The 71601-nt window shown below is 39.9% G+C and overlaps 4 protein-coding genes across 6 annotated transcripts in view; 2 read left to right on the forward strand and 2 right to left on the reverse strand.

Annotated features, from left to right (window-relative positions):
• MAT1A (methionine adenosyltransferase 1A) overlaps window positions 1–12219 on the reverse strand; it is an 18239-nt gene extending 6020 nt beyond the window's left edge. Inside the window, exons 1-5 of the mRNA XM_074154837.1 lie at window positions 11885–12219; window positions 4522–4599; window positions 3525–3647; window positions 1685–1797; window positions 1–143 (exon numbers count right to left, since the gene is read on the reverse strand). The exon at window positions 1–143 is cut by the window's left edge and continues 1 nt beyond it. Coding sequence (XP_074010938.1) covers window positions 1–143; window positions 1685–1797; window positions 3525–3647; window positions 4522–4599; window positions 11885–11978 — 551 coding nt within the window. The 5' untranslated portion in view covers window positions 11979–12219. The remainder of the gene's footprint in view (window positions 144–1684; window positions 1798–3524; window positions 3648–4521; window positions 4600–11884) is intronic.
• A 16328-nt stretch (window positions 12220–28547) lies between these two features.
• On the reverse strand, window positions 28548–33429 carry LOC141469554 (DPY30 domain-containing protein 1-like). Its single transcript, XM_074155098.1, has 5 exons — window positions 33283–33429; window positions 33064–33186; window positions 31257–31337; window positions 30230–30322; window positions 28548–28601 (listed from the first exon to the last, which is right to left on the reverse strand). Exons 1-5 carry the CDS (start codon window positions 33427–33429, stop codon window positions 28548–28550), a joined length of 498 nt encoding a protein of 165 aa, XP_074011199.1.
• Window positions 33430–35708: 2279 nt separating this feature from the next.
• Window positions 35709–39138, forward strand: EXOSC3 (exosome component 3). The gene is made up of 4 exons (XM_074155110.1): window positions 35709–35990; window positions 36149–36298; window positions 37171–37322; window positions 38848–39138. Exons 1-4 carry the CDS (start codon window positions 35709–35711, stop codon window positions 39047–39049), a joined length of 786 nt encoding a protein of 261 aa, XP_074011211.1. The 3' UTR covers window positions 39050–39138.
• Window positions 39139–46833: 7695 nt separating this feature from the next.
• On the forward strand, window positions 46834–57682 carry PRXL2A (peroxiredoxin like 2A). Of its 3 annotated transcripts, none has more exons than XM_074154792.1 (6): window positions 46834–47141; window positions 52744–52923; window positions 53275–53366; window positions 55666–55806; window positions 56889–57053; window positions 57200–57682. In XM_074154792.1, the coding sequence occupies exons 2-6, from the start codon at window positions 52746–52748 to the stop codon at window positions 57296–57298; spliced, it is 675 nt and encodes a 224-aa protein (XP_074010893.1). In that variant the 5' UTR covers window positions 46834–47141; window positions 52744–52745; the 3' UTR covers window positions 57299–57682. The 3 variants fall into 3 exon arrangements, with proteins under 3 accessions (XP_074010893.1, XP_074010894.1, XP_074010895.1); XM_074154793.1 differs by lacking the exon at window positions 46834–47141 and adding an exon at window positions 49807–50003; XM_074154794.1 differs by lacking the exon at window positions 46834–47141 and having other exon boundaries at window positions 52740–52923.
• Window positions 57683–71601: the final 13919 nt, after the last annotated feature.

Genomic DNA, 71601 nt, shown 5'->3' on the forward strand with positions numbered 1-71601 from the left:
TGCGTCTTAGAGTCAGGTCTCAGCCAAGGGAGTTCTCCATTACGCCTCAGCTCTGCTAACTTGGCATTCAGTTTATGAGCAAGAATAATCGTTAGAGGCATACATTCTTCTGTCTCATCTGTTGCATAACCAAACATCAAACCCTACAGGAGGAGAAGATACACTTCAATCACTGTTAAAAGCACCACAACCAAAGGCAACGAGATTTCATCTGAAGCAAAGAGTAAACAGTACCCTCTGGTTTACTTGCTACTGTTTTACATTACACTGCAAGAAATCTAAACTCAGATCAGGCTCCAACACGTTACAGTGTAATGAGAAACAAACCACGTTCCTAGAATTTTTCACTGAAAGCCTGAAGGTTTACATGTTGAGCTGGAAACCTGGACTAAAAAGGAGAAGTTTCTGTGAAAAAATCAGGTTCTTTCACAGAAAAAAAAAAAAAAAGAATCTGTTGGAGCAAAACAATTTCAGGACTATTCTGTCATAGGAAAGGTGTTATCATTAGCCTGGAAAGGTTGTAGAGGCTTTTATATATGAATACAGACACGCTTATATTGCAGCTCGCATCTGAAATTTCAGTGGAATGGGACGCGAGTACTCCATGAGACATACTATTCAACAGTTTAAGGCACCTGCCTCAGATTTTCAATACCACATGCTTCTTGTGACAGCTTCTACTCTTAGTCATGTTCCCTGCATCAGATTATCATTTGTTAAACAGACTTAGCAGCATTCTCTTTCTCCTCACCCAGCGTATGTTGTGATTAAAAAAAAGAAAAAAGACAGGAAGGTACTTTGATACAATGGGAAGGGAGGCATCAAAGTGCCAAAGAAAGTCAGATATCTTTTCATCTTATGCAGTTTTATGTCCCCATGACAGCATAAAAGCATTTTAATTTAGTCCTCAAGGGTTTTTTGAACAATATTAGCTTTGCTTCTGGACCCTGATATCTCCACTTATGGTTCTCAACAGCATTGTTATAAACTAGATATTACCACTAATGATAACTACAGTAAATGTTAAACTCACTCATACTGGCATCAGTCAGATTATGGTGGTTTTATGTTAACATCTTTCCCTTGGGAACATACCATAATTACCTACATGTGTTATTTAGCTATAGAAATGAAGCTTGGACAGCCTTAATTATGTGGAACACCTACTAAAATATCTGCCTCTGGGAAATAAGTGAGAATTAAAAGCACTCTGGCGTATTTGCCTTCATTCTACTAACGCTGAAGATAGTTGAAACACCGCCTAATTTTTTGCTGTGTAAAATCTCAAGAGTTCCATGAAAGTGAAAAGATCTTTTGTTTATTCCATCTTACAAGACAGGTCTGGCTGCAAGATGAATGGTCTAATGAATCTGAAGCTACTCAAGAAAAACATAAAATACATAAGCAAAAAACCTTTCCAAAGTTCTAGGGACACATCCTCAGCTACTACAAACTGCCAGAGCTCTCCTGACTTGCATGGAGTGTTATAACAAACACTGGGCAAAAGTATGCCCTCAAAGAACTTCCAACTGTCTTAATAAAATATGTTTTTTATTCTGGGTAGCCCAAGATGGAAGTACGGAAATCTTCACATGGGTTTTGATTTAGAGAATAGGGCAATCAGCTGGGGTAAATTTTTTCCATTCAAACAGCTTTGACGTTTTAGATGTGATGTTATGTCTACCTGATCTCCAGCACCAACATCCTCTTCATTCCTGTGTAGATGAACACCTTGGGCAATATCAGGTGACTGCTGTTCCAGTGCCACTAAAACATTACAAGTCTTGTAGTCAAAGCCTATTTGGAAAAAAACAGTAGCAGTGAATTAGCTTTTTCTGTCACAATCAAATAAAGTAACACGGAACCATATGACAAACTTTTCATTCTGAAGGATACTGTGTTCAGAACTCAAAACTTAACTGCTATTTTTAGGTAAATTTTTTGTTTGATACAACACTTGAAACTCTTTTGGGAGGGGGTGGGGAATATAGGGTTGCCTTTATTGCTTGTTACTGCTTGTTTTCTCTTGCATTGGCACCCTGTACCAAGCCAATTCAGATTATGAATTAACTGCAGAAAACTAGTCACAAAAGTAAATAATGAGCCTCTCCCAAATAAATAGTATTAAAAGCCTCTATGTAAATTTCTAGGAGCTGATGTTTTCAGCAACCAAAGGCTCTGCTCTCTGATACATTTTTTGCAATACATATAAAACAGTGTCTGTACCTAAATCTCTCATGGGAGTTTGTGCGAGAGCCACAAACAGAGAAAAAAGCAGATTCAAGTCTCACAGCAAATCTGGAAGCGGGAATTTACTTTACATTACTTTCAAAGAACAAAAGGAAGATTTTAAAAAGAAACTGAAAGACTTACAGAAGATTGTGGCAAAATTTTCCACCTGTTCCTAGGTATATTAATAGCAACTTGCTTCTCTCCAAATCCAACCTTTCCTAGAACTGTAGCTACTGGCAGCTGCTGACCAAACTCATGTTCAGCCAGTACAACATACATACACGTCCATATGCATATGATCCACTTGAAGAATGCTCTTCACCCTCTTTTACGTAGGCTATGTAGAGAAGAAAAGTTATATTTCTGTGTGCAATTGGTTTTTTTAGCTTTTTGTTTTACTTCTGCATAGAAAATGCTTTTTTACTGGGTCACTGCATCTCCCCTTATCATTTTTGGCAGTTAGGATAAAAAGGAGATTTATGACCTACTAAATTTGCCAGTGTTTTTTGAAAGCACTGCTGTTAGTTGATGGTGGAGGTAACCTGCAGATGTGCTGGTATAATATTCTCCCACCACAATGTCCCTGTAAATTCCATAGCAAAAGGACTGCAGGAAACAACTTTTTTTAACCAAAAGCTCTTAAAAGATACACTTCACTGTAACAGTAAACTTGGAATATTTGTAATGTATAAACAGATACATTGCAAATCAGAAAGTGAAATGTCCCTGGTATATAAAGCATTTTGTCTTTCTTATCATTTGTATACTATACAAACTGAATTTGGGCTGCACACTCCGCAGGGTAGGAGGAGTTCTTCAGAGCTAACAGAGCACCTTGCACGGTGAGAACCTGCTTTACACCTTTTGTAGATCCAACTACAGTACAAATATAAAAGGGTACAACAAAATGAACTAGGTTTCTTCTTCCCTCTCTTTTCCACCAAGGTGCATCAATTGGCTTGCCAAATGAACAACCAAGATTCAAGTTCTCGCAGGTTTGGAGGAGTGGGTAGATTCTGTGGCTCAAGTTGCAGTTAACTATTCTGGCCTAGTACCACAGTTCAAAGTATATTCTACCTAATCCCTTTCAGTTTTAACTAATATATGATGGTTTTTCTACTTACTGGGATAAAGCCAGAAAGTGTATCACGTAGCACCATGTAAGCAGCATTCACACAGGATATTCAGTTTTTATCAGGCTTGCTAAAGCCCATCTATGGAAATGGTGACAGACCTGTTTTGCAGTTGCCTATTGCTTGCTCTTCAAGGATTTCATGAGTTTTTCCACCAACCTTTAGCTGAATCATCATAGCCAATATGTCTAATTGCATCTCGGACAACTCGTTGATAATCCACAATAGCACGAGATGTGATCTCCCCACAAAGCAACACCATTCCTGTCTTACATACTGTCTCTGAAAAGAGAGATGAAAACAGGATTACAACAGCAGAATAACCCAGCCCACTAAGACAAATAACCATGTTTGTGACATTGGTGATTTTACCCAGATTTATATCAGATTTTACCCAGATTATATCCAGATGTACTGAGTATATACAGAGAAAATCCTTTCTACCTATATTTTTAGCGTTATTAGCCCCTTCTACAAGAAATTCTTTTCATATTCACCATAGTCTCAAAGTAAGGAAAGGGCTATTATGTCCAATTTACAAATAGGAAATTCAAAACACTGAGCATGATTCAGTGATATGCACAGACGTTAGGGAAATATTAAGTTGTGATTTCTAAATCCACTTAATCACTCTAAGGTATGTACTGAGGATGAATAAAACTCATCAGTGATCAACTGTTTTGAAAACATGCCTCCAGTCCCAGGAGGAACAATCTGAAGATGGGCTTTAGTTACATAATACATGAGCCTGAGAGTTGATGGTACAACTTTGTCTGAAGAGATTTCAAAATACAAGGAGTTATGGTGACTTGGACTGAAAAAATAGTACTTTATTAAATATAGTAAATTACCTTTTCAACAAAACATTCAAGTAGCCTTTCAAAAATCCACTGTAATGAAGCAAAATCTGTTTCTCCCAGGAAAATTCAGTCCACAAACAAAATTGACTATCCTACCCTTCTACAGCCTGCTTAGGCTTCAGTCTTTACAAAAACTTTTACTGTTTCTTCCCATCTCTCCTTCTCTTGAAGACTAATTCTTCTGTAATTTTTGAGAGTAAAATAAGTTACCAAATGATAGCATCGAGGTTTTTTCAAAGATCATTAAAAAAAAAGAATGGTGACTAGGTGATGACTTAAAGCAGCAAACAACTCACCGCAAGCAACCTTGGCATTTGGGTCCTGTTTGAGATGGGCGTCTAGTACAGCATCGCTGATTTGATCACAGATTTTATCTGCAAGACATCAAAGTTGTGATTCAAAACCATAGCACTCTATAAAAAACATGGAATGTTTGCATCACTTTGAATAGGTAGTCATTTGAGCAAGGAATTATTTTATGGCTTATTACTGGAGTATTTAAGCAAGCTAAATAGAAAGACATGAAACATCCTGCCAGCAAAGTCAGTAGACACAATGGGGAATTTACTTACTGTTGTAAACTAATGGTGACTACAACTTTACCTGTAGGTTTTTTCTGCACTTAAGTGTGAAACAAGTATGTTATGCAGAGAATTACCCGAGAGGCTAAGAGGCTTTACTCCCAGCCTTCTCCTTCTCTAACACCACAAGCCAATACAGCATGCACTCCACATCAGAAGTATTCTAACAAGAAGGTGATATTCCACCTACAACTTCCATCTCCCCAACAGAAAGCTAGAATGAACCTGACCAACACAGCTGGTAAAGCCTGAGAAAGTGTTTAGATTAATACAAATAATGCACAGCGCAGAGTCAAGAGCCTGTTTCAGGTTTGCTACTTCTCACCTCTGCCTACCATCCTGCAATGCCATCTCCTAATAGTCCCTGCAACGCACCTAAGGCCAGGGATCGAGCAGCACACACAGAAGCAAGAAGGGGTTACCAAGCAAAGTCTGCCTGAAGTAAATCTTGAGTGTATCTTCAGTTACATCCCAAATACAAAGGCTTCAGATCAAGTTTATCATAATAATCTTTTCTCTTTTTCTTTCTTTTCTTACCTTTTTAATGAACAATGAATCTTAATCAAATAATGTAGCTAATCTAATGAACACAGAAGGGCAGCACCCATAACAATGCCTTCCACACAAAAATGGTAATTTTTCTCATACATTTTAATTTTATTGTTCTTAAAAAAAAAGTCTAGTATTGCATACTATGTTTAGGTGTTGCCATAGCATGCTGTGTGGCAAAATAATCTCCTGCCTTGCCATTTGCAACACAATCTGTTGGAAAGCAATGTTTTGCAAGAGTATGTCATTAGAGCCTTTTAAGACATTTAACCTCAAGTCAAAATAAATTCTCATTTATTTTCATGAGGAAGGTGTACATTTATCTAAAAAGGAAAAATCAAAGACTAGAGAATTAATGTGATTCTGACACTCTTACCTCCCACGTTAACCACTTCAACACAAAAAGAATGAACACAAAAGACAATTAACAGATGTAGGCTGCACTGGAACTTTCAGCAAGAACTGTACGTGTATTACTAAATTTGGGACAATTATTACCAAAACCAGGAATCAGACACCATTCTTGCAATTTAGTTAGAAGTCTAAATGAACCTTGTTTAGCAAGACCAGAGACAAAGGTGGCAGGAGTGATTAAAATGTTTCTCTGCTTGCTCTTTTCAAAGTTTCCATTTTTGTAAGGAAATATAGGCATATTTTCAAGCATAAAAGCAAAAATTATTGATGAAAATACGTAATTTTTTATTACCTGGGTGGGACAACAGAGCAACTGGGAAAAAGATGACCTTCTTAGTGCAGGTCCAATGCCCTGCAGTAAACTCCTACTGATTGGAACTGCTTTGTAGTCTTTTTTTTTCACCACCCAGAGTTTCTATGCCAGGAATAACCTTTATTAGGTTCTTGCTCCACATGAAGCATGTCTCACCTGCATTAAATGCCAGTGTCCCATGTTTGTCTAAGTTCCCTGTATGGCACATACTGGGATATTATATGCATTCTTTCCAAAACATGTAAGAAGAGCACAGGTGACTAGTGACTAATTCATCCTCATTTGCCCTCGTGGCACCTATCTGGTACAAAGAACCTTATGTCGGTGTGGCATGCTGTGGTTGAAATTAATTTATGAACTAAAACTTTCATTAAATGTCTCAAGGGAGCATTACTCACAGTAGGCAGTGAAAGCAGCAAGTGAAGATTTAACAGGATGTTGGTTTGGTTGGTTTTTTTGCATTAACTGTATCATTAGTATCTACAGTATTTCATGGATATCGGTAGACAGAAGCAGCTCTTTTGCTTCCCTCTCAGAGAAGTAACGCATTCAGAGAAGCAAACGTTCATGATCAAAAGCACAGTCCATGGGGAAACTTTGTCTTACAAAACTGTTACTCTGAAAAGATCATGATATAAAACCAGGTGAACAGTCATCCATAGAAATGAAAATATCTCCATACAATAGTATTAGTGGCATTACTACAAAAATACTAGATTTTGGTGGTGGTATTCCAAAGATGACACTCAGAAGCTGCGGGAAGGTTTAAGACAGACTGAGAAGAATGCCCCCAAATCAGAAAAGTCTGTCTTACAGGATGAAATCAATCAAACTCAATTGTGTTTTGAAAAGCTGAAGGAAAGGCAACCTACCAGAGGAAATCCTTATAGGCATTGGGATCACAGTCTCTAAGAACCTAACAATAATATGCTGAGGGAAAAGTTTTTGTCTGATGGACAATAATGTAACTACAGTTGATAGCCAGAAATCAGAAAGACAGATAAAGATTCAGAAAGGAAAATCTTAAAAGGGTGAGAGCCATTGAAACCATTCATCTAGAGGCGTGCAGGATTCCTTGTTCCTTCAAATCTGTAGATGAAAACTGGATATCTTTTTAAAAGGTATGAATGAAATTCAACCATCATTTACTGGCATGTTTGAAGAATTCTTGCATGAAATATTATTACCTGTGTATTGAAGTCAGACCAGATTATATATCAGAGGTCCCTTCTGGTCTTTAAAATCTATGTGAGATTTTAATCAATTAAAATAATAAATTAGAATAATTTAATCTACTCTGCTGACAGCATATCTTCAGATTAAAATAGGCTGAAACAAATCAGTTTGACAATCAGTTGACAGTCATATCTGATTGTTGGTGCAACAACCAACAGTTGTAGTGCAACTAGATCCAAATACAGATACAGATACATCTATCAAGACTGGAAAGAGAAATCTAGCTGGGTGATTGGCTGATTAATGCATTAAATTAAAGGCATGTCTATTACTAAAGGTCTCTGGTGTAAAATAAAACCAGGCATTCTATTTTTAGCATAGCTTAGCAGCTTTGTGCACTCTTCATTCTGTTATTTAAATTTCTCTTCTCAACCGTCCCATTTCTCTTATTAGCTGCTAAATGTGACTGATTATGTTTGTCCAATATTTCCTTTTTTTTGTTCCTTGTATTTTATAACAGGGAAAGCATAATGGCCCACCTCTGGTGAGATGTTACTGTTTAAAAAAATGACGTAATAGGTAAGAATTCAGTTCATGCATACCTTCATCCAATAGGATGAATATTGCAAAAAGGATGTTTAGGCTGAGGACTTCTTGACAGAGTAGGAAAGTATTAGATAACCACGAATTCTTTTCATGAAATCCAATCATCCCACAGACCCAACCTTATGGCAGAGGTGCCAATTAGCTGTAAAACAGCTCTTGCTAACTATAAAAGGAATGAATGAGTCCAGGGGAGCTGATGATAAACCCCACTCAAGTGCCCAGCTGACAAATTATGAAGTAGAGGAGGAACACAACAACAAAAGTGATCTCCAATAATTGGAAGGATCTTCACAGTTTTCTAGACAGTTGGACGTAAGTTTCTGACATGAATCTCGAACATGTAAGAGCCTTACACAAGCTGTGGCATCTGCAAGTTCTCGGGAGCTCCCAAGAATTCAGTTTCATGGATTCACCACATACGCACAAAAAAATTTATGAACAGCAGTAACGACTGAAAATTTAATTAAAAAAAATCTCTGCCCTTTGAAGCACAACAAAGAGCTACAACCACACTTAAGACTTTGATGGTGTAGTAAATATAACTAACATTGAACATTTCAAAAGGTAAGGCTGATTTTCTTAAAAACCTGTGATCATCAAAATAAAATTAGCTATTTTTAATGATATGTTGTTTATATCAACAGAAAAAATTAAACTAGAATGTGAAATTATATATTCAAAATGTGATGAACTGAGGAATTCTCAGTTTTCTGTTAAAAAATTGAAACAGTCACGAAAATCAAGATACTTATCATGAGCACTTCATCAAAAAATAAGCTTTCCACCAAAAAAGTTTCACTAGAAAGCCTATGAATAGCTGAATTGTGCTGTATTACATTTTTCTGATTTAAAAGACTCTTGAGGAGTGCTACTTGGTAACTGCAGTGGTACTTCAATATTAACACTACACTGTTTAAATATCTTGTGCATCTGTTCTCTTTGTTCAATACACAGTTTACTGAAGTACAATGTATATCGTTAAGTATATACAATGTTTGATATTGTTACATATATATAACATGACATATAAGACATGCAAGCATCAACTTGCTGGAAAGATCTGCATTTTCTGTTTGTTTGGGCTTTTTTCTTTTGTGGTTTTTTTCCATGAATATCCAGAAGACAAACATATGTTTTTAACACGGTTGAAAATGTGAGGGCGCTGTTAGCAGACGTTTTCTCTTATATTTTTAAAGCAATTTATTGATACTTACTGGAAAACTGAATGACATTCTGTTTGCAGGCAATTCCACCTGAAGTCACACCAGATAGGGGAAGGAATTAATCTTAAGCGGTTTGGCACCTCTAAGACATCGTGGGTCAGAGAAACACACAATGCCTTTCAAAGCACAGTGAAACCATTGTGCAGCACGGACAGACACTACTGGACAAAGCAAAGTGGAACAGTGACAATAAACAGCTATCTAAAAAAAACATGAAATCTTTCTCTTCCCCATGCTGCTATGTGCTTTTATTATACTGAAATTAAAAAGTTACATGTAAAACTTCAGAGAATTTGGAATTTACCCTACTAAATTGCAAGATTAAAGACCGAGAAGAAAGTCCCAAATTTTAGACCCAAGTGTTTTTGAAGAATTTGGACTCAGAAGATGGGATAAACAGAGTCTTCTCCAAAGTCTTTGGGGAACGTAGGTAATACCTGTATGTTAATTATTGCCAGCTATTACTTGCTTCTATGGAATTTGGGCTTCTCAGTGACACACAACTCTGAGGCATTGCACAGATATAAGGCAGCTCTCTGTATACCCAAATAAATAAGCATGTAATTTCTACTGCTTTACTTATTAAAGTCCTTTAATGGAGGTCTCCATTAAAGCACTCAGTCCTCAGCTAATATAATCAGAACAATTCAAATTTCCACCAGACAAAGATCTGGCTCAGGATCTTTACTTCATATAATGCCCTCTAGCAAAATTATACTGCCACATACAGAAGAGAAATAATCAAGAACACGCAAATTATCCATTTGGTATCAAACGGCAGAACTCAAAACTCACAATAAAATTCTAGCGCTACAGATAATGTCAGAAGCCCAACCACAGCCTCAGACACCTGGCCCCATTTTAAGAAATAGCCAACATCTTCCTGGGTGATAAAAACCTAATGGCAAGTCTACAATTGCCCATGTAAAAACAGAGACAGGAAAAAGGGGGGTTGTCCAGGGCGTAAGGGTGATCAATTTGCTGTCAGAAACTAGAGCTATCGCTGAGACAATTAAGACCTATTGCTGGGCTGTGCTCAGCAACAAGAATTTGCAGGACCACCCAGAGCTACTTACTGTCAACCTGTCCTCCCTTGATCTGGAAAACCTTTCTTTCATCAAAGGCGTTTGGGTTTTCAGTTCCCTACATGAAGATCTAGGCTGTTTAATAAAGTATAAGCATCACAGTCTTGAAAATGTCTTGTGTAAATTTCAGTTTCCCACTCCAGCCTCTCTGGTTGCCACTTCGCATCTCTCAGTACCCAGAGATCTGGCAATCTCTGCCAGATGAGAGGCTGTACACAAATCTAACCAGTGGTAACACTCTTCATCAAAGGCCTGCGAGTATTTCAGGTCAGGAGGAAAATAATGCTCATGGGGCTTAGAAGAAGGTCCACCGAGCGCCAATAGAGTTTCTGGAAATAAAGAAGGGAATGTGAATAAGAACTAAAAAATAAGCCAGACTCTAAAACAAGAAACGACAAAAAGAGAATTGGTGAAGGAAAGAAACCAAGAACAAAGCTAAACCTGAGGACTCGGTTGAACTCTTTCTGTTCTGAGACTTACCTATTATTGCCCTAGGGGAATTAAAAATAATGATTAGAGTAGCATAAATTGTGACCTGTCATCTTTGGAAATACCATCATCAATGAAAATAACCATACTGTATAATGTTATTTTTCCTATGAAACTGCATTGCATGACAGACGCTGGATATAATTATATATAAATTTGGGATGGGACCTATGTCCCAAGGACTGAATGTTGTTGCCATTTTCTGATGTGTTACGTCAGAAAGAACCCCAACTGGCTTAACCTGATGTAGCTGCCTTGACATTGACAGAGAAGTACTCAATTGCATCAGCCATGGATTTGATCTGCAGTAATAAGTTAATATTATAGATGAGTATCAGAATTATAGACATAAAATTCTCACTGCTGAACTTTTTATTCTCTGCTATGTCATTCCACGCATTTATGATTTACTCACACAACATGAGTACAGACCTGAAAAAGCCTGATTATTAGCAAAAGGTACAGGACGCAAATCAGCTTCTAAAATAAACACACTTTTCAGGACATCAAACAGTCTATTGTCCCCTGGCCTCATTTGGGGGAACACTTGCTGTTGACATAAGGTCCATGTTTATGGCAGACGAACATTTGTTTTCAATAAAATGGAACTAAGCTCTGCTGACCATACATAAAGTTTAGCAAATAACTGTCCACTATTTGCTTAAGCAATTCCATATATTGCATCAGATGATGGAATGGGGGAAAAAATCAGCAACTGTGCCATGTACAGCTGCTGGGACCATTGATTTTTAAAGGCTTTAAAATAGCCTGCTTAAAGATACTCCTGTCGTGTGACAGTTTTAGAGCACAGCATACATGCAGGACAGTTTCACAGGGCCCATAAAGACACAGAACTTGAGAAGCAAGCTATGCATTCTTTTCCATATGTGAAACTTGAGTCTATCAGAGATATAGTAAGTAATGCACAGTAATACTGGAAGAAATTCAGATTAAAAGGAAGGAGCAGCAACCATACACCCCACTGCCCTCCTCAGTGTAACACACACCCTGCAAAAGCACGTAAGCTCCTGTTGGAAGCATCCTAGTTATAGCGGTTCTATAGTCTATATGGACAAGGTCCAACAGAAATAAAGTAAAAAGCACTTTATTACAAATAACTTCTATAATAAGATTAATAGCAGGTGAATTCTTCTTCAGGCTTTTAAAACATTTTAAATGAAAATACTAATTTTTTTACACATTTGTCAGAGCTGGTTTCTTACCTGGATGTCCTTCTCCCACCGACTCCGATGTGAACATGAAAGCCCCTTCATCATCCAGCGTGTGATCACATAAACCATCCACCGGCCCATTCATGATTGCGATGCTTTTCCTGATGGATTCTTATAAACAGCAGTTGAAGAGTTCTACCTTTAGTGCCTTCTCTTAAAGGAGAAGGTTCTTTATCAGCAGGACTATTGCTGTCTTCGCTTACTACCTCTTACACTACCCTGAATTTCAGTGTGTGAAATCAGCATGTGCTTGCATCTGTGTACGCATGCAAGGAGTATGCATGCGCCTGAAGTCTGTATCCCTACCTAGCCTGATCTGTCAGTCCCTGAGCTGCTCCTATATATGGAAAAGTGAAAGTGCCTAGATAATCATGTGAGGAAAATGGAAGAGCCCATTTCTTGGCAGGGGAGTTAGTTAACTTTAGGATATTTCACTAATTAACTCAGTTCTTGGAAACATTCTGGATTCAACCCATGCAAGATTGGTTATCTTCGCAACTCAGCTGAGCATGAAGTAATGCAGGAGTACGGCTGGCAGTTCAGGGCAGCTGCTTCTTCACTTTGTCTCTCCCCTAATTCTGGGATCTACATTGGGCTTCCAACTGTGTGTTGTGGTTTTACAGGGATAGATAAGAAATCTGTAAATGCATGTCTTCCCTAGCAAGAGACCGGGAGAAGTTTGTTCTGCATGATATAGCTGTATTTTCCTTTTACTTTTTAATCTCTTGAAAAGTAAAATTCTCTCCTGATTTTTTTTTTCCATTTTCATTCATTCTTCATGCACATTCAAGAGACGAAATGTGATAAGATCTAGCATGATGAGTGCTTCTCATTTACGCAGACCTTTCCCTTCAGCCTTTGCTTTTCTTTTCCTCTGTCCTCTCTTCTATTAATTCAGATCCATCTTAATGCTCTTTTTGTATGATATTCTCATATTATAATCCATAACCCTCAGAAATACAATAACAGCCACATCTGAGTACTCAGTGCTCAGTTCTGCCACGGAAAATTTCTTCTAGTCAGATGGCTCGTGTCTGGAATGCTGATGATATGACAGGTATGAAGAGAGGTGGCATTTTGTGTCTCTAAGCATACAAAAAACAAGGAAACATACCCATGGGGCAGATCCAGAAAATGCCCAGCACTACTTCACCATTATAAAAAAGTGTAACTTCTTAATTCCTTTGCAGAAACCGTTCTCGTCTCAATCTCAGACCAAATCATTGATCTACCAAAATGAAAATTTCCCTTTACCTCAATGAACACTGAATCATACTCTCGTAATCATTCATCGTGTACCTGATACTTGGATTGGAACGAGTAACATACTGCTTGTTCTATTGCCCTTGCAATTTTGACAGCAATGAAAGATCACTTTATTATAAGGCCCCCTGGATTCAAATTTCTGCATTGCTACATATTTATGTAAGAATTCATTAGAATTTTCACTTTCTGCCTACATTCCTGAAAACAATAACCAATGCCTGTGAATGTTCACCAGTAATTTGCTGTAGCATCGGTCCCTCTCTGATTATCATTGACATGGAATCGTTCATTTCAAAGACATTTTCTTGGTTTCCTGTTGTACACAATCCACTTAACGGAATTAAAAGCACTATTTGCACTTAAAAATGCAGAATTCACACATTAATGATACATGTTAAGAGGAATAGTTTTCTCTGGAGTAAAATGCCATCCCACTGACACAAAGATTCTATCCCAGCCTGAATAAATTATGCATTAACAACACCTAGAAAAATAGAATTTGTAAAAAAAATAGACGACCAAAGAGTAACTAATTATATTAACCCTAGTTAACAGGTAACATTCAAAAAAGATATATTAACTTTTCAAGTAAAGGAACACCAGTGATAAGTATTCATTCTTAAATGTAAATTATTTTTCTCTATGGAATTAAAGAAAGACACAATGGCAATGGATGAAAACTTTTTTTGTACAGGTAAGAGTTTTCATTCTAATTCTACAAACAATCCTCCAGCAAAAGCAGACAAGATTGACTACTGTCAGTCTGTGAGTTCTGCTCTCTCTTGCTTCTGGTTTTGCTTTTCTTGGGTTTCGATGCCACTTAAGGACAGAATTTGTAGTTTGGGAATCCACATTCTTGTTTTTAACAGGAACACTTTGTAACACTTAAGCAGAATGCAGGAACAGGCCTCTCTCATAATCCTCTTATCCCATATAAAAATTAAAAAAACCCACAAGCTCTTAAAATGCTGCAGAGTGCAAGCAATTTGACATACAGAAGTAATGAATTTGCAGGCCCATTGCTTATTTTTCTTTTACAGTTCCTTTTTTCGGGCTCACTTCTGGCTAGTTAAATGCATTGGTCCTTGAGTCCTGCGGAGGATCACCCGTCGTTAAAATAGCATCTCTGGTAATAGTATTCTAGAAATGCTGCACAGCTGCATTTCGCATAACTTGTGTAAAACCTCCAGTTTGAACTGCTTCCAGTCGTGGTTTTACTATCAAGGGCAGCACATTTGCTTTATGGCCATGAAGCATCTCAGCATGTTCTCTTCTAGGACATCTGTGACCAGCTCCAAACCACTGTACGGTTAGGTAATGTTTAATTTGGCTTCTCTTCCCAGACAATTTGACTTGTTAAATATTTGTAAAAAGGTAAGATAGTGCTCTACCATCATGTCTTTTTGGCACAGATCTTCTGCCTATGCAAAAAAAAAAAAAAAAAAAAAAAGAGGATGACAGTAAAATAATGATTGATATCAGCATTTTTCCCCACTACATTTTATTGATAATGACTCATCAGTCAATGTAACGGGCTTCCAAATTTTCTGCTAACTTTATTGCCACACTCAACAGCTTTGTGGGACTGAGCTCTAAGAAAGTCACTTTCGCTGCAAATCTCTTTATAATTCATATATTGTCCTTCATTGCATTAAGTATCTTTTGACTATAATCTATGACCTTTACTCAGAAGATACCTAATGGCAAAGTCCTCTTAATCAGTATGACTCCTGTGCTTTGAAATGAAGCTAAAGACAAGAAAATTACGACGTAAAATAACACTGTCTTTCTGTATTGCTCTAAGTATTTATTCATATTGACTGTAATGTCAATCCCAACCACTGGAATAGCAATGTGAATCTTTCTGTTAACTGTTAAGAGTCTTCATATTTGGCACCATCACATGGTTTTGCTACTTTTACTCATAGAAGTTCTGCAAAACTACCCTCCTACTTCATATAATATGTAACAGCTGTCAAAATGCATGGTTTTACTGCAGCCTTGAGAAAGCCCTGAAAATAATGAAGGGAACAAGATATAACCAAGAAAATAATTTTATGAATGATTGCTATTGATGCTGCTGATTCTCTAGACAGATATGATTGATAAATTGTCTTGACCCTAGATCTCTCATGACATAGTCTCACCAGATCATTTTACTTGCTTACCTTCTCCTTTCCTACCCGTATCTACTTTTCTCCTCTACTCCCTTTCCCTCATTTTTTTGTTTATATCCTTTTCATTAAAACACATTTCCCTTCTTTTTTTTTTCCCCCTTTGAGTTACTCCTTTCCAGCTCCCTACCTGTCTCTAATGATGTCCCATTTATGTTATAAACCACTGAGAATGGAGCCTACATGGATGAATGATGTCTATAGAAATGAAGAAACACGTTTGAGCTAATAGCTTACAGATAAAACACTTCTAACTATCACAGCAGAAGGGGAAGGAAGAAAGTAAGTATCCTTAAGACCTGGTCATCCTCACTTCAGCTGCAGAAGAATGTTTTCACTGGAAGCAGTACAGGTTTAGACTCATTCACTCATACTGTTTCACCACCATGGTAACTTTTAGGTGACTTCTTCTGAGTGAGGAGGAAGTTGTATCAAGAACTCTGAAGAACTTCTGCGTGACTATAATCAGCTGTGAGAAAACCATTGCTTAAGCTGTGTAATTTGTCTCCCACCACAACTTTCAAATGCAAAGGACAATGACTTGATTTGTAGAGATCGCACACTTCACAGTAACTTGAAACTACAATACCATTGTCGTTGAAGCACCCAAACATGCTTAACTTTAACAATATACAGAAATACTTCATGCATACAAATAACACATAGGGAAGTGTTTTCCTAAATACTTATTCTATCACCAGACGAGACTTCATTTATTAAAGTTAACTGTTTAACAGTTAACTGTTTAAGTTTCTTGTCTTCCTGTTTTATTCTCACTACAAAATCATGCAAGGAATTTACTCCTAATTTATGCCTTTGGAAATAAAAGTTTTACAGGTGTTTGCAAAAACAACTTTAATACTAGTTTCATCTGTGCTATTTAAGAGGAGTAGGTCATATAATACAATACAATAAATATAGTACATATAATACAATAAAATAGCGTGTTTTCAAGAAGTTACTACAGTTCATCTTTTTTACTATTGGAAATAAGCACTAAATTATGCAAGCCTCATAGGGGTGTCTTTGAGGGCTTTTTGGTTTGCTGGTGAAAAGACTTGATTTGACCTGTACCTTTTTGTTTGGGGGAAGTGGATATTTTGGGTTTTTTTTAAAGTTAACATAAGGAACATTTGTTTTGCTGGGTTTATTTCTTCTGCATGAAGAATTACAAGCCTGGTCAGAGCAATAGAGCTTGAACATCAGGAACTAAACACAGAACACCCACCTGCTTCAGAACTCTTACCTCTATCTATTATTACCCAAAAATAAGTGTCTCAAGGCCTCTCAGATGTGCAGGTGTAGAATTTCACTGGCTCATAAACATTCAGGGTAAAATAAATATTGTGGGACAGAAAAAACAGTTGTGATTGTAGAAGGAATTAGTTAGTGTGTATTCTGAGAGGGGTGTTTATCGCCCAGCATTTGTTCTTTCACATCACCTTTCTCCTTCTCTGGAGTATGGGACCTCCTGCAACCTCTGCATACTACCATAAGCAATTAAACTCTTTCATTCTTGAATTTTCTTACAACCTTTTGAGTCAATGCTAATTCCACTCACAGCAATTTCTTGGTGTGCATTGTATGTAACTTATTCCACACTTTCTCCAGCTTCAGAGAGATCCTTTGCTGTGTCTCCCATCTGCCTTCCCTTCTGCTCCCTATGAAGTCTTTCCAAGTTCTTCCATTACTAACATCAAAGAAAATAATTAATTTTACTCCTATCCCATGTGCTTGTCCTCTTTGCATCTGCTTGACCTCAAATTCTCTAATCTGACACATCACTGAATCATAGAATGTTTCAGGCTGGACGGTCTCTAGTCCAATCCTCTGCTCAAAGCAGGACCAACTTGAACAAGTTGCTCATGGCCATGTCATGAAGTAACTTGTGCCAGGGCCTTATACATTAAGTAGCAACTTTAGCTTGTTTTTTAGGAAATAATTAGAGTTACTTTGGGCACTGAATTCTGCTTTCATTAAGGTCAGCTGTAGTCTTGGTACCAATTTCACTGGAAGCATTATTTCCTCAGAACTGGGAGACCAGGCAGAATTGAGTACAATTTAATTTTCTGTTTATTCACTTAATAAAAGTCCTAGCTGTTTATGTCTCAACCCCTACATCACTCCTCAAGGCTCTGTAAACTAAATACCTGTTTACAAACACAGGCATTTTTAACACCTCATAGATAGACACCTCAGTTTCCTGCATAATAATGATAATTTTAAAAGTCTCCATTTTCTAATAAGTCTTCATAAATTAGAATTGTTGTACCAAAAAAGGTGGAAAAATAGCAAGATTAGTTAAAGTTTAAGGTTTCCCTTACACTGATTGGTTTTTATTGCTTCATTTACACAGCATTAAACCATACTGGTATATAATTAGTTCTGCCTTTAGTCTTTGGCAGTTTTTTCTGTTTAAGTTATAAGCTCTACAGAGCGATGTTCAAGCATTTGTTTGTGTTACATCCCTATGTGGAGCACTATTACAACAGAATCACACATTCTCTGGGTCCTCCATAAATGATGAGGGGGTAGATGAGAAAGAATGGAGGCCTATTCCATCTTTGTCTCCTGCAGCAAAAAGTTTTTTAAGTTTGCAAACATAATAGTGTATAACTTACAGATTTAGCATCTTGCTCATAAGCTATTATGCTAAATTTAATAAATCAACCCATTCACTCTTAAAGTTATGCCTTGGACAGAAATGAAAAGTCTTCAGTTAGAAATGGTCTCCCTTTAACCTTACAGAAAGCCATCTATGCATTTTCCCTGGATGTTCTTTCCAGTTGCTACGGCCAGTTGTTTGGGTAGGGAAAGATTGTCATCTGCCATGTAACGAAGCACAACCCTCAATTTAAAGCGTGTGGGGTGTGGCCACACATCAGATAGACACACAGCCACAGTTCCTTTCTGGAGGAATAGTTAGGACTCCTTACTGCTAATGACAGGTCTGATCACCTGTCCAGACTAAACCCCATTACAGCCATAGATCTGTATCTCAAAAATAAGCTGGCTGAGGAACTTCAGCTGTCTTCCAGCAGCTTGGGATCTGTATGATCTGCAGCTTTCACATGTCTTGTGACATTATTAGTGCGTATATATGTAAACCATTAAGATTTCCTCAGTACCTTGGGAAACAGACTGATGCATTTAAACAGTCATTACTCAAGAGATTTTGCTGCAGTGTTTCATAGATGTTTACAGTACAGGTGGTCTTTGGACTTTGAAACAAATATTGACTCTAGTACAAGTCAGGTTTCAGGAACCTATCTGCAAAAACAGTTGTGGAATTTGTAAATTCTGGCTTCCTGACAAGGAACATTAGGTTAAATTCAGACACTTTTGACTTTTTCTAGATATATAATGCCAGGAGAGACCTTTCTTTCATGAGGTATAGGACTGTAATTACTTTTCTGAAACATTTAGTGATCAAAAACCTTCATAAGTCTACCCTATATGCAAAGGGCATGTGAAACAATAACCAATATTTGCACATGTACCTCTTTTATGCTCACAATGAAAATATTTACATACTTTAACTGCTTGACTTGTTGGCAAACACACTCAATACTAATCTAGTAAATAATGCATAGCAGAATTTTACACTCATACATACTGACAATGACTGCACAATGTTGTGAGCTCCAGATTTAGGCTTGTATGGCTACTTGAAGAAGAGGTTACAACATCCATCCAGCAACTTTTTAAGTCATGATTCCTATCCATGGGTTATTCACAGCCTTTTCAGATATGCTGCCACCATCACTGCTGCAGAGCTCGAACGCACTACTGGTGCTCTGAGGTCTGCAGGAAACTGCTAACTACATAATCTGATAGGTCACATCTTTCAGAAATCCCTCAACCTGACCTTGTTACCACAGCTGGTTCAGCCAGGGAAGGCTGCCATTCAAGTAGCAATTTCACATACATCACCTGGGCAAATATATTAGCAAACAGCAAACATCATTATCTTTCATCTGTGTCTGAAAGATTTCACTGTAAGTAGTCATTTAGCAGTTTCAGATAAACAAGTCTGAAATAAAACACAGCCAAAAATATTCTTAGATATCTGACTAATCAGGGGACATTAGATAATGCATGAAGGGTACATAGCATCAATCAATACAAGTATATAAATTGTGGTAGACAAAAACGCATACAGTAACCACAACACACAAATGTTTCTACAGATTCCCATTCACAGATGGGATATGGAATGGAAAAGTTCAATTTCACCAAAAGATCTTTAGGCTTTTAGACATAGTTGCAGTCTCATAGTTTCATTATGATAGTCTTTTTTTTTTTTCCGCAAGTCTTTTGCCCTGTAACAAATAAAAGTCTCAGGAATTTTTCCAGATTTGTAAATAAATAAATTTGGTTTTTTAAGACAAGCCAAATAAGAGTCCAACATCTATCACTCTGTACTATTGACATTTTAAATAGTATTCCAGAAATGCTGCCTTGCAATTTTTGAATTAGTTTTGAAACTTTGTGTTCAGAGGAAACTCTGGGGTATGTCAGCAAAAACTCAGAAGACGTGCAGTGCAGGGTATCACTACACCTTCACCCACCCTCTTTGTTTTGGCTTTATTTTCCAAAAATTATTAAAATTACTACACTAGGAATTGATTCATAACCACCTAGAAAGACACAATAAGAGTAAAAGGTCTCTGCAAACTTTTTTTTCATATGCATAAATATATATATGTATATTTGTCCACATGCTTTTTCTACAGCATAAGGAATTTTTCCTATTACCTTCTCCATCTCTACACAAGCATCACAGGATGCTTGAGAGCACCTAATCATGATGATACCTTGAAATGAGATAAAGGTGCTTAGAATAATTAGGCTCTAAACTTTCAAGATAGTATTGTGGAGCTTGTTACAATTATTGTTATAAACTTTCATATATACTGGGCTAAGGGCACAACTGAGTCGTGTTATCTGTGCCATTGCTTTTCCAACAGAATGCTTATTGTGAGAGTGAAATGCAAGTAACATCCTTTTTAAAAGCAATTTTTTCAAAAGTCACATGCAGAATTCTCAAAGTTATAAAATAGAAAAAAGAGAATCTTTTAATGATCCTTCCAAAATTATTAGTAAAAGGCATATGCAACTAGTGGTTCCTTATTCCTATGTTCTTTGGGACTGACAGCCTACTCGCTTTCTACTGGAAAACAGAGAAGAACCACCAAAGAATGCGAAACCAACCCAGGCGCTTCTGCTAGAAGTAGGTGTATAACAAATTTGTCTTTTCTGCGAGGGCAAATTTTTACCCTTCTGCCAAATGGCACTAGGTCTAGCTAAGAACTAATCAGGACTTGTAAGGTGTAATGATCTCATTTTGACCCTTAGCAACAAGAACACTTTTAGCAAAGAGAAGTATCAGGACTGAGAATGTCACACCTTACCTGCTGTACTGAACCATGCAAAAAGGACTAAAACTAACAAAAAAATCTCCTAAATATGATCTGGTGTCAGTGTTTACAATATGAGTTAAGACTATACATTCAAAAGTTGGTTCTTAAGGATTAAGATCAATAAATTTTTAATTTCTGCAATGCAGAGTACTCAAGTTACGCTCATCACAAAAATCACAGTACTCCAGGAAATGGACCACCGACACTAGATCTTCTCAAGAAAGCAGACCCAGTTTTAGTCCTGTATAGGGACACTGAAGCCTGCAGCTCTACAAGGCCGGGAAGGAGAAGGACAAAACTACCAACTATTTACCATCCTAAACCCTACCCTACATGGGTACATAGGGTACTCATAGGTAGTAGCTCATAGCTAAACATGTGCAAGAGCTGCTCTTAGGCTATACCTCTTTCTTCTTCCACTCCAACATTTTCTCATCCTTTGGTTCTTTTTCTCTCTTCCAGCTTTTCCTACTAATGGATTTAAGGAGTGCTCTAATTTCCTACATTCATACCAATCACTGATTTTGCTTCCTAGGCAGAGGATTGTTTCCTGTTTCTGAGCTTGACAGCTTACAGGGTTCCTCCTACTGCTCCTTTCATATGTTGACAATCCACATTGCTTGTAATTAAACACCAGAGTTGCCTTTGGCCTCTCAACAGTTAGCTAAGAAGTCAAGCAGAAAATAGAGAACGGAGCAGACCTGCCATAACCAAAACCTATCAACTATTCCTATCAACTCTTAAAAGAAAAAGCATTTGACCCACACATACTAGGAGGTATTAGACAGTGAACTGAAAGATCACATTTTCTGCTTTTGAAAATGAGTATTGAAATTGGCACCCACCATAAATCATCTCCTCTAAGACATCCTCTTTTCTGTGTCTTTAGAAATCTTGGCTAATAAGAAAACTAATGGTAAGTCTACACTGCAGTTTATTGTTAACCACTGCCCAATTGCTACCAATAGCTTAGCATCCCAAAAGCAACAGAGAACAAAGCATTTGGAGGTTTCGGGTGATCAATTCTATTTTGTTACCTCCCCACCTCTGCAGTACCATAAAATATGTCACTGCGATTCTGTAAGTCTTTAGAAGTAAGGTCAGCAAAGAGATTTCAATGTGTAATTATTTTTAAGACACATACAGATATTCCCACGCAGCTGGCATGAATGTTTTACCAGGACTCAAGTGGGAGTCCTGCCAGTAAGTTTGGTAAGTACAGACCTGATCTCCTTAGAAACTGACATATTCTTTACACAGACAGAAAACTAGAATACAAAATGCATTTCCAGATTTTGAATTCACAATATTTGAGCCCATTCAAAGCTGTAGGTTTCATTTTTACAGTGTTTATAATATTGAAATACTGTAAGCAATATTATTTCACTTGATAGTAGGAATGTATTTATCCTACCAAAGAAAGCAAATTACAGAATACTCAAATGGAAGGTTAGATGGTCCTTTGATTTGAAGAGGTATGAAAAAGAATATTGGTGTATTGCTCCCAGCTGCATGAGCTTACCACACATACAAGTGGCAAGTTTCCTGTAGTCACAGAATGTTCAGGCAGTTGTAGCTGCTGGAGGGACATTTGAAGAAACTGCAGCAAAAAAAAAAAAAAAGAGAGGAAACCTTCCTTTACAGTACTCTGTGTTAAGAGTTAGGCCAAGTATATAGAAATATATAGGTTTGGCTGTATTCTCCTGATTTTTTGTGTGAAGCAAAGCTTGGGCAAATTTGAAGACAGATTCATACATCATGTAATTGTGCTGAATTTCCAAGTGATAGTTTAAAAAAAAAAAGCTAGAAAAGTCACATAAGAAGGGCAAGAGTTTAAGGGAATAAGTGTTTGAGTTAACAGTGGCCTACATCTGAGCCATGGTGAAAACATTTATCCTAAAGGTATTAAGAGATCAGTGTCTATAAAAACATGATCTACTGAGATAAGAAAACAGTTAGTGTTTCAGAAGGATGTCCGATCATAGCTCTTGCTGAGAAACCTGACTAAATAGTCTTAAAATACAAGCAAATACAATAACACCTAACTTAAGTCCAAGTGTGAAACAAAATAGTGGTGCATTTTTTCTATAGGCTCCACTTAGATACATATGCCCATTGAAAAAATGTTGAAGAACAGCTGTCTCAGAACTTCACAGCACTCCCAGCCCTAGAAATTTTCAGCTGTCGGTGCCTAAGGGTAACTTTTCAGAGCAGCTAGGTTTACAATGAAACAAACAACAGATCCTGTTTCCAGGGTTACAATTATCGGCTAAATAAATAGCATTTTTTGAACTTATCTACTAAACACATCGGTGGCAAAACCGCAATTGCTTAAGATAATAATGAACCAAATACAGGTGTGTCTGCATGCAGCCAGTCATTTCTGGAAGAAAGTACATTCAGGAGGTGGAGTACAAATGAAGCAGAATGATTGGAGAAGCCCAACACACTCCCAGGAATGTGACTTGAAACTGAGCAACAGGGAGCTGCAGTGCCCCTTTGCTGCAATGGGGATGATTTATTGTCTGCATCTTTCCTCTCTCCTACCCTCCTTGCAACAAATAATCTCTTTTTATTTCTGCAGTATCTTCCCCTACATGTAGTTTGAGTCAATCAATTCTCTCATGTTTTAATATTAAGTATATTAAAAGTTTAATAAATTGGAGACAGTTTCTTTGAGGTAGAACTCATGTTAGCAAAGAGCTCAATCCTCTCATGATTACAACCACAGCTTTTTTAGCAACTTCAATGAGAACTGAGATCTTTGCCTCCTCAGTGCACCAACAAGTGTTTTGCTTCAAATTATTATAAGCAAAACAACAACAACAATCAGCTCTATTATAGAGCTGAAAATATGATTCAGTTCATTAACAAAAACAGACTAAGATACTGATCAAGTTCAGAGATACTTCCTCCTCCCCCAGATAAAAGCTAATTTCTTTATCTGGAATCTGCTAGACTACGTCTAAATTATAGAGGAACCACTAAGTAAAATAATTTCATTCATCCAGAAAACAATCTGCTGAACTCAAACACCAATGGGTTCTTACATTAAACTAAACTCACGTATTTTTCACACTTAACTTTCCCAAGATTATGCAAAAAGAAAAATCATTTACAATAGGAACTTCTGTTGAGATCCATGAATGACTACAAGCAGAAAGTGGCAAAATCTCCTCGGACAGTTTGTTAAAAGATTCCTAAACCTTCTAAATACTCTTTAGAGAGGGTAAAATTATTCAGATAACTTTGGTACAATATTCCTAATTATCAATGTTTTTTTCTAAATCAAACCCAAGCTTCACATCATACTTTAAAGTACATTGAAATTTTAAATCATGCCAAATGCAAAATGATGGGGAAGAGTTCTGATTTCTAGTGAAGCATATATTTCTGTGTCAGTACAGAGACATCAATGCAGCCTTTGTAACAGAGAAATAAGATTAACCAACAAGAAGCAAATAGCAACCTTCTCTACTTATTACATTACTTGATCGTTTGCCTGTGGATTTACTTTCAGGTGATAATACAAACACTCTTGGTGTTAATAATAAAATGGTTTAACATACTTTTTTTTTTCTACTTCCCCCTCAATTAAGCCATGTCCTTATAATCAAAAGACTAACCTAAGGAACTGGTCATCTCAATTGTTTTCAAAATAGCCATTGATTTTGGGTGCCTTACAACTAAAGATAGAATGGAAGCACTCAGCATCTCCACACAGGCCCCAGTGAATGTAATTTTTCATAACATAGCATCTTCTAGAGTAACTTACTTCAAATAAAAAATAGTAATATAAATGACTACAGTTCTGATCTCTGATCTAAGCTAAACACCGACTTTGGTTTATGATAATGATTCTACAAGGTGCAGATTAACAGGGAAGACCCACAGCATTTAAGTTGGATATAGATGTGAGAGCTCTCAAATTCTGTGAATCGGTCTTCTGCTTCTTAAAAAGTTTGCTACACTGTGACAGCTTGATTAAATGGCACATTCCTCTGCCTTGCCTTTATTCCACTACTATTACCCCAATAATACCTATATAAATGTTTATAATAGTATAGCCTCTTCCATCATATGAATTGAAACAAATACACAAGTAAAAAGCACAAAGACTGCATATGAGGGTTTATAACGGTACTGCCAGAAAACAAACAAAAGTAAAAAAACATCAAACAAGTGTACTGGTAAAATATTTTAAAAAGTAGATCAGTCTTTATCAGCAAGTAACAGGTTTAGACTCTCTTTTCTAGCTGCAGTCAATAGACAACACTGTTCTTTATCTAACCTAAGCACAGGAAAAACTTCACAGAAATAAAGCAATCAATAGCTGACTTCAAATATGAGTAAACTGTATTAGCAAAATTCAGAGGAATTCAGTTTTACATTTAATCCAAACTAATTCATCCAACTCTCATTACCATTAGCAAATTACAGTATAAAGCTTTTGCTTACAAAAAAGATAAGTTAGTTCCTTCAGACTATGAAGGAAAATCATCCATCATAAGAACAGGGACTTAATAAAGCCTATCCTGTTAAAAGAACATTAAAACATGCTTGCTGCAATGTGTATTTCTCTTTGTAGGAGAAAAGCTGCTCACATTGCAAAGCTGAGTTTCCATCTTTGTAAGCAGGCTCATAGTTAATTTGATTCATTTTGTCCTATTTTGGGCTTCATATCTGTTTTCATCCTTATGCTTCAGTATTGCTGGAATGAGAACAGCTGTGAATGGGCATGTTACTATCAGCACGTTCTTTGGAGGATCTGTACATGGGGTCTGATAGCAGCCTAAATAACTCTGCTCCTATTCTGAAGAAAGGAAAAACAACAATTTCAGAAATCTTGTGTCAGTATTTAGCATCTTATTTCAGCAACATTTTCCATCTCTGAATTCCATCTTCTTCATTCCACAAAAATATATTCAAAGGGAATGTAAGATGTAGCTGAAGTTACATTAGGTAATTGCATTATTATTTTTTTTCAATATAGAACTTTAGATTTTATGCAGAGGTTAAATTGTATTAACACTTCTGAAATCACATCAATGCAGTAACAACAAAATAGTATCTTCTCCTTCATTCTCTTCCTATTCTAGCTCTAGATTGCTATACTCCAAAGAAGGTTAAAGTTCAGGCTTACACACCCAAGTCGTCTTTGTTGTGAATTAAATTTCCAAGTTACCTATAGGCTGCTTTGCACCTTAAGAAAGCACCAGGCCAAGGACTGTTTACCCACCAGTTCCATATCCAACATAAGAATTCCTATAAAGCTGTAAAAGGCGATCAATGCACCAGGCCTATACACATCAAATCCTGAAAAAATGGGAATTCCTGTAAGTAACATCTGAACAACTTAGGCCTACTGTACATAATATAACAGGAAAGGAACAGGTAAATTGGAATCTACCATTTTATTTTGACTCTTGCTAAACAATTTTTTGATAAAAGTTTCCATCCAAAAATTTGATTCCTATCTAAAAAGGGAATAGGGAATACAATCTGCAGGATCACAAAGAAAAAGTCACAGTTAAAAATAAGCTGAAACAAAATGACAAACAAAAGTTGTATTTTTCATAGGTTGCAACTGACAGAGACACCAGTGTGTTTATTTAGGATGCACTCTAGTGGACACACATAAAACAAAATAAAACAAAGATACAAATGTTATGAAAAGATAGAAAATGAAAGGCACATCTTGGAAGCAGTAATTAGAATAATTTACTAGCATGTGTTAAAATACTGTTTTATAACTTGAACATATTTCCTAATTAAATATGAAGTCTGTGTGAAGGCTGAAATTTTCATAGTCAACATGATTGGACATAAAATGTAAATGGTCACAAGTTACTTATCAACTTCTGAAAATTTTAATCTAAACAAGATGACTCAGTTACGCATACTGGCTCAAAAAAGAAACTCTGTCTATTTATCCAGTTGCTCCATCCCTTTGAGACTGGCACTGTATGGTGTGCATACAATGTTAATAGGTGGAATTAGAACTGTGCTATCTTAAAATGTGACCATAAAATGATTCTGTGTTAACTGTTACTAATAAATATAATCATAAACCATGATAAAATCAGTTTACTGGAATATCTACCATAGGGACATATTCATTCCACAGAAAAGGTTCTTGACTGTCATAGAAATTGCAAACCTATACCAACACAGAATAAATGCAGACAACAAAGCCTGAGCACCGAGTCACAAAAGTAGTTCCATTTTTCATTACTTAAAAAGTTACACAAACATTTCTAAGTGTTTATACCTGGAAAGTGACATTTTTCTCTTCTGATTTTAAGGATGTTCATCCATCATTGGCATCCAACATGCCAATTAACAGCATCCCAAAAGCAATATGGCAATAAAGAGGGCAAAAATTTTCAAATAAACATACTTTATTATTTTTAAGGGAAAAATAATATATTACTATACTAGAAATCAACAGTGCTTACCTTTTAAAAATTGATAGGATTATACCTAGCATGAACAAGTTATTTAGAGCAGAAAAATATTTATTACATGATTGACCTTTGCCTGTTGGGTATATAGATATTTTTAACAGTTTTTCAAAGACAGCAAAACCATTAAAGCCAGCTATAATATAAACAAATCAAAGTGAAATTGTCCCCAAAATTGCTTTCATCCCAAAACTGAAGAATGCAGTGGATACACTAACTATCCACTGAACTTGTAATGAAGAGTATTTTCATTTTATTATATTGGCAATGACTTAATGTTAATTGTCCAAATAATCTGTATTATTAGAAGACACTGAAATGCAAAGGCACCTTTTAGCCAAGAAGCATAGGATTTCTGGTGTCTTTTCCGTTTATAATGAACAGACAAGAAACATTCTTGATGACCTGTACCAAGATATCACTGATTACAGAAATTTGTTCTTACAAAAATTAATGCAATCTTTAAGGATTATAAAACTTATTTTTATAGATAAATATGGATCAAGCTAAATATTCTTCCAAATTTGTTTAGAAGTGAAGCTTTGAGAATTAATAACAGTATTTAGTACAGACAACACAGATGTAATTTATTGATTTGCCAATTCAAGACAAATGCAGAAAAGATTATTTTAAGACTTGACTAATCAAAACTGATATGCAGACACTTGCAGCTCACCTGATATCACACAATAACCAGAAAAGGTCATAAAGCCTAGAGCAAACACCTAGAGTTACAAAAAGCACCTCATGATTTCACAGACCAGATCTTCTAGTACATCTGTCTACTGAGTCTACAGTCTATGAGCTACATAGAGCTCAATTCATCCCTTCCAGATAAATTGAAAAATTTTCTGATTTGATTTCTGCATCAAGTTTGATTCTCAGAACTCTCTCTCCATCTTCTAATATGTAGACCATTCCCTCTTTCTATTAGAAACCATTCAAAATCTTAGAAAATCCATTTTTAATAATCTTTTTTCTTTTAATATTGATTCAAATTATCATATTGTAGCCCTAATCCAAAATAATCTTGACACATTAATTATATTCGTAATTACTATGATTACACTTCAAGAATCAACGAGCAATAAGTAGAAAATACATTTACTGCTTTCATTTCAATTGCAGTTTTCTTCATCTGAGTCAGCCACGCTAGCTACAATGGTTTAAGAACAAAAAAGAAGTATTACATGCCAGAATTAACAGCCTTTATATAAATACCCAAAAAGCACAGAAACAGTGGGTCAGTTCTATATATAAAATATGTAAATTAAGATATTACACTTCAGCATCAGCAAGTAATGAGTAGAAAATATATTTACTGCTTTCAGATCATTTGGGAAGCTTCTTGTTCTGCTTCTTCCGTGAGATCTGCTATACTCTAAAAACAAAAATAGAAATTCTATCAGTTGCCAGCATTAACTGAACTTTGTAAAAAGGAAAAAAAAAGGAAAAAAGAAAAAGAAAAAACCCACATGACAGACAAGTCAGTATCCATCAATATAATTATATATTCTTCCATTCAGTGAAATACAATGAAGTTTATCACCAGACTTTTATCATAAAATCCAGTGAGTCTGGATGAAATATTATGATTCTGAGTGCAGTATAGTTTCAATAGTACAAGTCTATATATTTTAAATTTATTGACCTGTTCTTCATTTGTGGTGTAATTCAACAAATATATCGCTAAAACCTGAAATAAGGCCAGCAAAGGCCAATGGAATCCAACTTCAAATGACTTCAGGCATGAAAACTCGGAAGATGGCACATGTAAGAAGAAGGAGGTATGTTTACTACTCATTTTCACTTCAGGTTTTGCAATTCATTAATTTAAGAACACATAAAATATGCCTGAAGCCTCAAGAATACTTTTTAGCATGTAATTATCAGAAAATTATAAAGGTTGGGGCTATACAAGGTCTTGAGAACTCATCTGACTTACCTTAGTGAAAAAAAACACCTGTGAAAACCTGCCCCTAAGAATAGTCATACATATGTTCATAAATATATCTAGAGAACATGTATAAAACAGGGTGTTATTAAAGTAACCTTAAGCATAAAGCATATTAATATCACATGATAAATTCTGAGCTAGAATTACACTGCTGATACCAGAAATTAAGTGAGCAAATTATTAAGGCTAATAAAGGAAAAAAGGTTCTAATAATGATGTACTAAAGCTAGTATATCAAAATTTCAAGTCATACCACGTGGAATACTCTAACTTGAAAAAGTCAGACAGATATTAATATCTTTATGATCTATTCATAAAGCTGAGTGATTTTGCAGGAGTTGACAATACCTGTTAAATGTACTGCGATGCCTTATAATAAATGAAGGCTGATTCATGGCCTTTCATTTCCCTGGACTATCAAGTATAAAAAGAATGGGCGAAAAAAAATAATGCTGGCCATAGAAGATGTCTGAGGATCACAATATTGAGCCCTACTTGTAGTACTGAAAGCAGTACATTCACGTTGGCACGGGGCTCAGCAGGTCCTAGCCTTAGCGAGTAGTGTGTCCTTAGTATCTGGTCTTTTATGTTGAATGTTTGCTCAGACATGTCTGCACAAGCGTGCATTCTGCTGCACCAGAAATATACTTCACATCAACCAGAAAAATATAAATAACCTTAATTGCTCAAAAACAAGTCATCTTTTGTGATGTAGTATGTTGTATATGACATGTTCACGTGGCAAAGGAAGGCTGCCTCCTCTCTGAGAATACTCATACTTTCATTTGTAACATATCTAAATACAAAAGGGCATTTTAAATCTTGAGGATTTAGTCAGCCAACACCACACAGTCTTTTAGAATAGCTTAACTTGTACCAGAGAAAAGGCTATGGGCAGTTTGGAGGTTGTGGCCAGATTACCATCCCTTAAAGCCATAGAAGAGAACCAGCACAGACTGAACTGCAACATTTTTAACCTTTGATATCTCAGCACAGAAAACCAAATCTGTAAAAATCAATCATGTATAATCTCCCTGTTCTTAAACACTTACCTCAGACTGTCCACTCTCATCTACCTCCTCAACTCTGGTCAAATTAGGTGCTCCAGGTCTATCTGTAAGTTCAGCTATTGTCTTTTCTTTTTCCTATGGTAATAAAAACCAGTTTTCAGTTAAAAGTATTCCATGTCATGAATACTTATCTATAAAGAATATTTCAGGTGCATTCAAATGACATTATGTATTAATATAAAGATAATACTTTAAATGCATGATACACAAATATGTTACTATGGGAATATGGTCTTTGTATGCTTGTCAAGACTATTTTTATCAGTTTTTTTTTTTTTAAATAACAAGAATTTTGGCTTAGATTTCTACATATTGATTTTTCCTGTCACTCTCATACTGCCATCTTTCTACAATTATGTTCCGGCAGTATTTTAACAGAGGAGTGCTCTAAAATCATACATCTCTCTAAAATATGACATGCTCCATGGAAATTTAAGAGATATTCACATTTAAAAGCTTTATTGAGATAAACATGCCAATTATCAGTGTATGTTTTTACTGAACTAGCATTAAAAGACCATACATTTGCACAGACATCTGTATACACAGTTTTCTGTTAGTATAAATTCCTGTGCACCAGGATCTCAGAATCAAGAGACATCCCAATTCCAAACCACAGTTCCTTTTCCAGGTACAGCAAATGGACTTTGCGCTGACACTCAGTAAAACATTACTGTTTAGACACTTTAAAATTAGACATGCTTAAGTTATAACACTTTCTCATAAATACGGTCAAGGAAAGCGTCTGACCTTACACTAAATTTTGCAATAAATTTATGCTCTGTTCTGAATATAAACTAAATAAACCTAATAGAGCAGACCAAAATTCAAGTATAAAACCTAGACTGGAAGCAAGGTGTTAAGACATTCTTCCCCCGTTTTCACAATTTTTTTAAAAAATTATGTGTTAGTTCAACACCCAGAGTTATGTTTCTTATTTAGTGCTGCATCTGGAAAAGACAGCTGGCTAACAGTATTTTGAAATTACTGACTAAGCTTTGGCTTAAACTTCTTGATCTATCTGCTGTACCAGCATTTTGTCGTCTTTATTCTGCAGATCCAACTGCTCATGTTCTTGTTCCAGCTGACTCTGCAGTAAGTTTAAGAAAAGACAAATTAGAAGGAAAAAAAACCAAATTCATCTTCCCCACCCCATTCCTTACAATGTATTTCATGAATGAAACCATAACAAAAAGGAAGCATAAAACATAACTGCAATGTTAACAACATAAAGCCCTTTCAGTATCATCTGACAACATTTTTGTAATTTTTATTGCATGGGTAGAAAGGCTTTACAACTAAGAGGAAAAAGAAACAGAAAGATGAAGTTAGGGTACACACAAACTCATTCCATATGCCCTTTATCAGTCTATATTCATTGTCTCCTGTACTTCGGATTAAGCTCTGATTCTTCGCATAGTATCTAGCACAAACAGATAAATCCACATAGAATCAAATCTAAAGAAAAGATTGGTAAGCAATGTCATTAACATTAATCATCTTCAAAACCTTCAAAACTTCCAATTGGAAATAACTACTACAGAGCGTTCATTCTTTGTGAGCCTAAGCCCTATTGCATCAAAACTTCAGAAACTGCATAATCTAAGCTTTCACATTCAACTGCAGTAGGGCCTAGAGAATACTATTTGCCTGTAGCATTTTGTGAGCAGTTACTACAAATATGTAGTATGTCATATTGTAGTAACTAGTTTTCACATTCCTTTTTGGTACATATAATCAAAACATGCCCGAGTACATGACTATAGCCAAAATTGTGAGTTAGGTTAAAAAAAAATGTGTCTAACATGAGTATTGTTCCACATCTTTCCCATAGTTTACATTTAGAATTCTCTGTGAATTATCTCTAGACACAATCTCATATTCTTGATTCCATTTACTATCTTAAACGACTCATTAAATCCTTAAGCATGTAACTTTTGGTCTGCAAATTAGTAAATTCCAAGTTTAAAAACTGCAAGTGGAATAGAATGAATGCATCTTATGCTAGAACAAGATCAGCACAGATTTAAAATTACACTTTTGATTTTAACATCGTGAAAGTCAGCCATGTAAAAAAAAATCCAGTCAGAAAACGTCAACATCACCGCAGCAACACTGAGGCTGTTACACGCATGGGCAAATTTACACAACTCCTTTATAAAGAATGGCTAGAAACACAGATGTTATGTTTACTTCTCACATGTAAAGTCCATATAGTATAGGATTCAAATTGCTTTATGCCAACAGAATGATCAGGTAGCTAAGGAAAGAAAAAGGCACTTAATTGGATCAGGGTATACGTACTACTTAAATATGTAATCTTCCTTCACTGATTCCTAACCATTTTCAGGACTCTATAATTGTGTATACATTCTCATCACTTTTTTTTGCATTACTGATATTACATTGAAGTAGCCTGAGACAATGATCAGTTATTACTCCCAGGCCTCCTAGCAGGCCTGTCAAAAATTTTTGTCATGATTTCTAGGTTTATTTGCACCAGCTTTTGTTCATAATTAACTACAGAAGATAGTATACTTATTTTAAGTTACTTCTCATGTAAGTCTTAAATTGTTTGCTTTTTACCTTAGGCTCCTTTATTTTTTTATAACAGTTTACTACATAGTATGTAAGTTTTCCTTCCCACGTGCTGACTAATCATTTCAGTTATTATTTAGAAAAATGAGATTAAAACACTTATTTTATGCTACCTTCTATCAAAATCATTATACAGAGATTAGAAGTATAGAGAGCCCTACAAGACACTACAGCATCACATAGTTACTATTTGTAATTATTTATTAAGTATTATTAACCTGACGTTGTTCTTCAAGTTTCTGCTGGATCATTATCTCTTCTTCCTTCATTTTTCTTAACATTTCAAGTTCTACCAGGGCCGCCTCCCGTTCTTGTTCTAGCTCAATTCTCTCCAACATTCTCTATTTGAAAGGTAATATAGAATCAATTAAAAAAATAGAGCAATTAAATAGTATCAATTATATCATCATGAAATCTTTTGCCCAAGGTGGATCCACCTTTTTTTCTTCATCTAAGATTCTTCTGTAATTGTAAATCCAATGTGCCAGATACTCTATTGGATCTGCTGGCCGACGCTCTACAACTTCTGCCAGTCCCTTTTTCAAGCAAGTTCCCAGGCATTGCTTCAGATACTGAGACTCCATTCACGTCTACTAACAAAAACAGATAGACATCAGCCATCAATGTCAGAATTAAATTTGAGTTTTTAAGAAATACTGCCTCAGGCACCAAATACTGAATATGACATTACTCTTTTTATTAAGCTGGCAATTAATAGAAGAAAGCTATTTCAATTTAATATTGGCTTAGTTCTTAAAAGCTCCAGCGATAGATCAGTTATACCAAGGACTGCAGAAAAAAATGCTCAAAACCCCCTTTGCTGTTTAGGCACATATAATTCAGAAACTACTGAGAAATACACTGGTAATTCTAGGTCAGCATGACAGCAAAAAAACTCAAAACCACAACAGGACAAAGAAAACTTCTATAAAGATATTTGAAGAACAGCAAAGTAGTTCTGTGAATGATTAAGGATAGGTTTTAGTTTGAACTAACAAAACTATCTTTAGGACACATATGCAAGACTGGGGCCTGAAGCAATTGCAATGAGGTTATGAAAGGAACAATCTATATGCACACACAAGGTTTTACTAGCTGTGCCAGTAAACACATAACAAGTCTGAAACTGGGCATCTGCAATGCTGAAACACCTGCGTTCACTGTCAACAGGATGGAACCCGTTGGCCCCGAGGAGGCAGCGGACCCCCCTGCTCAGAGCCGGCACCTGCCGTGCAGCGGGTCCCCCTCAGCAGGCCGGAGAGAGCCAGGCAGGGCATCTCACACTGCCCGGCGTGTAACACCGAGAGTGTAAGACCTCTCTCAGCCTTCGCGTTCACACCAGCAACTGAGGCGGCATGGCCGCAGCCAGCTATCAGAGCCCTGAGGGCACCAGGAGACCTTTACTGCCCTGACCATTTTCACCTGGAGCCTCCGCCCACGTCCTCCGCCCTCGGGATCCATTTAAGGCCAGGCTGGGGTCTTTGGCCCTCTCCTGAGCTACGTGCCGGGCGGGTCTGCTCCTACCCCCGCTCCCTGTGTAGACCTGGCGCCCGGTACCCCGTGGGCCGTCGGTAAGATCCGGTACTGTCATCGCCCTGCCTTTAGCCCCTCAGCGGGGCTGTTGCTGAGGTAGTTATGTGGCCTGTGCTGTGGCCGCCCTCATTTCCCCCCGCTCTCTTTTCCTTAGAGAGCAGCCCCAGGACGGCAGCCTCCACCACGTACAACCCCTCGCTCCTACCGACCGCCCGTCTCCGGCCCGGCGGCTGCCTCTCCGCCCGCTCCAACGCCGTGATGGCCACACCGGCGGCAGAACGCGCCGGGGTTACTAAGCAACACCGCCCGCGAGCGCACCGCGATCTCTACGTAGAGCAGCAGGCGGCCCGCGATTGGAGGAAGGGCCCGGCGGCAGAGCGGGGCGGTGCCAGCCGCTGCACCGCCGGGAGCAGGTCGGGGGCGGCCGGTCCGTTACCGGAGCTGCGGCCGAGCGGAGGGGTCTCCCTCGGGACGGGCCCGTTCCACGTGCGTTGAACGCCGTCCCTCCGCGAACGGTTCCCGAACAGAAGGGGATCGGACAGAAGCGGGAAATATCTTTAATCGGTCCTGATGCAATGCACTGGCAACGTACAGGTCCTTCAGCTTAGAGATCAAATCGCTCTGTGTGTATAAACGCGTACACGCGCGCAGATAAGAGCTAGAAAGCAATTTGGGAAATAAAATGTCCTCGGAATTTCAGTATAAGGAAGGTGAGCTAGCGCCGAGTGGGGATTTTGTAGCCAAGCTCGGGGCACCGCGTTGAACCGCGCTGTCGCCGTCCGGCCCCAGAGCGGAGCGACCTGGTGCCGCTGACGGGCTCCGTGGCTGGCGTTCGCCTCAAGCGTGGCCAGCTGTTTGTTTCACTGGCAACTTTTAATCAGATATTTTAAAACCCCGCAAATAATTGTAGCGGAAATAATGACTGCAGCGTTAATCCTGAAGCTCAACTGCACGGACGTCATCTCGGTCCCTTCCCCGATAGAAACGGGAAGGCTGCGGAACGAAGTCTTTCCAGAATGAAAGGCTGCGCCGGCGTAATGAAGGACACAGCTAAAAGTGACTGGAAAGGTAAGGAGCTTCAGTATTGCAGTCGGGGATAGGTGTGGAAAAGGCGTCTAGGGAGCGGGTTTCGCTGCTCCGGCCGGAGGATGTCGCTGGCGCTCTGCGAACACGCCTGACGGAGCGGCAGAGGCGCGGCCGCCATTCCCCACCCCCGGGGCCGGGCTGCCATCCCCACAGCGGCCGCCGGAGGTGCCCCCCGAGGAGCGGGGCTCCCTCAGCCCTCCCGCGCCTGCGCGGGGCCGGCCGGCCGTCAGGCGCCTGCGCGGCGATGGCGGCGGGGAGCGGGGCGCCGGCCGAGTCCTGCGTGGGGCAGGTGGTGCTCCCGGGGGACGTGCTGCTCCTCCCCACACACCCCGAGGATGACGGCGAGCGGCTGCGGCTGGGGGCCGGCGCGGCCCCGCGGGGACGGCTGCTGTGCGGGCCGGGCCTGCGGCGGTGCGCCACCGGGCTGCTGGTGACCAAGTGCGGCCTGCTGCGGCATCGCCCGGCCGGCGGCGGGGCGGCGGGGGCGGCGGGCGGCGCCTACTGGGTGGACTCGCAGCAGAAGCGGGTAGGGGCGCGGAGGGAGCGCCGGGAGGCGAGGGAGGGAGGGAGCGGATCCGTGTCATGTCGGCGCTTGCCCGACCCCCTTTGTCAACCCGACCCCCTTTGTCAACCCGACCCCCTTTGTCAACCCGACCCCCTTTGTCAACCCGACCCCCTTTGCAGTACGTACCGGTCAAGGGCGACCATGTCATAGGAATCGTGACGGCCAAAGCAGGAGACGTGTTTAAGCTGGACGTGGGTGGGAGCGAGCAGGCATCTCTCTCCTACTTGGCCTTTGAAGGCGCCACCAAGAGGAACAGGCCAAATGTGCAGGTAATATTTAGGTTTATTGGCGGTAACGGTTTAGCGATGTCCTTTAGTGGTGCTTCTGTTATGTTTTAGTAGTTTTTCTCAGTAAAAGGTATTTTTATAAGCTGCACGTAAGAGGAGGAGTGCTGGTTTATTTGCAGTGGTTTTGCTGTGGCCCTCCTTGGAGGTTGTTGCACGGTTAGGCCATGGGCTTTCTAAGTTTCTTTAAAGAACATGTAACTAGTGTGGTTTGGTATCTGGCAGATGACAGGCTTTTCCACGCCTTACACTTTAACTTTCTCATAATACTGCCAGCAGTAGATGCAGTCCATGAGTAACATGCACCCAAGGGGGGCACTGTGAAGTTAAAAAGCAGCTCTTAGATCTGATAGTGGTAGAAAACAGTTGGGTTTTTAATAACACTATTGTAAACAGTTGTATGGCACATGCATGCCACAGCTTCTGCATTCAACTAAAATATCTTCACCGGAATGTAAAGATGGACTGTAAAGGAAAACAACATAGGTTAGTATGTGGGTTTTTTTGTTGTTGTTGTCTTGATAAATGATTACAAGAGCAGGTTGCTTAGACTTTTAATACCCGTAAAGTCTGAAGAAAGAGGAATTCATGTTTTGTATTTAAAAAGGAAAAGAGGAATACTCCATGAAATAAAATGCTACATTCTTTTGGTATCTTGCGAATTCTAGTAGTGATACAAGATAATTGTTCCTAGCAGGTATTTTCTTTAGTAGAAGAAAAGAAAACAAATTTCTATTAGACCAGTTTATTTTTCTATCACCAATACTTTAAAACTGTTTTTATCAACTGAGTATTTCTTACAAATATGCAGTGTGATCTTCTCTAATACTTTTGCTTTTTGACACTACTTTCTTTAGGTGGGAGATCTTATTTATGGTCAGTTCCTTGTAGCAAATAAAGACATGGAACCAGAGATGGTCTGTATAGACAGCAGTGGAAGATCAAGTGGAATGGGACTAATTGGACAAGATGGCTTCCTCTTTAAAGTTTCCTTAGGTCTAGTAAGAAAGTAAGTACGAAGAAAAGTAGTCACTCTAACATGGAATCTGGTGGGTAGGATTTGCACAACTGTTTCCTCTGAGCAGTGTGGAAAATTTTGTAATCAGAGTGTGTAAACATTTTAATGTGTAAACATTGTACCAGTTTTGCTGAGTAGAGTATGGATATTGACCTAGGAGGAGTATGTATTTCCCCCCTTAAGAGATTTAAATGCTTTTCTGTATGGTGTTGTGAGACCTGTTTAAAAAAAAGAAAGTGATGTCGTTTCCAAGGCAGTGTGGAGGAAAAAAAGCATTGACCTGGGAAATCAAATATTCAAGCTGGGGTTTCAGGTGTGTACCTACTACCTTGGAGTTTAAAAATTGGAAATGCTTACTGCCCTTTTTCTGCTTAATGGGCTAGTGAGGGATGCAAATTTTGTCTGACAGCTGATTAAAGGGGTCCTTCCACATTAATACATGTTATTTTCTGACTTCCAAAGAAAAATAAATGGCATTGAAATAAGGATAAAGATTAAAACCCCCACAGGTTTTTTAAAAATGACGTGTTAATCCAGAAACCACTTCATAAATTTAAATTTTAAATGTACACTTTAAATGTATTGTAAACTGTGGAGTTACTTGCACAAGATTTCTGTGACTGTCAAAGAATACCAGCTTATATGGATAGGTAATAGTCAAACTTTGTTGTTCCTTTTTGGTGGCGTGTTTTGTTTTTGCTGTTCTTTGGAAAAGCAATCTGGAGGTGCAGAGCAGCTGTTTCATACCTGGGTTTAAGTAATAATTTGTCTGGATTACATGTCCCATCTGAAATTAGCGTGGACTGATATAAGATGGTTTTATTTTATATATTTTATTTTATATTTATTTTATTTATTTTGTATTTTACATATATTAATTTTCCATATTTTGTCTGTATGCAAGTAAATAACGGTATTACAACTAAACTGCTAAATCCTGATATGTTTGTTTCTTCTTTGAGAAAGCCTGCTGAAGGTTGATTTAATTCTCGATGTATTACAATATTCTTGACACTTTTATTTTTCAGTATGCTATCACCTAATAAAAACAATATCCTGTTTACTGCTGTTAATACCATCCCCTGAAGGAGAAGGGAAGTTGTGTTTTGAAAGACACATCTTTAACTCTGGTGTCAAATTTACAAATAGCAGCATTTCAAAAATGTCACCTTGTCAAGAAATGTAGTTTTAGAATTTATTAAATAATAGAATTATTATAAAAGTATCAATTCACTTTAAATTTGTCAGGTATTACTTCTGAATCTAATTGGAAAACTAAATTCACAAGTCCTGTATTTTTTTAGGTACCTGTATTTTATAGGAAAGGAGAACTAAAAATCTGATACTGTATGACTGTTTTTGATGCATATGTAACTTGATCATCTTAGCTCTTGGTGTTGCTTCAATAGCTCCTATAACACCAGTACTGTGCTTTAGTTAGTGATTGATAATAACGCGGTGTCTGTCAAATGTGACCACTTACTGCTTCCTCTGACTTTTTATATCTTGTTTACAGACTCTTGGCTCCCAAATGTGAAATAATTCAAGAGTTGTCACAATTGTACCCATTTGAGCTGGTGCTGGGAATGAATGGAAGAATATGGGTAAAAGCAAAAACAGTTCAACAGACTTTAATTATAGTAAATATTTTGGAAGCCTGTGAGTATATGACTGCAGAACAGAGAAAACAAGCGCTTGCCAAATTGTCAGGGAATTGATAAGAGAAAACCTTGAGGATCTGAGATGACTGTCGGGTGTTTTGGTTATTTTTGTATTCAGATTTATATTAAAAGCTCTTTTTTAAATGAAGTACTAGACTTTTGTTGTTGTTCTTCAGTTCCCTTCTTTATTCACGCGGCTTGTTTTGTCCTGCCTAGGAACTTTGGTTTTAATCACTTTAGTGATTATGGAGCCCAGTTTATGTTCATGAATTTTTCTGACTGATGTGGAGACAGTATTTAAAAGCTTCCATTAGCTGTGACTTTTGAGATGTAAGTACAGTCTTCTGTAAGAAAACTTACCAATTTTTAAACAGCATATATTTGCTTTTTTAGTCATTATTAAAACTTCAAACTACATGTTTAATTGGGGTAGTAGAAAGTGTCTTGCAGGTTACTCATTCTGGTCAGCTGCTGTATTTATACAGTCACAAGAAGTGATTATTTTATATTTTACAAAACTGGGTAATAGAAATGCAGGTAGAGAATACCAGAAAGTATTTACAGGGCATAGATTAAATAATCACAGAGTGGTTAAGGCAAATGATCAGATAAGACCCAACGTACGGTCACAGTGACATTACCAGTTTCCCTAAAAGATAATCTGACTAGTAATCTTAAGGAAGTAGTGATTAGGACATAACTTCAGTATGAACATTCAGGAATCTTGATGGCTTACTGGAGGTAAAAAATACACTCAATAACAATGCTATTTGAAGCCACTTGCAACTTTTTCATAAGTGCTTTTTAAGTAGAGATTAGGTGAAGACTGCTGCAGCAATAGCCATGTATTTCTCAATTCTAGACATTTCAGATTTATTTTGTTTAGTTACAGCGTGAAGATTCCATGTAGCTTTGCTTCAGGCTTAACAAAAGCAGCATTTCTGAAACAAAGCTATGTTAGGCTTCATTGTGTAGTAGTTCCTCACATGCATATAGAATAAATGCTGTCCTAGGAAGGGTATGCTGTCAGTCTGTTTCAATATGTGAATAGTTTGCTACTGCTCTTTTGAGAGAGAGGAGAACCCTGGAGTAATGGAAGGGGAATGAACGATGTGTGCTTCCTGTGGGAGAGAAATTTGACTGTTTGTACCCAATGAACTGCATGGGAGCTGTTTAAGCTGTTACTTAGATCTTTGATATTTTGTGGTTCTATTTGATAGCAATAGTTAAATTAGAAAAAAATGGACTCATTAGAGTAAGCCCGAAGAGCATCTTAATTCCAAGTGGAAACAAAATTCCTCCTATTTATTCTGTATTTCACCTGAAGCTCATCCTGTGGTATTTGATATGGTTTTCTTTGGTATCTCTCTCATTTAGAAATTGCTTCAATTAAGAGCCACTCTGACTCATCTTTAATATGCTTACCTACGGCTTCCCCGATTCAATAAAAACACATGCTAATGGTTTCTGTATGAGTCTAATGGCTACAATTCAGAATTCTTTCTGGGTTTCGCTGGCCTCCCTATTTAGCATTGAGAGTATTACTCATCTGGCTTGGTAGATCTTTAGTCATCTCTTTGTTACACCTGCCTTCTCCTAGATGTGAAGTTACTTTAATTCATATCCCATAAATCCTTTAGGTCTATAATCTAGCTCTTACTGCATTACATGAAAAGCTGTAATTTAATAAGGATTTCACTAACTGTTCTTCTCTGCTGTTTTTTCAACTTTAGCTAATCAGAGCCCCTGCAAGCATCTGTTACTAGAACAATAGCTGGCATAAGCAGAAAAGCATTTGCCAAATCATCTCAGGGTGCTAACTTTGTTTTCTGTGAATGTTCTTGGATCATAATACTAAAACCACGGGAATGCGGAATGACGTAGATCAATTCCTGAAGAGTTGTGGCTTGAAATGCAATTAGCCTCACCACTCCCCCCTTTACCTGTCTCAGCAACCTCCTTTCTGTCCCAAAAGTCTGTTTTAAACCTAACCTGCAAGATACACGAACAAGCCCTGATTTTAAAATGCCATTTTAGGGTACAGCATAGCAAACAGTGACCTTGAAAGTTTTCAACATCATTGGTGCCCTGTTTCACACCAGCCATTACTCGATGTCCCATTGTCAACTCTTTATCACCCAAATACAACCCTAGTTAAATCAAGAGCAGGAAACGAAATGCATGAAGATTATGCTTCTTTTTAATTTAACAAAATGGCATATGCACAAAGTACTTGAGTTTTGACCCCTGCACAATCATTTTAAGTATGTACTGCACTTAAGTTTGACAATTTATGCAGTGGCAAAAATGACGGTGGATGTGAGCAAAATGGGTGTGGGGGAAAAATGCTTGAAAGCAAATACATTTAAACATCCTACTAAAAAGTGGCAATATTGCTTGGGTTTTTTTTTTTCACTTGGAGAAAAGAAAACTATCTACATTCCTTAAACCAATCACTAGCTTTGTCAAGCTTTATCTAATGAACAAAATATTTAGGCAGAATCTGTATGATGTCTGTGAACATTTAATTCTGGCTCATTGATTAAGCAAGTATCACCAAGAAGAGCAACTAGTTCTAGGAAGAAAGACTGATCATGAGTGAATTATGTATTTTGCTGGAAATATTACAGGAAGTCCTTCGCATTCCCTTGGAAGGCACATAGACACATAGGTTTCAGGAAACTGAACTTGCCAAAGAGGTGCTGTGGACTTGAAATGTACCTTGCTTAGTAGAATGTCCTTCTGTTGCATTTATCTGCATGATGTATTGTCTGTTTCAGTCATTATTTAGTTATTCATTTCAGATAGTTGGTGATTGTGCATTGGCTACTTTGTTATATTGCTGTTCTTTCAAGGTGTTCTGATGAAAGTTAAGTAAAAATTGTAGTTGCCAACATGGACGCAGTCTGTATTCCCAGAGATGAGCACAACCCCTTAAAAAGAAAGTTCACAAAGAATTAAACAGAAACCATACATAGGAAATACGTAGTTTGTGGCTTTTCCTAGGTTGATGTGTTGTATACATACCAAGAATAAATGCTAACAGAAAGTACAGATATGCTGTGTTGAAATTAAGTGTGATAATAAAACATTTGTGTTTTGCTGTAGCAGAAGAAAGTTTCACGGACAAATAGTTCAATGTAATAAGAGGATTAAGAGCTTAATTCTAAGGCTATGGTTAGAGTGTGGCTGTAGCTCTGTTTGATTGTTTACTGTGCCCAACTACTCATTAGCGATAGAAGTTGCAACTGAGGTTTGCTGGCATGTCTATTTGATTCCTAGCCAAGTTCTGTCAAAATGACCCAGATTGGCATCAAAACTTTTAATAGCAGGGTTATTTTGTTTTTCTAGCCCACATGTTCTTTTAGCAGAAGAGGTCATGGAATTCTTCTCTCAGATTTTAGATATTAAGAGTAGCTCGTCTACTACTGGAGAAACATAAATTTGTTAGAGAAAGCCCAGTTATGTTCTTCAGCGTTTGAACAAACAATTCTGAGTAACAGCTAAATCAACTGGTAAATCAACAGATTATTTTAAACCTTACAAATTGGTCACCTCCAAGCTTTGATTACTTAAATAAAAAAATGTTTACACTTGTTTTTCTAGCTACATACAACCAACTTGGTAAGATACTTGACTGAGTATAGAAACTAGCTGTCTTACAGACAACGTAGGACACGTTATTTAGTTGTATTAGTAACACAGGCAGCCTTGTCCTTACTAATGACTTGCATAGATTGCAAGATGCATAACTACTATTGAAGGCTGTAGTAAGGAACTAAACGTCAGTTTTGCAGTTTTTTAAGTTTATAACTTGGAAGAGAAATAGCCTAGAAACATTGGGTGCCTGGATTTTAATGGAAGCTGTAGTAGTTGTGGGCGCTAAACCAGGACTGCTGCAGAATGACTGTTTTCTGATGTCCTGATCTTGCAGAAGCGCAGTTGCTGCCTTTTTGGTGCTATTAATACGGGTATTTTGGGATATTCAAGAGGCTGTTTTTGCTTATAGATCCGGAAGCTTGGTCACTATTCATAGATTCATAGATTCATAGATTCATAGATTGGTCCAGGCCGGAAGGGACCTCCAAAGGTCATCTAGTCCGACCTCCCCGCAGTCAGCAGGGACACCTCCTACTAGACCAGGTTGCCCAGGGCCTCGTCGAGCTTCACCTTGAATATCTCATCACTATCTATTCTAGTGGCTTGAATTGTTATTAAAAATAACTCTCTCTATTAGGCCTCGGTGTCCTACCTAGTATGAGAAAAACTAAAAAATTGCTATAGAATAACATTATAGGTAGCACTGCAGTAAACAGGACAAAGAAAAACTATCAACCCCAGAGATGACTGAAGGACAAACAGGACTAATGACCTCATCCGCTCTTTCCGAAGTGGCTTTGTTTATATGTTGTATTCCTGTAAATGGAAGGTTTTTCTGTCATGCATTGTTTGTTAGGCTATTGCCAAAAGAGATTTGTGTTAGTATCTGTATACCCTTTAAAAAGACTTACTAATTCTTCCTGCTCTTCCCTCAGATGGAGGGTGTTGGCACCAGTCTCTTCTTGGTGTTCCACAGTGAACTGCTCATGCGGGTGAAGCTGATTTCAAAAGACCTGTAGGTCCTTTGGTTTCTTCAGTGACTACTGCATCCTGATCTTACTTAAGATAAATCTAAGATCCTGTGTCCAGGCTGTCTGTAGACAGACTGGTGCTTTTATTTCCTGAGAATCAGGATGAGGTTGAACACGCCACCACATGAGTACGTATCACTATACAGCCTCCAAACAAGAGGTGGCTTTTGCCTTCTCTAGCTGGAGCCTATGTCAGTCTGCATCTGTGGGGATATGCCTTTAGAAGCACATGGGTGAAAAGTTCAAGCTGTATTTTTTGTTTATCTGTATCCAATCTTATTGGCTCAATATCAAAAATCTTAATCAGTCTGGAAATCCTTCTACAGACATAGGTCCTAGATCCTGCCCTAGCCCACCGCTGTCTCTTTCCTTCTTGCTTTTGAGATCTCTTGTTTCATGATAGAAAAGACAGGATTTTTTTTTTTTTAATATAAGCCATTTGTCTAACAACGCCCTTGGTCTAAAGCTGATCTATAGAAGCATGATCCAACAAGAAAGAGAAATAATTAACTTCTGAAATAACACATAGCTTTGTCATTCTGCATGTGAGTTGAAAGTTTCGTAATGGTAGATCATGTTTTAGCATAGATACTGATACAGTGCATGCTGGGTGACTTATGCACAGGCATGCTAGGGAAATTTAATTAACTGATATACAAGCGGTTTGCAGACTGATACTCTTCAGTTTAACTGCTGTAAAACTGAATTATGAAAGCAGGACGAGAAGGGCTCAATGTGCTTTTTAAGAGTGCTATTCAGAACCCGAGAACTAGAAGATTAAATGGTGCCTGTTGCTCTGTGAAATGTTCTTTTTGTGTGTGTTAGGGACTTTGTTATTTTCTCTAACCAGAAAAACGTGAGAATAACATCTGAATAGGTGCATGGAAAAGCTAAACTATTACAGATCAATCATTATATGATTTTATCGAGGGAAAAACAGAAAACCAAAGAAGTCAAATTCGCATTCAGCTTTCCTGTCAAAATCTCACTACCTTTCTAAAGCAAGGAACGCAATCTTAATAATGAAGTCTAATAAGGACAAATTAACTGTTGCTGCAACTCCACTTGTGCAACATGGCAGCTTTTCATGGAAAGCAAGCCTTTCTGCCTTTCTGGAGACGAAGGCAAAGAAGGTTAGATTCCAGTTTTTTCATGACACCGTTTTAATTTGCGTTATGCGTCTACTACAAGTGTATGTGCATTCAAGGGATTTCACTGCTTTGTAAAGTGGGAGGATATTCTTGGATGGAATATAGATGTGGGGGCTCAGATTTTTTCTGCATTTTTCCTTTTTACAATCGGGACAAATGAAGTCAGTGTCACTTCTGTGATTAACTGCTTATTGTTCTTGCCTGATGCCTTGTCATGGACTCCTACTCAGAGCAAATAATAAATGAAAAGATGTTTTCATCTTATGATCAGTGTTTTTTTTCCCCCCTCAGGAATACTGGCTACCTTTGAATTGTGAAAACCAGCTGCCAGATTGTTAGAGGTATAATGTACAGAAGTATTAAGAAAAAAGGTTGGTTTTTTGTTTTGTTTTGCTTACCATGGGAACAAAAATAATGGAGCTGTAGTTCTACCATTGACAAATGTTGACAGGTGGAGCCACAACTATTACAAAATTCAGAAGAAAGGAATGTTGACAGCCTACAGAAATTGGGTTTTTAATTACATGATGGCTGGCAAAATTTGTCGATCTTTTTTTTTGTCATAATGTTTTTCTGAAGATTGGTGTGTCGCAGTGGCAAAGATACTTATGTTCTAATGCTGATTGCATTTCCAAAACAGTGAGAAAGGCACCAACACTTTGGTGTTGATAGAAGACCTTCCCACACTGTTTGAGGAGAAAAAATAGAGATATTACTTGGTTTCATGTATTTCCAATGAGGAAAAAAAGGCAGCCCCAAACCCTCCTAGATTCAGGGAGTCCAGTAATGCTGCTTCTGCCATGAAGTTTCCTTAGGTTGTTTTTTAATTGCTGATAAGCCTGAGTAACTTTAGTGCTTTTTATAATCCATTCGACTTCTAAAAGCATGTATATTGACAAAAGCATAGCTACCACAATTTCGGGCAAAAAGACCCAAAATTTTTTCCCTGCAACTACAAGACTCTGCCATTCTGACATGTAGGAAGCAACGTGATGCAACCAGGCTCTGTCTTCCAGAAGCGCTGGTCGGTGTGGCCGCCCGGCTGCACTCTCCCATCGGAGCGGGGCAGGGTGATCCAGGAACAGGCAGCCTCTGGGAAGCGACGTGGGCTTGTGCTCAACGGGGTCTGCCGGGGTGCCCAGGCTGGCTTCCAGGCGGTGATTTCTGGTGCATCCCAGCACACGCGGCACGTTGCCTCGTTTGGTCTGTGCAAGGTCAGAATTGTGGTGCTGTTGTTGCTTCCAATTAGGAGAGAGACCTTGGTCTGTGGTGAGATTCCTCAAAAAGCCAAGCTCCGCACTCAAGATAAACAGAAAATGCAAATAAGGGGCAAACCGAGCAGGTCTAACCGGAGTGGCTGGTGACTCCCAGTTAAGAGAGAGATAAGAAAAGGCCATTTGGTCTAGATAAGTTTGGGACATGCTGAAAAACAGTGGCGCTCGGTCACTTGGAATGTAGACTCTCTGGTACCATCAAAGAGGTTGCGTTAGTTCTCCTGAGCTGCTGTTGTGTTACCGACCGCACTCTGCCATCGTTGCTACGACTTTTTTTTTTTGTTTGGTTTTTGGTATTAAAAGTGCCAGGTTAACAGGAGACCTCGGGAAATAGTCCCAAGGCAGCGAAGACCAGTCCTCCGAGGTTGTGGCTGGAGCGGTGCCTAATGACTGCACGAGCGACTGAAGAGCGTGTTCGTTAAATGCCGTTGTGACGTGTCGTTGGCTGCCTTATCTGAGCAAGTATATTCTTGAAGGCAATATATGTGTAGGCATTTTAAGTGCCTCGTTAATCGGACCACTTGAATGGTAACCTCATTACGTTCTCGGATTTAAGTTGTTGGGGGGAGGGTGGCCTTAAATATATTTAAGTGCAGGAGCTTAAAATATATGTCGTTTCTTTATTTAAATGCCGTTGTGACGTGTCGTTGGCTGCCTTATCTGAGCAAGTATATTCTTGAAGGCAATATACGTGTAGGCATTTTAAGTGCCTCGTTAATCCGACCACCTGAATGGTAACCTCATTGCGTTCTCGGATTTAAGTTGTCGGGGGGGTGGAGGGAGGGGAGGGGGAGGGGTTTTGCCTTAAATATATTTAAGTGCAGGAGTTTAAAATATATTTTGGGTTTTTTTATTTGCTTTCCCAGGAACTATAAAATCCTAGCGAGGGGAAAACGGGTCGCGGGAGGGAACAGAAGGTGTTTATTCATTCCCGTCCCTACGGGCGGGGATAATCCCCTGATCCCCGTGCAGGGCACGGCACGGGCCGCCGGGGGACGCCGTGCCGAAGGGCACCGGGGACCGCCGTTTCCCCGCGGAGGGCGGCGGGGGCGGCGCGGCCGCGGAGCCGGGATCGGCGGTGCGGTGCTGCAGTGTGAGTGCGGAGCGGGGGGGGGTGCGGAGGGGGGAGGAAGGGTGCGTGGGAGCCGCCGCTCCTCCCGGCCGTGGGAAGCGGGGGGAGGACGTGGAAGAAGCTGTCCCCGCAGCGCCACCGGGCCTCTCCGCCGGCTTGTCTCCCCATCCCCGCTTATGCAGCGGGGAAGAGGCGACAACGATGACTAAATTTAGGGAAACGAGGGGCTGGGGTGGCCGGGCGAGCGGGGGTGGGGGGTGGGGATAAACGTGGAGTCCTCCCAGCTTTCTGGAACGACGAGGATAATTTCCCCATCAGACCTTGGTTGGAGGCGGGCAACAGAAAGGGGTAGAGTATGTTGTGGGGAAATTGTTCTCAGCTGGGTGTATCTGCTGAGACTAATGGGTGACTAATTTATGCATAGAGCGTGTCCCCCCAACCCCCCCAGCCCTATGACTTGGAGTTGTCGATTGTCTTGTATTTTTGCTTTTAGTAACGAATAATTTTGCTGTTAGAAATGGTGCAATGCGAGGAATGTGAACATTAAAATACAAGCAAGGCCTAAGAATCCACAGAGGTGGGAAAATAATTTAAGCTTGAATCTGCAGGAATTGTGGCTGGGTTGGAGGGACCCGCTTGATGTCTAGCAGGTCACTGTGATTGTGGTGAACGCTGGTTTGCGTTACCAGTGGGTCTGGTGGTATTTCCCTTCTTTCCCCCAGCTCTGCAGACTGCCACAGCGAGCAGCTTTCCTGCTCTGGATCCCCAGCAATGAGTTTAGCCTGTATTATCTTCACATAAGTCCTTTTTGCAGTTCTGTGCTCCAAGAACTTCCTCCCATCTCTGTAGAGTCTCCATTTTGCTGACTGAGCAGAGATCTGAATTTTCCTGTACGGGATATCTAGCTGCCTGTCCCCTCTGGGATACACTTAGAGAGTTGGAAGATTTCCGATGTGCTGCGCAAGAGCTCTCTGCTCTCCCTTGCTCAAAAGGGTTGTTGAGAGGCTTGGTTTCTTTAAAACAGCCTCAGAATGGGGGAGATCGTTTGGTCTATCAAGTAACTTCCTTTCAAAGGAAGGAGTATGGTTTGCTTGCTTGACAGCAACTTTCACTTCAGCTGGAGCCAAGCGCAGTGGTGTACTGAATTCAGTAATGAAACATGCGCAGACTGGGAAGAAATGTGAAAAAAAGACTGTTGTTCTCAACACAAGGAATGGTTTGTTACAGGATCTTTACAATGGTGAAAAGAAGAAATTTTGTTGTGAAAAATTACTTACATTCGTGCCATCAGAAATGTTAGGAGGCTGCTTTGTGCATTGATCTGGGAAGTTAAAGGCCAATTTAAGTTGGAAGGCAGATCTGAAGTTTCTCCAGTCAAATCCCCACTTAGGGCTAATTTTGAAGATCGATCAGGATGCTGTATGTTGTAATCCTTAATGGTATTTAAAAGCTCATGAAATCTTGATGAGTGTGTTACCAGGTTATTGCAGATTGTGGATTTTCTTTATAGGAGTTAGATTACAAAGATACTTGTAATATGACTCATTTGGGGGGGGAATGTCTCATAAGAAATAATCAGCTTAACTTGTTTGGGGTATGCAGGTTGTGACAAAGCTCTGAAAGATTTTTAGACTCAATACAGAATGTCTTGGGCAAGTTGTGAGTGGGAGAGAAGGGAAGAATAAGCAAGGGTCAAGGCCATTTCAGACTCAGGTATATGTGCTAGTGCGGTCCAACTTGTGAGAGTGTCCACTAACTGTTTCCGCTTTTGCTCAGCTCTTTTCTTAGGAAAAATACGTAAGTAAATCTGTGTGCTGCCCTGAGTTTTATTGACAACTTGAAAACACAGACTTCCCAGGGTTTTTTTGACACAGCTGCAATGGGTCCTGTTTATACTGCTAAAATAAATGTTTAAGGATAGCTATCCTCTTAATGACAATTTTTTCTGAAGTTGTGGGTGGGAGGGAAATGAGACATCTAGAAAACTGGTCTTCTTCACACAAAGTGAAGACCATCAACTGGCGCTTAGAACAGGATTAAGACTAAGCTTGTTTAAATTCTGGTTAGCTGAGTACTGACAGACCATAAAATAACTCACTGTTATCTTTGCGATCTTTTGTGGTCACCACAAAAACACACAAAAAGATGTTTTTTCTTTTTTCTTTGGCCTCTGTTCTTTGTAAACTGAAGTGCTCGTTCCCTTCTGGAGGTTTTAGCAGAGTTGAGAGCTTGCAGATCTGATAGCTTCAGAGAAAATGATGCTCTTTAGTGAAGGGATGTTGCCACTAAAGCAGGTAACCAAGCATAGAAACGCTGGGTTAATTCACCAGTATAGCCTCTATATTTAAACTTTTTTCTAGTATTGTGCATTGTGATAGCTTTTTAATTGTTTCCAGAGTTGTTTGTATTGTTTTGGCATGCGGGGGGGGGGGGGGGGGGGGGGGTTAGAAGTAGAACAAAGCTGCGACATAGGGAAAATATTACTTGTAAAAATGCACGGTTCTACAGAAAAGCATGACATGGCACACAGATCTTGAAGTTCAGCGCTGTTCCCTGCTTCAGAAAAGCTCTCGGTAATTCCCGTTCCCTGTACCCACCCACCCCATAAAAAGAGTAACCATGTGATTAAGATACCTTTAAAACAATCTTGCCCTGGATTGGACAGCTGTGCTTTCGTAACCGCCGCAGGGTGACTGTGGCACGTATTGCTCAAAGACGCGGAGAGCCAGGTCCTAGCCGCAAGGCAAAGGCTCCAGAGCTGGACTACTACCTAGTCCTGCCCACTTGCCACTCGTGGCCGTGCAGTTTGTCTTCCCTCCTGCCTGCGCTGGCGTTCGGGGGAGCTGGTGGTGGCTGATGCTGGTGCCGGCAGCGTGGGCTCTGGTGAGTGCGTGCGCCTCGATGTTAAAGGCTTTCGGGATGCTCCGTTGTATCTTCTCCTCGTGGATTATGGTTTATGGGATGCTTTGTTCTGTCTTCTTAGAGTGGGTTGTCGTTTGATGTTTAAAAACTCGTAGAGTTTGATCACAAGGCAGTAGTGTTTGCATTTTAAGGTGGAGGGTTGTGAAGTTATTTTGATCTTCAGATGTCCTTAATAAACGGCAGCTAAACAGAAATGAAGCTGCTAGTTGCAAATGCTCAGCTGTTTTCCATTTAGTCTCTTCACTTGGGGTTCAATGACATTGTTAGCAAATGTTTTAATAATCCTGGCCGCTGTTTCCCATATGTATTTTTCAGAGTGTCTCACTATAGTGTTTGCTTAGCAGGAGAGGGATTTCAGTATCACCGTGTAGAACTGCTTCTTCTATTCCCCTGTTTATTTAAATAGCAAAAGATTTGCATATTTGAATAGGGTTTTTTGTCACTGGGTGGAGACCAAAGAGTCCAATTAAACTAGAGATGTGTTTACTGAGCTTAATGATCTCTCTATTAACTACAACTGAGTGGAAGCTGGCTTTTAGCGATGCTAATAATGCTAATAAAAATAAAAAGCTTTGTGAGAACTACTCATTAATCAGTTGCTACAAATTTGGCAACATTTTTGTACACAAATGACATGCACAAGGGGTTAATAATCGGGTATTGTGTCCCTCCCTCCTCCCGGACTTGTAACTAAGAATTAGGAGAAAAACAGTTCTTGACCAGATGAGTCAAGTCCAAAGAATAGTTGGATAATTGAATGCTGGAAGGGAGCAGGGTCTTTTGGGTCGCCACAGAGATTTTAAGTCTTAACACAATGACGTTGCTGCATTAAAGCAATATATTTTGAATTACATTTCAGTCATTCCAAAGGCAGGGGTCAGGACGGTCTCTGATAGGAGTCAGAGGCAGATATCAAAAAATTGTCATTACAGTATGACTTTATGCTTGAAAAAAAGTATGTAGAGAAAGCAGATATGATCAAAGGAGGTTTCCCTTGGTTAGAAATAAGTGGTGAAATGCGATAGAATCTGTTCTCTTATCTGCGTTGTGTTTGTGTAAACTGGCCTTGTTTCCTGCTCGGGATCATGGATTACTTGTTTCTAGATTCTGCGATACTGTCTGCCTTGGAACCAAGTATGCTGTTACAAGAATAAAGTGATCTTTGCTTCAGAATGTTTCCTAGCTATGTCTGCAGGCAGGCAGTTGGTTGTATTTGTTTGTCAGTATTCTGGAGCTAGTTTTAAGGATGGAAAGGGGTTTTCTCCCAGAAAACTCTGGGCACTGTGGCTCTGACACAAAAGCGAGGAGCTGCTACTAGTTTTTACTTTCTGAATTCTGGCAATAGCTACCTGTGGGGATAAAGATTATGTGTTTGTCTGGTTTATTGCCAGTCGCAGTTCAAAACACTAATATTTTCCCATATTTATGAGAGGAAAAACTCTCCCATACAAAAGTATATACAGACGGTAATATTTACCAAAACAGTCCATCAGGGAATAGGATTTTGCAGATGGCTGTGGAAAAAACTTGATTCTCTGTATTGTGTAATGCTAAAGTTGGGTGACTGCAAATCTACAGCCCTTTGTAACACATAACTGTTCCGAAGTAAGCGTACAGGGACTTCTTAGACGCCCAAAACTCCAATGACTCTTGTACCAGTTATTGCTCAGAGCTGGGTCTTGAATTTTGTCCATGAGGCAGGGCTAAATGTGCTTTCCTGCATCCTCATGACTGATACTGCCTCACTGGAAGGTGGCTGTCAGCCCTTTCCAGGCTTGTGAAACATGTGCAAGGGTCAGGATTGGGCTGGGGGGGACGGAATTTGTGGATGAATAGTGGTTAAATAAAATTGCCACCAAACTAGAGTCACCGGTAACAAGAAGTAGTGTTCGTACTTTAAGACTTGAGCTGGCGTATGGAATGGCTTTCGTTGCAGTGTTATCGGTTCTGACTGATGGGTGCGAGTTCAAGTTGTTTGTTCCTGATGTCATTTCTGCTTTAGCAAGAGTGGAAATTGGTTAGCATATAGAAGGTGCTGTCCAGGGCATGTTTGTAATGTTGGATCACTCCGTCAAATAAAATGGTTGCAAGTCGACATACTTCTGTCTGCAGGCATGACTGATAAGCTCTAATTTTGGCTTGGTGCCTGCTTTGGTTCTAGTGTGGAACTGTAAGGAACAGGAAAGGTTACCAGTTGCAGTGAACCAGATACAGATATTTTTTTTATTTTTTTTTTTTTAGTCTTCTGTGGTATATTTATAAAATTCACTGTTTGATATAGATTAGTGGGAAAAAAAAACATTTAATCTATAAACGCTTCTTTTTTGCAAGAAACCACTGTCTTACTGTAATAATTTAAGTTACTGGCTGACTTAAAGGTTATCTTGTTAGAGGCTCTTTATTACACATATATACGTCTGTCATTTTACCCCTCATGGCATTTTAATCATGAATGTTTTTGTCAGTGTCATAGCGGGAAAAGGCAAGAATGTCTTGTTCATAGTTTTCATGTGGGTCAGGCACAGAACTGGAATGTAATCTAGATCTTCTAAAATCCCGTTTAGCACATTAATAAATATACAGATCATCTCCAAACCAAAAATGTCCATGTGAGCTTTTAGTTGTTGTTTTAATCCAGTTCCTCCTTGTCTGGCGTCATCGATGTCCATTGTTGGAGCTGCTTTCTTTTTTCTCTTTACAGAAATGTCCTTCCTACCTGACTTTGGGATCTTCACCATGGGCATGTGGTCTGTTGGTCTTGGAGCCATTGGGGCAGCTGTGACAGGGATTGTCCTCGCGAACACTGACTTATTCTTGTCCAAGCCAGAAAAGGCTACATTGGAGTTTTTAGAGGAGATAGAGCTAAAAACTTTGGGATCAGGTAAGATTCTGGATGTTTCAGCCCACATTCTTCAATAATAACGAATGTAAGGCCAAGGTTGGAAGACTTTTTCATAGTCTTTCGTAGTTATAACATGTAGTTGGGCATCTTTGATAGCAGATAATTCTGGTGAAGAAAAAGCAACCAAACCTGATTTTTCTGGATGAAACATGACACACTTCTAAAAATCAATAAAGCAATAATACCCTGTTATGCATATAGGATTTTTTTCTGATAGAACTGTATTTGAATGTGGAATTCTCTGCAATGCTTTGTGTTGATCCTTAAAACATTGATCATTATAAACAAGAATGGCTGATATTACTGATGCTGTTTTTCCTATATAAACAGAACAAAGAACATTCAAAGCAGGTGAACTATGGAAGAAGAATGGTGCAGTGATCATGGCTGTGCGAAGACCTGGATGATTTTTGTGCAGAGAGGTACTTGCTGGGCTTGGGGATTAATAGGAAGAGTTGAGATCTACTTGCTTAGATTTCCTTTAAATAAAGGGAGGGCACCAACAGGACAGTCATCAAATGCATCTTAAGTATCTGAAAGGTCTTGTTTCCTAGCCCAAACTGGTTGCTAGCTAACAGTATACTTCTTTGCAGCTGGTTTGTATAGCCTAGGTCCTGAGCATTTTCCTTCTGAAGGCAATGGTTGCATGATTTTTACGTCTGCCAAAGACCTAGCCCATGGTAATTAGAAAGGGAGATTACACAAAATCCAATTGGTAATGAGTCTTATGAGCTAGTTGTATTCCATATGTCCAAAAAAAATCTCTGTGAGCCAGGTAGTCTTTGGTCAAAAGCAGCCGAAGACTGGACTGGCAGAAAGCCATGAGATAAAGCCCATCAGCAAAAAAGAGATGTGCATAAAGGGGTGTCCGTCACTGTTCTGGATTCTGAACGTGAGGCAGGAAGGTAAGGAGTCTGAAGATAAGGTGTTCCATAACAAGGTGGGTTGGGAAACAAAATTGGATCCTTAAGTTGGCATTAGGCTCCTTGGGTGGAGGTGGGAGGAGACACTTAAAATAAGATTTGAATGTACCGTGTGCCTGGGAACAGCCATAACTTGCACCTTGGCCATTATTTTTCTCATAGCTATGGGGAAAAATAGCTATTATGTTGTTACTCACTACTCTATAACATGGAGCAATTAATATGGCAACCACTTAATTAAGGGATCTGCTCCCATCAGTAGTAACTGCTTAAGTATGTGTAGAATTCATGGAAGGTTAAAGATTAAAGTACTTTGCTTTCTGAACAGGTGTAGCGTAGGCAGGAGGAGAACGCGCTACGTGCCTGACTGACTCTCTGCCTTTCACATACAGTCAGACAGGAATTCATTATTGATTTTTTGTCTTTAAAGCTAATTTCCTAAGTAGAAATAAAGACCCCAATTCAAAGAATTGTGGGTCGTTTTTTTTCTTTCTGGAAAAGATTGAGGGGAGAGAAATTTAATTTTCTAATTCTTATTTTTGCTTCAAAACTTCAAATTTTTAACAAGCAGTCACACTACTGATGAGCTAATGAGAACAAAGAATTGTTTTGTATTTTAACTGTGAAAATGTTTGAAAAAGCTTTTAAATTGTCTAAACTGAAGTTATTTTTGATTGCAGTATACTCGTAGCATTTTTGTGAGTTCTTGCCTTTCTCCTAAGAACAGTTCAGTTGCCCTTTTTTTGTGTGTCCATTAATGTTTCTCCATAGTATGAAAGCTGCTTCTTTCCCCACTGGCTCTGAGTTGCTGGAACGGTTCAATGCAGGTGACTCGCCGTATCTGTTAACCTGCAGGCAGTAGGTTTTTATTTTTTAGCAAGGGACAAAACACACACACTTCCATTATCTTTAACTCTCACACTCACTACCTCGGTGTTTGCGTGTGATGCTGATTCATCCTTTTTCATTTCCTCTGAAAAAGACAGAGAGCAGTGAACTGGAAAGCTCCGCTTACCCTTTCACCTACTGATGGCCTTCTCTAATGTCTTTTCTCCTCTGTTCACCCGTCTGTTACTTGATACTCACTAAATTCTAGATACCCCGCAAGTGAAGGCATTTTGGTTAGGTGGCTGAGGGTGTTCGTTTAAACTGAGTTATTTTTTAAAGTGTGGAGTTCTTTGTGGGAGTCTTGTCCAGTAAAAATGACCTTTCTCCATTGGAGATGAGAAGAAACACATTTGCATTATGCACTCTGATCTGTTGGAAACCTCGGAGACTTTTGCACAAACTGTGGGAGCCGAGAGGCCTTCAGTAGAACAAAAAACCCAGGAGATGAATGTCAACACCTTACACTCTTACACACCAGAAAAAAGCAGTATTGCTTCTGGGATACTGAAGGTGTATGAAGAAATGCCCTGATTATTTTCCCTGGGAAAGTTAAATGATGTGCAACCACTATCTTTTAACTGTTCTGTAAACATTTAAAAAAAGTGTTGAGCCCCTGGCACAGGCAAGGTGTATCTACAGCTTTGAGTTAAAACTATGTTTTATCCAGGATTTTAATATTTTATCCAGTAAATGCTTAAAAAATCTACTTCCTCTGTGCTTAATGAAGAAAATTTTAATAAATATAAAGAAGACCTGCCTAGGAATAAAACTAGCTTAAATGTCGATTCACAGGTCTGTTTCTGCTTTGCAGCTCTAGCTAGAATTTACTTAACGTTTCTGAAATTCAAGGTGAGGCTTTCCAACCTCCATCTACTGCCATAAATGATTGAACTTTTTTTCCCCTTCTTAGGAGGCTTCTGAGCTCTCCTCTCTGAAACCCCAGCTGTCCAAGCTGGGTGTCCCTCTCTATGCTGTTGTGAAAGAGAAGATAGGGACTGAAGTGGAGGATTTTCAGCATTACTTCAAAGGAGAAATCTTTCTGGATGAAAAGGTATAGTGAAGTTGGTGTTCTCCTTTTGTTTAAAAACAAGCTTATGAATCACAGAATCACAAAATGATATGGGGTTGGAAGGGACCTCTGGAGATCATCTAGTCCATCTTTGGACTAGAAGAATGTCCTCTTTGAAGAGCTTGTATAAATAATATAAGTAGAATGTGGTCTGAATGAAAAAGGATTTAGTAGCATTGTAGTTTAAGAAGGTAATTAGCTTTGCTTTTCTCATATATATCCCGCTCAGCTTACAAACTGGTCTGTAGCTATGCACTGATAACATGCTGTTGCAGGATTATTCCTCCCCTCCGCTTTAACAGGTAAACAACGTGGCTTGTTAATATTTATTCGTTTTCTTCCACTGGCTGTGTGACTTGCCAATGTTTATGATGTGTGAATCAAGGTCTGAAGGTGACAGACATAATTAATTCATGATGTACAGCCTATGCAGTGATACGCCTTGTCCCAGTACACTGGCATATGCCAGTCTCAGGTCCTACAAAACCACAGCCCTGCTTATTCCTTAACCCAGAAGATGCATTTAGAAACCATTTGGCTTCTGAAGGAAAAAGAAGACAGCTAAGTCAGCTAGAAGATAACTTTATTTTCCCTCCCCACTCTGCCTATGTAAGTCAGGCTGATTTAAAAAGAAAACAAAACAAACCCCAAAAAACCACCCCAAACTAAACAGGTGTCTGATAAAGTTTCAGGGCTTGGCACCACTGTTATCTCTTTACCAGCATTTTTATTGTCATACTTCAAAAATAAGAAAAAAGACATTTATCACAAAGCACCACATTGTCAGTAATAGGGATGTGGATGTACATGGAGCTTAAATACCCATGGATCAGCATAAAAACCACGAGTGGTGGCAGTACCACTAGTCAGCTGTGTGGAGGTAAGTGGTCAGGTAGTGTGTTAAAGAGGTTAGTTCAGGTGCAGTTCTGTTTGAGCTCTGCCTGGTTAGTTTTTGTGTGTTGGCGACCTTTCTTGGATACAGGGTTGGCTGGTTTTCTTAATTTCTTTTGGGAGGAAGAGTCCTTTTCACTTTGTTTGCCAAGATGTTTTCTGTTTCCCTGCAGAAAGGCTTCTATGGTCCACGCAAACGAAAAATGATGATGTCAGGCTTTTTCCGCTTTGGGGTCTGGCAAAATTTCTTCCGTGCTTGGAAAAGTGGATATAGTGGTAACCTGGAAGGAGAAGGATTCACCCTGGGAGGAGTATATGTGATTGGGGCAGAAAGACAGGTACTGCTTTTAGGCTTTTATGGAGCTCTAGGCTGCTTTTATGTCTCCTTTGAGACCAAAAGTTTCTTTTCTGGAATTATTTGCTGGTCAGTTGATCTCCCATGGGTAGACTAGTATATGAATTTCTCTCTTGTGTCTTTGACTAGGGTGTTTTACTGGAGCATCGTGAGAAGGAATTTGGAGACAAAGTCAGCCTTCCATCTGTCCTTGAAGCTGCTGAGAAGATAAAACCACAGGCTTCATAAGCGGAAAAATAGTTCCACATGTTTGTGATCACAGCTTGAAATATAGAATGCATCTGTTTCTTGAACGTGCAGTTTAATCGCTTCTTAACTACTTAGTGATCAATACAGAGGAAAGATTCTCTATTCAAACATAGAAAAAGATGAAAATCCTCCTGGATCTTCTTTTGTTGCTTTGCCAGCCTTTCAGGTGGTCAGGATTTCAACTGCTCTTTTGTGTCTGACTGTATTAATGAAAGGCTGGGTCTAAAATCTGACCTAGCCTAGATGTTTTCAGTCAGAGACAGTCGGTTGAAAACCTGTTTACCTCGGGGAGCAAAACTCTGCTAAGGTTGGAGCAATGGAGTACCAGCTGAGGTTGAAGGATAATAAAACTTCATGTAAATGAAATGCCTGTGCTTTTTGCTTTTTTATTAACATATAAACGCATCTGTATTTCTAGACGATTAAATCCTGTCAGTCTAGATTATTGTGAGATGCTGCATTGAAGACATGCCACTATGTCTACCCAGTAAGTTTCTTGTTAGTTAACTACTGGCTCTAGATCTTCCAGCTCTTTGTGTGGTTCCCTGCAAGGGAGATTGAAGATATCTAATGTTCACTTCAGAAGATAATTGTGGCATGAGGGTAAGTTCCTTCTTGTGTTTAAGATTCTAAAAAAAAAATAAAGGGAACAGTATCAGGGAGCAGCTTAGGTAGAGTTTCCATCCTGACTTGAGTTCTCCAATAAATGGCTGGGTTGTTACTCAGGGACAGGTGCAGAGAACCATGTGTTCTGTCCATGTTCTGAGCTGCCTGGGGGGTAAGTACCACCTGTAAGATGGTGTCAAAAAGCTATTGGGTGCTCAAAGACATAAGATGACTGACAGGGCTCCTCTGAATGGCATCCAGAGCAGCCAGCCAAGCTGCTAAGAGTTTGCTCCGTGAAATAAAGAATTGTGCCCGAGGGCTTTTTGTCCTGGGTTTACCACTGAGAGGAAGTATCATGAGTGCTTGCCTGACACAAGGCACCTAAATCACTTCCTCCACAAACCTGCAAAGTTCAGAGCATTATGTAAGTGGCCACTTGTCTGCAGTAGGCACGTTACTTTGGAGCGCACTAGGTAAGAAAACCAAAAGATGCTAAAATGAGCTACTCTTTCTTACAGTTGCAAGATGGTTCTAGTAACAAAGATCTTACTTACCATAGGAGGAGAATTCTGGATCATGGCTCCTATAGAGTTTTGAGTTTTCTTTCCAGTGGGAACTGAAAAGTTGGCATTTGCAGAGGACAGATCTTCCACAAAGAGACAGGCAAAGAAGGTACTGATCTTAGGCCTGGATTTCAGGCCTTGTTCCAAGGGCTGTTTATGCATTTCACATAATCATGAAATGTGAAAGGCATAAACAGTCCTTGGAGAATGGGGTGGAAGCCAGACAAATTCCAAGAAATATAAGATAAAGTGAAGTGCCTTTAGAACCTGCTAAATCTGGAGAGCATCTACTTAAAATTTGTGTACGTGCAATTGAATTCCGCTCACTCGGACAGAGCTGGCTGCCGGTTCTGACAGTCAGACTGCAGAAAGTCCTAGATGATGACAAGGATGCTACGGGGTTTCAGCCCGGCTGTTAGCCCACCTGAAGGGCTGTGTTTTGTGATCTTGGAAACAGAAGCAGGAAGCCATCATGTCCAGCGTTTAGAATGATAGTATAATGGCTGTTAAACATAAAAATCACTAACGCATCATACAAAAAGATTAAGTGTTCCTTTAGTGCGGAAACGTTTTTAGAAAGACCCATGAAGTGCTTTTGAGGATGCTTATTAAAATCCTCACGGAGACTGAAAGCTCGCTCTCAGCTTCAGCAAAGGTACATATACAGTAACCGCGTCAGACCTAGGTGTGGAAGACTCTGTTTTCCTACTGTTGACAGTGACAGTTCCCATAAACAGCTAGTGGGACAGTGTATTTCTTGACTTGAAAGTTGTGTAAACTTGCCCACATTCCAAAGTTTTCTAACCTTGTACTTCAGAGGTCAAGTCAAAATTTGGACCCATGAAAGGTCCAAATGGTATTTGAAAATGTTCTCAAGAATTATTATTGATAGACCTGATTTATTTTCTTAAGCCAGCCTTGGGATTATTTGGAATTGACTCATCCTTTCTGAACTCCATGTTGACAAAATACAAACGGAGAGGATAGGAAAATATGCAGTTCCTAGGAGCTAGGAACAGTAAATAGGAATTGGAAATGGGCAGTCTCAAAGAAATAAAAATGACAGCAAAATAGTAAAGGAGGAACAAATGAATTCAAAGTGAATTTCCAATGCTGGAGAGTGCAAGGTCTGACTATCTGGTTTAAAAAAATACTTTCCTCTTTAAATGTAAAATGTTCACTGGAAAAAAAAAAATTCATGGTTGTTGATTTTGTTGTACTAACAGCTACCTCTGCTGGCCCAGTTCCCGATATACATTGAATGTAACGTACACAAAATCTGAATCACTTCTCAGTCCATCAAATATCACATCACAGTTCAACACTCAGCTGGTTACTGGACACTCTAGTAAAAGTTTGATGATTCTGGCCTTGAGAAACAAAACTCCCCTGTAGTAATTTCTCTTCAGTCAACCATCCCTTGTTTGCAAGTCTGTTCATCGGTTTTTTTCAGTACAAAACCAGGGTTAATAAAAATTAAGGAGGGAGATGCTGTGACGTCAGTGGGGCAGGTGTAATATGGGAAGGTGCTTTTTATGTGAACTTTAAAAAATACCAATTACACTTCCTATCTGCAGTGTGCTTTTAAAGCCATTAGAAAGATGCTCAGCCTCAGAGGGTGTTTTCTGTTTATTTCCTGCTCTGCCTTTTTGATTCCCCGTGTGGATTATCCATTCCTACGGCTGTCAAACTGCCAGCAGTTGGTGCCATTTGCAAATATCCACAAAGAGAAGGGAATGGCAAGGGTTCCCTGCCATTTTCTGATGCATTTCCTGTGATGCACTGTGGTAGGAAGAATGAGCAAATTTCTTTTTCTCTCTGAACCGCTGGATGTCACTGCTACCCCAGCCAAAATGAAGGTCAGCAGTAAACCCGTTTTTTTTCTGCAGTAAAAGATTTGCATAACAAAGATGCCAGGAACAGACCACTGCAGACTCCGAGTAAGCTAGAAGAAAGCTGTTGGAAAAGGCATCCACTCCTGCGATCTGTTTACTTGTGTGGACATTTTCCTTTTTAAAATAAGAAACTTGGAGGAAGGATATACTGTGTTGAGTGATGCAGTCTGTGGTATATAGATACTTCTAAATGAGTGTGGAGGGAATAAATTGTTAACAGACCCACTGTAATCCTTACTATGTCATATATTTTAGTAATGTTACTTTTAGATACTGCCTGTGTGTGAGCGGTTTCCTTTGTCCCACAGAGCTGATTTATGAGGCTGTCCCACAGAGGTGATTTAGCGTAGCTGGCGCAGAGAGGTGCAATAGCCACTCGGTAACAGCAGGGGGAGCTGGGGAGATGGAGAAAATAATGAGGAAAAAATGATCCTAGAGCGATTTGGGTTGGAAGGGACCTTAAAGATCATCGAGTTCCAACCCCCCTGCCATGGGCAGGGACACCTCCCACTAGAGCAGGTTGCTCAAAGCCCCATCCAGCCTGGACTTGAACACCTCCAGGGATGGGGCATCCACAGCTTCTCTGGGCAACATGTTCCAGTGCCTCACCACCCCCACAGTAAAGAATTTATTTCTAGTATCTCACCTGAATCTCCCCTCTTTCAGTTTAAAACTGTTACCCCTCATCCTATTGCTACACTCCCTGATAAAGAGTCCCTCCCCATCTCTCCTGTAGTTCCCCTTCAGGTACTGGAAGGCCGCAATAAGGTCTCCCTGGAGTCTTCTCTTTTCCAGGCTGAACAACCCAAAACACTCTCAGCCTCTCCTATAATGAATAAAGTTAAATCACTGATTCTGTCTAATCCACTCTAATTTTATTTGATATCTGAATAGTTCCATCCAAATTTATTCTTCTTCTAATTTATCTCAAAAATGTTGTAAGGTTTTTCTCTAAAATATTTCTACTTTCTCTTTTAGGTCCAGCTACTGATTTCTTAGTATTTGAAGTTGTTTCAAGTCTCTCAGTAGCTTCTGTGGGCTTTTTTACTCACACACCCTTCTCTCTCTTAATGCCATAATTATCAAAACCACGTGATAATGCCTACTTTAGCTCTGATTTCCAGAAACCTCTTTGCATAAATGGAAATCTCTTCCCCTGAAAAGTTGTGTTTGATGATAATGAGAACGCTAAGCAGGTACAGTGGAATTGGTGAATAGCTCTGGTCATGCCATTTTCTACCAGCCACTCCTCATAATGGATCATTCATTAATTTCAATAAATGTTTTGTATTTGGTCAGAGGAAACGGCTTTGACAAACCATACATGAACATCGGCCTGCACAAGTTCACTAAAAAATCAGATATTCCATTTTCATTCCTGCAGTATTATTGCACCCTTTTACTGCCAAAGTGACTGTCTTTTAAAAGTCTTCCAATTTGCCCTAGCACTTAGTTAATGTGTCTGTGATGGATGAGATTTTTGCCCTCGTTTTCTTGGCAACACAGTGAAGCACACAGAACAGAGATAATGTCAAAGGCAAATAAATGGGACAGAGGGAGGTTGTTTGAACTCTCTCCATGCTAACGGTGAGCACATTTAATTCAACTACTCTGCGAACTGCTAACACTAGCCATTTTACAAGACTATTTTAAATTGCAAGAGGACCTTATTTGGCTGATGAATGCCCTTCCTAATTCCACAGTCCTTACATCCTAAAGCTGCTGGATTTCCCTGAAATTTCCCATTTCCCCGTGACTCAGTGCTCTATAAGATAACTTAAGTACTTTTAAGATGAGGAAAAGACGTCTTCCAGTTCTTTTTACCACCTGCTAATCCAGTGACCTTTCCCAGCTCCCCTTCCTCATTTAGATCCTCCTTAAAATTCAGGTGATTATTTTTTTAGCATCTTCTTTCAGCTTTACCAGTCAATTCAATTTTACTATGGTTTCTAAGAAGCCTTGAGCGAGCTTGGGGAGCCCTGCAAATCCTCCCTGCCCCTCCCCCCTGCCTTTTTTTTTTTTTTTTGACATTTTTTTGAACAACTGTACGTAGCGGATGAGAAGGAATCTTGATAACACAACCGGCGGATGGGTGACACACTGGTGTCTAACCACTTTCTCTGACTTCAGACGGGTGGGTGAGGGGGGCTGTGCATTTATGCCGTATTAATTCTAGGATGGTTTTGGTTGTCAGCCTTGACCTAGCAGACAATTGCCGCAGGAGAGAAGCACTAGGCTCACCCCATTTAATTGGTCACCAGTTCATTTCACCCTTTAGCCGAGCACTCGGTGGGATTGTTGCCATCTTTGTAAGCAGTGCTTGTTCCTGACCTCAGGGGAATAAGGAAGTGCCTAAAGTCCAAGCCCTGGAGCAGGTAAAGGAAGTGTCGAGAATATGAGGTGGCCTGTAATAACGCCTCTGGTGTCGAAGTGCCTTCCTCAGCCTTGCCTTCCTGCACACAAATGTATTTTCATAGTTAGTGAGGCACTGAAGAAAACAGTTTTGCTCTGTATGTAAGGGAATGAAGGTGACAGAAGTGTTTCCCCGTGTCAAGAAAGATCGTAAGGGACAGAAAAGAAGGAAACAGGAGCAGTCCAGGGAAGTTAAGAGCTAAGCTAGACACTGGGTGCACAGAGCTACTGCTGAGGGAAGCTTTGGTTTCCTGCCCGTGCCCTTGGCTTTACGGCTGTTATCCAGTGTGTATCCCCAGCCTGCTTCCTGGAATCCATGCACGAGCCAGCCAGACTGCTTTTGGCCTGTGCGCTAGAGAGAGAGAGGAGCCCCGTAATTTGGGAGGACAGGGAGGTGGAGATGCGGAACTCAGATGGGGCTTGAGAAGCAGTGGTAGCCGGCAGGCCGGGGCCATGCCCAGGGGTTCCTCAGCGGGGGCTCTGGCAGCTGCCCGGTGGCCAGGCCTGACGATGGGAAAGGGCAACCATCTCCACACCTGCTAGCCCATGACTACCTCAGGTGCGTGTTATGGCTTGCTCACCACATGTGCTTAAAAAACAGCAGTCAGCCCCTCCTGCCTATTCTCCCAGCGCCCCGGAAGAGAGATTTAAAAGCCCTGGGACGTCTTAAGCCTCAAAATACTCTTCGGGGTAGTTTTATTTAATTTTTTTTTCCTTCTCCTTCTGGTTTTCCAGGTAAAGCTCGACTGTGCCTTCAACACTACGCCGAAGGCACTGCCCCTGGCATGCCGGCTCTCGCCCCGAGAGGAGCGGGTGCGCCGCTGAGGGGCCGGGCGGGCCGCACCCGGCCTCCCTCACCCGGCCCGGGGGCGGGGCGCGGGTCCGGCCGGCTTTCCCAGCCGCTTCCGCGGGGCGGGGGACGCCGCCATCTCGACCAGAAAACTAGTCTAAAATAATTAAAAAAAAAAAAAAAGCTGAAGGTCTCGGTGAGCGGCCACGGGCTTCCCCCAGCTGAGCCGCCGAAGGGGGCCGCGGGGCCGTGAGGGGCGGCCGTTCCCGCCGCTGGGGCGGGGCGGGGGCCTCTGGGGCTCGTAGCGTCCGCCCGGCTCGGGGGTCGTGGCGGGGCTCAGGGGCTTTCTCGCCGGCTCGGGGGACGCCTGGGGGGGGGGGGTGGGTGGGTGTCACAGCGGGCGAAGCCACCCCGGTAGGCTGGTGTTCTGGAGGGAGAGCTGGGCCTCTTGTGCGTCCCCTTTGTGTGGAGCACGGCTGCGTGCGGGGAGCGGGCGGGGCCGGAGGGGCGGGCGGGCATTTCCGCGCTGCCTCGGCCCCCGGCGGCAGCAGGGACAGGAGCGGCGGGGCGGCTCGGCTCGGCGGAGAGGGAACCCTGCCGCTGGTGGCCGGCTGCGCCGAGGCGGGGAAGGTCCAGGAGCACCGCGTCCATGGACTAGCCGAGGCCGTGGAGGGACTCCCGAGTACGCCGACCGCTGCCTCGCCCTCCTCGCAACTTGGCGAAACTTAGCGAGCAGGCTGCTGCCCCCGGTGAGTCCCTGCCCAGCCCGACCCGACCCATCGCCGGCCCGGGCGTGCCCCTCAGCCGCCTGACCCGGGGGTCGCGCCGCGTCCCCACCGCACTGAATGCCCTTTTCTCCCCTCCCCGTCTTTAAGCACTGGCATTTTGATCCCCCCCCCCGTCCCCTCGGAGCATGGCTCTTCTCTGCCACATCCCCTGGGGGCTGGCAGCCATTGAACGGGGCGAGGAGCGAGCGCTGCCCGGCTGCCCTCCCTCGGCAGGGGCGGGCAGCAGCCCTCAGACTTCCTAAGTTTCCCGAAAACATGGGGCTATGGCGAGCCTCTGCCATTGTCCTTATCCATTAAAGGAAGCCGCAGAGGCCGGGCGAGGCTTCCTCCGGGAGTTCGCGCGAAGTTGTTTCGTTGAGTGAGGTGCTACAAGGGAGAAAAAGATATACCTATATTTATTAAATTTTTTTTAATAAAAAGGGCTTTCGGGCTGTTGCGGCCGCAGGGCGGCATTTGCCTGCTCCGTACTCCCCCGTGGCACCGGCTGCCGCCAGCCCCTGCCCTCAGCCCCGGCCTTGCTCTTGGCAGAAGTACCTGCCCCGTCTGTGCGAGGGCTGAGGCCTGTAACTCTTTTTTAATTGTAACTTTAATGATTTGTAACCCGTGTTAGCGAGGGACCTCTCTGACACCCTTTTGGCTTCCCGCTGAAGCAGGCCCGGCCGTTTCACCTCAGGTGACGCTGTGCTCAATGTCTGGGCCTCTTTGGGCTCCTGTGGGGTCCTAAGATGAGTGTTTGGATAATTAACACATCACCAGTCTCCGTTTGATCATTTACTTTCTACCTGGTTGTCTTTGTAGTTTCAGGTGAGTGTTTTATTTCCGGTCTGTGACCGCTACAGAGCACTGCCAAGAAGCTGCTGCATACAGACCCTATGAGGAGAATTCAAGCAATATGTGTTATGCACAGTTTATGTGGGGAAAGTGGTTTTTTCCCCTTTGTAAAGGTTTGTTTTGGGTTTTTTTTGTGTTTTTTGGTTTTTTGTTTTTTAGGGGAGGAGAGGCCTTTGTGCATTTCTAGGGAAAGAGTTATCTAAGCTAGAAAAGGTTTGGTATTATTCAGGACCCATGGTGTTATACCTGCCTAATTTCTATATTGGCTTTTTTTTTTTTTTTTTTGGTGTAGAACAAACCACAACTTTATTCTTTCAGAGTATCTGCATAAGGTTGTTAAGCATACATCTGACTTAGCCACCAAGTCTACACTGAGTACGTGCGGTATTGTTTTGAGTCTTTCGAAATTAAAAAAAAAGAAGTTGTAAAAAATAAGATACTTGTGTTGGGTTTTCCCTTCCTTAGTAGATCTCAAAGGTGATGGTGGAGGGAAGATATTTTAAGATAACTGGCAGGATACAATTTTTCCAGTACTGCTGTGCTTTTTTTTTTTTTTTTTTTTTAATTGGGATATAAAGCTTGTGACCTAGAGCTCTGGATAAAATCAAAGGAAACCAGCTCTTTGAAAATGGAAATAGAGGGTATATCTTGTTCATAAATGCTCAGTGGGATAGCTTTCTGACTATTTCCATCAGTAAGTTAGGCATCGGTATCCACATACTTTTATGACTTCCTGAGCCGCTTTATGCTTACAACAAATGTGTGAAACTTGAAATGCTTGGGTGGGGATGGCTGTGATGCTACCGTTATCTGCTTGACAGAGGGTTGTGTGGGGAGAGAAGGGGTTAGGTGGGAATTCAAGTCTAGTCATTGGTGTGAAGTAGGAATGAGCTGTGGGGGGAAAATACCTTACAGCTTTTGGTTTTTTGGTTGTTCATTTTAAACAAATCCAGGACACCTGTGTTGTTGGAATGGTGTTCTTTATCTTCTGGCTAATGGTACTGGAAGAAGGTACTTTTAAGGTGTGATGTATGTTCTTCTATCTCTGTTATAATGGGGTGGGGAGGGAAGAGCATTGTGATGTTGCCTGTCATTAAAAGACTTTCATGTTCAAAATTACAACGTCACTGAAACAGCAGGTTTTGGAAATAGCTTCCCAAAAGTTTGGAAATGTATTTATAATAGTGTTGAACGACAATGTGCAAGTAAGTTATGTGGCTGGCATTTAGTTTTGTTTTGTTGATCTCACTCATAGACAGACTTGCTAAAGATCGGGTCTAGAACTAAATCAAAATCACTGAATGTTGCTCTTTTCTGTGCGGTTTATGCTCTGTATGACTTCTATTTATTGTAAGTTAATCCAGTTAGCTTCCTCTGTGTCAAAGTGATATCTCCAGTCCCCAGGTAAGAAGACCAATTCAGAAGAAACCTCACTTGAGTCTTGAGTCTTATTCTTGTATCTGGGCATAGGCTTTTCCTGACATCTAGTGCATTGTAGAATAAAAAAATCTTATGCTGTTTTCCTGTTTAAAGCCTCTTTGCTCTTCTTCCTGCTCCCTTGGGAGGGGAAAGTGGGGGAACAGAAAAGAAAGAAAAAAATTATCTTTTGTTAGGACCAATATCTGTGCAAGAGCCTTCATATAGGTAACGTACCTGACAGAACTGAAATGGGGTATGTTCTGGGCTATCTTTTGCTAGCTTTAGGCCTCTGAGCCCTAAAATGCTGTCGAATTGGGGCACTTTCTTTGGTATTGAACTTTTTACTCTTATATGTAGCAAGAAAATTGTGTGTTACGAATTTGGTCATGTCTGGATGCAAATGTATAGATCATCTGGATGAGGAGGTTTAAGTTGTAGGCTAACTTCTAATGAATAACTGAGGAGTATGCTTTTTGATCTCTTATTGTCTGGAGGCTGACCTCTGTTTTTTCTTAAAGGGTGGTTACATTTATGAAGCTTTGGTGTTCGGCGACCAGTTGGCCATTGCCTGTACATGGATGTTTGGCAGGGGTGAAAGCAGAAAGGGGGATTTTTCTGCTGACAAACGCCTACAATTAAATTTCATAGTCTTCTATCAAGTTTCCCATTGTGTATTAGGTGTGGCATGGTTTCAACGCCACTGAGTGTGAATAAATTAAACTTTTTCTAATCTCACTGCATAAGATTAGAAATCGCATTGAGGTGTGTGTGTGGGAAAGCGAAGTTCCTAGAGCTATTGTCAAAACTGTTCCTACAGATCCTCCCTTTATGTAGTTTTCTGCTTTTACAAAAAAAAAATTCCACTTGGGTGGGGCATGGTAAAATATGTGGGTTTCAGACACCAGACAAAGGAGACGTTTATGCCTCAATCACATGTGAATCAAGAATGTTTTTACTTGTGGGCTTTGTACCATGCTGCTTTGCACTGTGCCTTCCTGGGTCAAAACTTCCTGTTTCTGGTAGAACGGACTTCTGTACTTTGGCAAAATCCATGAACATGCTATAATTTTCATGTTGCTTTAAGCCGAAGTACCTCAGATAAATTAAATCAAACAAGATTTTTTTTTTACTTTGGAGTAGATGTGGCAGAGTGTTGCTAAGAGGGAATTAAGAAATGGTAATTTTCCAGGTAGCTTCTGATTGTACATCCGAAGGACAGTGGCTCTTCCAGAGCTGTAGCGTTGGTAGCTTGTGTGAGGGTAGCGACGCAGCCTTCCAGCCGCGAGGGCAGCTTGGGCAGGAACAGGATCCTTCTCCTTGACCCTTTGGCTCCTGCTCAGCTAAAAGCATCGGATAAAGGAAAGGTTAAGAGCAATGTTGGAGATGATCAGAGTATAGCTCATCAAGGTTAGATACGTGTGGGTTTTAAAGTTCAATAGTTTGGGTCCCTGTAAAAAGGCAGAGATCTGGTTTTAATCTAGCAATCAAAATAAAAGAGGTGGAACAAACTGAAGCTTCAGATGACTTAATTTTGAAAACAGCCACAATTTAATTACTTAAATATAGCTGAACGTCTTGTATTTGAATTTTTTGCATTGTAAAACAGCTTCTCTTTATTTTGGATGACTGAACCAAGCTTGTTTTCAGTATGGTCAGTGAGCTGAAAAGCGTTTGTTAGGTAAATTCTTCTATTTTAGGCATGTCACCAGTGAGAATTACAGTACAGGATTTAACCTGCAGAAAATGGTGATCCTCAAATATTGACAGGAGAAGGGATTGCAGTGTTTGCAGTTGAAACCACTGAATGGCCAGGCTTTTGCTGACCTTCTTTACCAATCTGTCATAAATCTTGGCATTGAAGCCCTTTGAGAGAGTAGTATCATTTTGCTTGATTATTCACACTTGAATTCTGTTATCACTCATGCAAAAAACTTTTAGCAAACGAAAATAAAATATGCTGACTGTGAGAGGAACTTTATCCAAACGCGGGGCGCTTAGCAGGGTTTAAAAGTAAGTTTGTTTTCCTTTCTGATTCAAAGTGTGCATCAGCCCCCATTTGGAAGGGGGGGACCAGCACTTGTTTTGCTTCAGTGTTTCCTGTCTGTCTTCCTTTTTGGGAGCAAAGCAATGGTGTTTTATCCCTTTCCTTGTAGCTCATATGTGTAAGTGAATGAATTTCTGTTCTTATCCAGAGTGCCTGCTTACATGTGTTTTTTCTGAGAGCTGTTTCTGTGTCTTTGTCTTTAGAAGTCTGTGCAAAAGCTGAAAATCTTAGGGCTGTCTTCATCCTTAATTTGGACCTGAAGGTGAAAGGCAAGGGCATAACAAACAAATGGCTTTGCTTCCTCTTGGTCTTTGCAGTAAGTGTTGTTGAATTTTGTCCTGGTATTACAAAGGAGCTTTTCTGTTTTATACTCCCAGTCTAGAGAGCACGCATTTGTAAGAAACTGATAAAGGTCTTCCGTGTGAAGACCTGTGCTGAAGCCCCCCAATGTAGTTGGGGCTCTGATGGACTCAGGCACTTGCTGAACTTGTGTTTGCATATGAGCTCTTGGCTGGTTTGTTTTTTTTTTTTTTTAATGGGTTGTTTTATTTTGGCTTTTTCATTCTGTTTCAGACAGGTTGCTACTGTACAAAACCAAATTTGTTCATGTGGCCCAACAGGCCTTTCCAGAAATCTTTTTTTCCTGTTTTAAAGGCTTTTGTTTCCTGTTTAAAGACTAAATAATTGATACTTGAGTCTCTCTGGAAAGGTGTTTTCTCTAAATAATTGATGGACTTGGAGGTAACAAGGCAGCTTCCAGTTGCTGCGGTTGCAGCTAGAAGGAGCAGAACGAAGCAGAGTATTCAGAGGCAGCTGTGAATTTTAATATTTCAAAAAGAGCGTGATTTGTTCTGCTTGGTGAGAGCTGCCTACTCTTGCTTTGGGGTATAAAATCAGTGCTGAAATATGTACACTGACATCTGGAAACTCCTGGAGTATATGATAAAGGGAATAGCCTCAAGTAACTTGAATCTGAAGGAAGACATCTGAGATGTTGGACTTTGGTCTGTATGTGACAGCAGGCTTCCGACTGCTGGGATATGGAGCTGATTCTCTTGATGCACGTTTCTTTCCCCTCAACAATTTGTTTTTAAATGGTGCTCAGGGAAGCACTTAATATTGTGTGGAATATGAATGCAGTGGTACAGCTATATATAATAAAGGGTACAGAATAGCAAAGCTTTCTACCCTGCCCTGAGTATTCAGTCACTCCAGTCTGTCTGCACGGCAAGACTGTGGAGGAGGAAGGTGCATCTAAAAAGTTGTCTGACTTGAAACTAATAGATAGGCAATTAGTGAGATGACTCACAGAAGACAACAAGGTGGCTTTCCTTGCAAAGTGTACAGCGTGCTGAGGTTGCAAAGGGTATTTTAACAAAGTGGCCATAGCAGTTGTCTCCTTCTGCCCAGCAGAAGGGAGTTCAACTGAAAGACCTTGTCCAGCTGGGACAAGTGAGAAGGGAAGGTGGTGTTCAGCTCTTTTCTGCTTGTGTAACCAGTCATGCTCTCAGCCTGTTAAGATGGCAGTTTCCTGTGTTCTCTCTTTTTTTTTTTTCTTTTTCCTTTTTCTCTGGAAGTATTTTTTTGTGTGGTGTTTCTTTTTTTTTTTTTTCCCATTTATTAAAGGCATGGATTAGGAAGTGTTTGTGTCTAACCTCTGAACCTTCTATTTCTGCTGGTGCATTTGCTGCTAGCCATTGTAGAGACTGACATCTGCGTTGGAAGGAGCTCGGACGGTGTCACTTCACAGCCTTTGCTGCCCTGATCTCTTAGTGACTCTGTGTTGTTCTTGGCATACTCCTGAGAGGTGGAAAGCCTGTTTTTCCTCCTTCCCCTGAGGCGGATGCAGAGTCTTCCAGCGAGACAGTCGAGGGTTTCTCATGACCCATCTGAGCACTGGCTTTGGGGGAAGGGCTGGAGCTGTTCAAGCGTGGGCTTGGCGGCCTGGAGCAGCTTTGGTCTCTGTCTCTTTTAGTCTTTTTTTCTTGTGGTAGTGTGTGCAGGGTGCTCTATGAACCTACCTGCGACATCTCCTGAAGCATTAGCTTATTTCTGTGTCTGTGGGTTGAGACATCTAATCTGTTGAAGAGCTGGCAGTGGTTAGGATTGTGACATATTTGGCAAATGCCGTTTTGTCACATCTCTAATGTTTTCTGGTGTTGTGTTAGAGGTTTACCTGCTAGTTGGTTTTTGAGAGTTGCATTTCTTTACCAGAAAGTCAGTTGGTAGGAAGAATAATTACATGGTGGTTGAACTGTCTACGTGGCCACAGAGAGCTATTTTCTCTCGTGGCCTGTGAGCTGGTGATTGTCCTGGTCAGCACATAAAATAAGGTTCTCCTGGGTGTGTTGTGATTGCAAGTGGTGCACGAGGTGGAGGGCTGCAAAAGAAAGCAAGCTTTGAAAGGTATCATCCCCAAACCCAACACGCATTAGCACCCCATCCCCCCAGTAAGTAACATCCTGTGGTTCTGGGAGGGTGCCTCATTTGCAATCGGTGTTCCTCTAGTGTTTGAAAGCAGGGGTCCTGTTACTTGAGGTGGGTGGGGAGAAACAATCTGGGTTTGTTATGGATTCAGCTCTACTTCGCATCCCCATGACATGGGGACAGCATTGTTTAACCAGAACAAGTGATGAACATAACTAGTGTTGTGCAGACACATGCATTCATTTCTTAGTGTGCTCATTGCTGGTGAACAGATATTAATGCTGGAATTACTTTTTTTAACTTAGAGATACCTTGATCTGGTTTAAATTGTTAAAATATATATATGTTTTATTATATATAGTATATATTTATACATGGTATAAATACTTATATAGGAACATTCAGTGTAAAGGCTAAGAAATATGGTGTGAATGTGGACAGATTGCATGTTATACCCAAAGGAAGGAATATTTTTAAGGGAAAAAAACAACAACAAACCCAGAACAA

The sequence above is a fragment of the Numenius arquata genome, chromosome 10 (genome assembly GCF_964106895.1).
Source record: "Numenius arquata chromosome 10, bNumArq3.hap1.1, whole genome shotgun sequence".
Lineage (NCBI taxonomy): Eukaryota > Metazoa > Chordata > Aves > Charadriiformes > Scolopacidae > Numenius > Numenius arquata.

Excerpts from the sequence above, each read along its gene's own strand:
- LOC141469554 (XM_074155098.1), bottom strand. The coding sequence starts at position 33,429 with ATGGAGTCTCAGTATCTGAAGCAATGCCTGGGAACTTGCTTGAAAAAG. Across the intron at positions 33,187-33,282 it reads TCTTAGATGAAGAAAAAAAG|AGAATGTTGGAGAGAATTGA; the intron begins GTGGATCCACCT and ends CCTTTCAAATAG. Across the intron at positions 30,323-31,256 it reads TACAGCAGATAGATCAAGAA|GAAAAAGAAAAGACAATAGC; the intron begins GTTTAAGCCAAA and ends TTATTACCATAG.
- EXOSC3 (XM_074155110.1), top strand. The coding sequence starts at position 35,709 with ATGGCGGCGGGGAGCGGGGCGCCGGCCGAGTCCTGCGTGGGGCAGGTG. Across the intron at positions 36,299-37,170 it reads GGAACAGGCCAAATGTGCAG|GTGGGAGATCTTATTTATGG; the intron begins GTAATATTTAGG and ends TACTTTCTTTAG. Across the intron at positions 37,323-38,847 it reads TCCTTAGGTCTAGTAAGAAA|ACTCTTGGCTCCCAAATGTG; the intron begins GTAAGTACGAAG and ends TCTTGTTTACAG.